Source organism: Accipiter gentilis, chromosome 4 (genome assembly GCF_929443795.1).
Source record: "Accipiter gentilis chromosome 4, bAccGen1.1, whole genome shotgun sequence".
Classification (NCBI taxonomy): Eukaryota; Metazoa; Chordata; class Aves; order Accipitriformes; family Accipitridae; genus Astur; species Astur gentilis.
The window spans coordinates 31,701,105-31,773,193 of record NC_064883.1 but is presented as its reverse complement, the minus strand read 5'-3'; the positions used below and the strand labels follow the sequence as shown (position 1 = coordinate 31,773,193).

The 72,089-nt window shown below is 38.3% G+C and overlaps 1 protein-coding gene across 3 annotated transcripts; it reads left to right on the top strand.

Moving 5' to 3' along the window:
• Positions 1-33,387: 33,387 nt before the first annotated feature.
• On the top strand, positions 33,388-71,823 carry KIF5B (kinesin family member 5B). 3 transcript variants are annotated; one of them, XM_049798687.1, is made up of 27 exons: positions 33,708-33,792; positions 36,063-36,166; positions 43,090-43,177; positions 44,816-44,889; positions 45,348-45,452; positions 45,866-45,914; positions 46,234-46,289; positions 46,393-46,480; positions 48,001-48,125; positions 49,683-49,787; positions 50,204-50,349; positions 52,231-52,379; positions 53,734-53,927; positions 54,749-54,817; positions 55,937-56,143; positions 58,610-58,753; positions 59,402-59,590; positions 60,449-60,566; positions 60,906-60,967; positions 61,071-61,180; positions 61,364-61,465; positions 63,538-63,598; positions 63,755-63,826; positions 64,003-64,107; positions 64,631-64,847; positions 66,704-66,836; positions 69,225-71,823. In XM_049798687.1, the coding sequence occupies exons 4-27, from the start codon at positions 44,884-44,886 to the stop codon at positions 69,229-69,231; spliced, it is 2,619 nt and encodes an 872-aa protein (XP_049654644.1). In that variant the 5' UTR covers positions 33,708-33,792; positions 36,063-36,166; positions 43,090-43,177; positions 44,816-44,883; the 3' UTR covers positions 69,232-71,823. The 3 variants fall into 3 exon arrangements, with proteins under 3 accessions (XP_049654643.1, XP_049654642.1, XP_049654644.1); XM_049798686.1 differs by lacking the exon at positions 36,063-36,166 and having other exon boundaries at positions 33,388-33,792; positions 59,405-59,590; XM_049798685.1 differs by lacking the exon at positions 36,063-36,166 and having other exon boundaries at positions 33,388-33,792.
• Positions 71,824-72,089: the final 266 nt, after the last annotated feature.

Below are 72,089 nucleotides of genomic sequence, written 5' to 3'. Positions count from 1 at the left end.
TACCTTCGAAGAGTGTGCACACAGACTGGCTTCCAGGGGTTCTTCTGAATGCATCTCTCTTGCAGCCTATGTCCTTCTCTCTGAGCCACGGAGGTTGCTACATCCAGTTATGTTGTTTATAAACAAACAAAACAGGCAACTGTCACCCTGTCTCCACTTACTAATATTGTGTCTGATCTATGCAGAACATACAGCTTGCATGAAATAAAGAACTGGACTGAAGTAAATGAGAGCTATGAATGGGAGCTAGGATCTTCTGAGCTTCAGTTGAAGGCATCACAAGATTTCCCCTTATAGTGCTGGATTAGTTCTTCACCTCTGCTACATTTCGTCTTTCAGTGAAATGAATGCTGTGGTATTACTCACATGAGAAAAATAACTGATATTAAAACCTGGAAACTGGTGTTGAAACTTAGAAACTGCTCCAGGTTTTAAGCACTAAAGATCTTGTTGATTTCACTGTGTGGGTACACTGTAATGAAGTCAGTTTTGATTTGCAAGAGTGAATTACACTATAAAAGTAGCATAGCAGTGAGATAGAAAATAGTTTAACTGGAGCCAGCTTCCCAAGAACACCAAACCCTTGGCTGGCCTTGGCAGCTGTCATCCCTCTGTGTCTCAGTGTACAATCGCTGCGTAAGCAGTGGAGAAACCTTGTCATTTTGAACTTCAAGATGAAAGCAATCGTTATTTACAGTTACACCCAGTGACCATTGTGCACAGGAAGAGTGTGATTATAAAAATACAGTTAGGACAAGTCTTACAAGTCTTCCCTACCTGAATCCTGGCAGGATACGTATTGCCCTCATTGGATTAGACAAACTGCAGTGATGCCCCTGCAGTGATGCAGAGCAGACCATACCTTTTCAAAGTTTGTGCAGACTAGAGCTGTCACTTCTGGGGGCAGAGTCAGGGTCTTGGGAGCTCTGATGAGCCTCTTTAGATTCTTGTAGGACCCAGAGTCTCAGAGGAGAATTCCCCTCTCAGTCAGGGCACTTTCCACTGAAACACAAGCAACATCTGTTTTTACACCAGTTTTGACAGACAGTGTCTTATAGGATGAAAAAAAAAAAATTGTTATTGGTTAGTAATCATCATTCTTTGAGCCACAGGTCTTGGTTTGCTCAATTAAACAGCACATCTTGTCCCATGTGACAAGATGGTATACCGGTATACGCAAGATAATCCACACCAGGCTGACAGATGTGGCACACGGTCCATAGGAGACCTGTGCTGTTCTGGAGTGGCAGTGGAGGCCAGGCTGGCTGCCCCAAGACATTTCTCCTGACACTGTATTTACCCATTTGAGTGTCTCCTGTGGCGCCTGTCTTGAACACCCACTAACCACCCTCGTCCCCTCTCTGAGGCTCCTGCGGGTGCTGGCTGAGGCAGTGGATGGCCATGAGAAGGACAGGGTCTGAGTGTGCCTACGGGTGCAAGGTAAGGTAGAAGAGGATGTGGCCTGAGTGTGTGATGTCTGCATCACAGATGGATGTGCATCTACAACCTGAGTATACAGATGGATGATACATCCCACAAGCGACAGCTATTGGTAAGTAACGTTTCTTTGCTCCACTGATCAGAGGAATCTGTCTCTGCACTAACAAACTCTTGCATCAAATTCAAAACCCTCAGTTTTTAAGTCTTGAGGCTACATTGCAGCAGACAGCAGTAAATTCAGAGCAAAAAGCACTTAATTCTTTTGTATAAAAACATACATACAGTCAGCAAAAGGACAGTTCCGGGTAAGATGAAAGTAGATCCAAGTTGAAAGGCAGGGCAGTATTTAATCATCAAAACTAGAGCAGAAGTCATAACCTCACAGTTCTTCAATCAATGAAGCACACATTAAAGGAAATGGCTGCAGTGAATCCCCCCATTTCTGGCCAACACTTTTGTAATGCATTTGGATTTTTCTAGTCCCTCCTCCGAAGGCAACATACAGTTTTGCAATACTTTCAAGTAGCATCAAGGACATAAAGTTCCAGTTCCGCATCCCTGATGTATCAATTAACTTGAGTGACTTGGAAAGCTTACCTTGAAGTTGTGCACATAATGTTGACATTAAAAAAGAAAATGCTGCCAACATTTGTTTAAGTGCCAAAATGAAAGTGCTCTGTTCAGGCTCACCCCAACCACCTCATTGTTCCCATCCTATCTCACAGGATAATCAGAAAGTGTCTGGGCGATTCTCCACCCTTTCCTCATTTTTCTCTGCAGGGAAGCATGAGATCAGCAGCTTTCTCCTTTTGTTCATTTTTGTCCTTTGCGTGTCTGCTATTTGTTTTCATTTATTAGAATGTATTTTCTTAAACAGAAAAAAATGTATGGGGTATAATGCAGGGATACCTGCAGCCTAAGGAAGCTGTCTCTTGAGACCCCCTATAGCCAGGACTATTCTACAGAACCATTTAGAACACTTAAATTTTAGGTTTCTGCTCTGAATTGCACTATAGAAATTCCCTCCTGACTGTAGAGGCAGCACAGGGAGATTAACCTGGCTGGGCTAAAGAAAGCCTTTGTGAATACCATTGTAGTGATTAGCAGGTTTATATTTGCTAATTTGGTATTCCAGTATTTAGTGATGTCCCTGGAAGTAGGAGGTGTTAGTGGTATAGAAATGTTTACATATAGCTCCCAGCTAGCTAGTAAATATTCAAAGACCCAAGTCTATTAGTGCCAGGAAATAAATTCTCTGTTTTTAACATATAAATAGCACCACACAAATAGCAACCAAAAGCAAGAATTCTGTGGTCTGCAAGATTTAAGAAGTATTTTAACAAAACAGGAAATGCAGTCTGGATAACTACATCATTAGTTACTCACTGTAACTAGTGGGACTGTTACCTGTTTTAGAGAGCTTGGTCACCATTCCAGGTCAACTTCTTTTAATCTGTAAAGTTTCTGGCAATGTCAGATGACAAGCCACACGCTATATCTTGTATTTATTTCCTCATGTAAAATCAGGAATTACATCTTTACCTATCAAAACCACAAGTACTGGCCATAAAAAAAACCCTTGTTGGTGCAGAATTCCTTTTGGTAAAACTTCCTGTGCTTTACTCATGCTAATTCTGATGTCTCTGTTATCAATCCCTTGCTTTCCCAGCTGTATAGCCCATATAGCAAATGGGCTAATGACATAAACTAAATGCCATAAGAGCTTCTGGCCACAAGTTAATTCACACTGTTCAAGGCAAGACAGGCCAACAAGAAAAGTGCCTGAAGTGAACCATGGGTAGCCACTGTTCTGGTAGTACAATGTGTACTCTTCACTACTGGCAGAAAAACAAAGTGAAAGAACTTGAGGTCAAATCAATCCCCAGCCATAAATACAAGGCATTGACTTTAACAGCACTTCTTTGGTACATCTAACGGCAGAATGACAGAGGGTGATATTTCCATTATGATTCATTTTTTCAGCCTCAGAGGTACCTGTCATTGCTACCCTGTATTGCCTCATTTCATGGATTCCCATTATTTTTTAATCTTTTTTCCAACCATTTTCTGGAGAGTCATTTTTATTATTCTCAAAACTGCTAAGGAATACAGCCCGCATATGCAGAGTCATCTGAAGAGATTAGTGAAAATGACAAATTTCCAACTGTTAAACTTTTCTGTGGCCATCTTTTCATCTGTACTTGGTTCTGCCATAACAGTTGGCTTCCATTCTCCCCATTTTATACTCCTTCCTTCCCTCCCTGGTAGATAGCCACCCTCCACATGAGGATTTAAGCAGAAAAGGAAACAAGGCAAGCTTTCGACCCTCTGGTTGCACCAAGGATTCCCATGATGAGCAGGGAATTTGTGTTCTCCACAGCAGTGCCTGGGACTCTTCTCTCTGTGGGTTTAGTGGATTTCAGTTGCATGCCATGAGGGATTACTCTAATCTTCAGGTACATGTAGCAGAGGGAATTCACCTTTTAATCCATATTTAGCAAAAGCCTTTCAACACACCTCTACAGTGCAGATGAATACCTTTAGCATCTGAGTACCAAATACTATAGTGGGTAAAGAATAGAAGTATGCTGGAGTTTGGAGCCCAGGCATTATGCATGGTACTGATTTATGTCTGTATGTTACTGCCCTGAATTGTGAATGGGTTACAGAGAGGAACTGTAAGCAAAATGGTCAAGCAATAAGGAATAAAATAGTGGCTTCTAGATAGATAAAAGCTAATTTAGTCTACTGTGATTGTATCATAACAATCTCATAGAAAATAAGTCTTTACTAGAGAAAAGGATAAGAGACATACTTTACCTCTGTGAAAATTCTCCCCATCATATAACTGAAGGAGGCAAGGTAACATGATAATGAACAGGAACAGTTGGTATAAAAATAAATAAATAAATAATAATAAAAAAAAAATCAAAGCATCGGCATCTGTTTCTATCTGACTTCTACTGAATTCGTGGTGTGCCCTGCATGAGTCTCTCATGCATCTTCAAGTTCCTTTAGACATTTACACTGTCTATTCTGAAACTAGTAGATTAGAAGCTCTGTAACCCTTCTGGTCAATGTTTCTACCTTTGATTATTTTCCCACTTAAGTGTTAATTGAATACAGTGTGACTGGAAGATCTAGGGAACATCCCTCAGATGCAGAGTACCCAATGGGATTTGATATGCATAAATTAGTAATTATGTCAAATTAGGGCCAGAATTTCAAATTCTAGATCCAGTTTCTATGTGATTATCTAGCAAAGCAAATTAGGCCTTCGTATGTCTAAGCATCCAATTTGCATGTGTAATCAAATATGTAAATATTCATGGCCTCAAATGCATTTCCCTTCTCATTCTGATAATATATGGGAGACTGAATTGTTTCTTGTTGAAAATCTCACCCTTCATTTTGGTCATTTAGACACATCTAGGGCAGTTGTAGCAGATGTGATACTGCAGCTTAATATTAACCTGTTGTATTTTAACCTTACCCAGCACTTCCAAATACGTGATCTCTGTTCAGTTCCCTGCATCTTCAACCATTTGGAGTGATGTTTCTCATGGTAATTACCCGTCATGGAGCATAGTTTCTAAAAACGTTACTACAGCTCAGCATGTTCACCTCAGCCAGGGCCCAAAGAGCAGCTGCTGTGGTCCTCACCCCAGACTGGAAAGCAAAGGAGTCTGCTGTAGTTATTTGTGGCTCAAATCAGAAGATGTGCAGGGTGCAAGGCAGCCGAGGGATGAGATGGGATGTTTTTGTGATCAAGGCAATTGAATACCTCTCTGGAGAATTGGGTCCTGTCATCACATTTGCCACATTCTTCCTTTTGCTGCAGTTCAAGTCATTTAAAACAAATGTTTCAGATGTGTGGACAGGTCAATATTTCAAAGGCTAACTTGAATCTAGGGAGCTTCTTCCAGCAGCCTCCATGGTCAGTAGGGAAGGACAGACTCCTCCAGAGGTGATCTGAAATCTCAAGTTAGGCACTGCTCCAGACAGTGTTTCTCAGTGTAGACTGTGCCACATCTAAACGTGGTCTGCAAACTAAATTAAATTAATTTTTAATTCACAGATATTCTCAAATGCATGAGCACACAAACAAATAATGGGGAGGGACATTCAGAGTTTGGCCCCAGTTTTATTAGCTGGAAGTGACAGCCAGTGTCAATACTACATAACATGGATATTCCCGAAAAGCTAATGAAGGGGGCCTCCAATTTTTTTTTAAAAAGTGAGAAACATTATCTATAGGAGCTCATCTCTTAGGATAAAATTAACTGTTGTGGGTCTTTGTAATCGTATACTCCTTATTATTTGAGTGTCTGACTTAGGACTTCAGCGTCTCATCTACAGAATTTTAAATATTCACAACTAAATTAAGAGGAGCAGCACTTCAAATGAAATCTAAAAATCATAAAAATAAATGTAAATAATATATATTACACAAAGAAAACTACATTTGATGTCAAGAACTCTGAGAAAATGCATTTTCTGATTGTGACCTCCAAATTAGCAGACACTTCATTATCTCTTCACCATCTGCCCCTGGGTAATACTCATAGAATAGAATCATTGAATAATTAGTTTGGGTTGGAAGGAACCTTTAAAGATCATCTAGTCCAACCCTCCTGCAATAAGCAGGGACATCTTCAACTAGATCAGGTTGCTCAGAGCCCCATCCAACCTAACCTTGAATGTTCCCAGGGATGGGATATCTACCACCTCTCCGGGCAACCTGTGCCAGTGTTTCACCACCCTCATCGTAAAAAAATTCTTCCTTATATCTAGTCTAAATCTGCCCTCTATTAGCTTAAAACCATTACCCCTTGTCCTATTGCAACAGGCCCTAGTAAATCCTTCATCTCCTAGGGTTTGTAGTAGTGCAAATAAAATATTCCCCGTGGCTTCTCAAGCAACAAAGCGCAGCGTACAACACTTGAATGTGACTTTTGCTGACTCCCTCTTGACCGGATGAAGCATCGTGCTCTCTGCTTATTTAGAGCTGCAGATTGGCCCATTCTAGGCACAGACCCAGCTATAACTTAAAACGGTATTTCCAAAAAAGAAATACAAAGAAAAGAAGAATGAGAAGAAACAAACAACAAAAAGCAGGCTGGGAGTAGGAGCAAAGTCTGAAAGCAAAATGAACTTCAAGCCCAAGAGGCTGAGGAGAGTCACACAGGCATTCAGCTCCCCCAGCCCAGCCTTGGCAGCAGGGAAGGGGGCGGTGGGGAAGCAAAAAAAGGATTAGCATCCATATCCCCCCCTTGCTGAACACAGGGGAGAAACATTGATTGCGGGCACCGTCATGGGAATATCAGCTCACACAGATGTGTAAGGTGGTGCTGAGGAGCTTCTACCTGCTTTGGAGCAGCCCACAATCAACATGGCACAAGGGACAATGCTTCCTGCCACAGCTCTCCTGGCTTCTGCTGGACCTCCGTGGCCAAACACGCAATGGCCTTTGCCTTTTCTGGTGCAGACAGGATTGCATTTCTATATCTGAAAAACAGCTGATGTGACAGGGCTTGGTATGACTCTCTAGCAAACGAACTGCATTGTACAATAAATCGAGACAGTTGGAAAAAATAGGCATGACTTAAACATTGCAGAGCTACACACATATAAATAATATAATAATAGTAATATAAACATGTTTAAATGGGGGCTATTCTTTGTTCCTGTATTCACAAGTTAGTATCTTCTCATAATTCTTAGTAATACTTGCTGCCCACTTTGGAAAAAAAAAGCTCTTCTAACCTACCTTACCCATTTAGCTGTCATAGTCTTCTAAGTCCCCTGTCACCGCTAATGTTCTTAATCCTGAAAGTGCTCCATCACTGCTTTTAATTTGGCCTCGACTCTTACTGTATTGTGCTCGAATCACAGTTGAATAATTGGTCTCAGAACCAAGCATGAAAAACAGAATCTTAGGGAAAACAAATTAATGCATCCACTGCTGCAGGTAAGTCCGCTAATGAAATTATGGACTAGAAGCTCACGTCCTTGTAGCTAACCTTAATCAGCAACATAAACATTCATTAAAGAACAGGGCATAAATTCAGCTTTTTATTCATCTGAGTCTGTATCTTTGAACAAATTACTTCCAAAACTAATTCCTTTGACTGCAAAAGTGAAAGATAACTGAAAAGGATTCAGAAAACAAGATACATTTTAATTGTCAAATTAGGAAGACAGTATTTATTATTTTAAGCTTAGTGGGGCAGAGATTGGTCTTACAGAAATGTATAAAATTATTAAGCTAATTTGGTGAAGCTGAATCAGCTCAGAAACTAGACATTTCTATACAAGTTTGGATATTTAAAAAAAGTTTACAATGCTAATGATAATATAATTTATCAGCTATTTTAACAAGTATGCTTTGCTTGGATGAAGACTGTCTCTGTTATATGCATCTGACAGTGCAACATGCAAAAGAAATACTGACCCGACTGCAGGGTTCACTTTCATTTAAGGGGAAGCTGAGTAGGTCTCTTCCTACATAAAGCACACTGAAAAATTCAGGTTCCCTTCTTTTCTCCTTTCAAGCCCTTACAACATAAAACACACTGTCTTAGGAAATAACACGTTCACTAGGTCTCAGTAGATAACTACCACTTGAGAAAGGAACAACTTTAGTACCACCAGAAATGGAAGCATTAACTTAGGGGCATGGAAAGACCCACAGTGGGGCTTCAGGCTGCAGCGGGTGCAGAGAAGTCAAAAGCTTCTTGGAGGCAAAAGAGAGGATTTCCCAATCACTCGATCAAACCCACTCAGTGTCACTGAAGCTACTTTCCCGTACTGCTTACAGCAATGTGGTTTTTACTGGAACTTCACAGGCTTCCTAGAGAGGAGGTTGATGCCCCAAGCCTGTCAGTGTTTAAGAGGCACTTGGACAATGCCCTTAATAACATGCTTTAACTTTTGGTGAGCCCTAAATTGGCCAGGCAGTTGGACTAGATGATTGTTGTAGGTCCCTTCCAACTGAAATAGTGTATTCTATTCTAAGTTATTCTATTCAGATGTGAGTGCTAGTGCCTATCTATCCGAGAGACAGACCTTTGAAAATGCTGATTTTAAGTAGTCTTGGTAAGATTTTAAAGCAAGTTTCACTGCATATATTATCTAAAATCTTAACAGCCTGGCCCTGATCAATGCAATCCAAGAGAGCAACCATTCTTAGCTAAAACTAATGCAGTACAGGGCATGAACACAAGGTTCATGGGTCAGATCAACACTTGGTGCCCAAGAAAGTGGTTAGTCTCCATACAAGTCTGAGATGATGCCATATACACAAATGGACCAGCATCATGGCTTTTTCATGGCAATAGAGCAAACTGGTGCACTAGGTTACAACTTTCTGCAGACACCAACAACCATACTGCCAAATCCCAGGTCTGCAACATAAGATATCATGGTCCAGCTTCTTGGGAGTGTGTTAGAAATCACGCTTTCTAAACTGGCCTTCTGTTTTATTAAGTTTCTGGGATAAACTACTTTTTATCATCAAAGAATTCAAGTTGAAAAAAGAAACAATTTGTTTAACGTGTTTGATTGTATAATTGAGGCTACGGATAAAATGGGATCAAATCACCTAAATAAATGCACTTCCATGTTCAATAATATTTTCTAAGCATAAAGATGGCATTATCTTATGAGTAATATTAGTTTTAGAGATATGTATTTCATAAGGCTTGAAAGTTTGTATCTGTTTAGAATTGCACATCTCAGTGTGATAATGCTCTTTCTTAAAGTATGCTTATACACAGATAAAGTAAGCCATCCACATCAAAAATCAGAACTAAGATGATATAGCATAGATAAATCTGAAGTTTGGCATCTCTTGTGAGTTCAAAGCTTGTTTTATTCTTTAGAGCATTTTGTGGTCCACTGATGTCATCAGTAGAGCAGGCATAACTTACTTTCAGTTTCAAAAAATGCTCGATTTAAAGCTGAAAACATTTGGATCATTAGTATGGGAATAGCTGTTGCTTTAGCATAGGGGATTGCAACATAGAGTTGGAATCAGTGGTGTGTTTTAGTATTTTGTTCACAATATGGTCAAAATGAAGAGTCTCAGAAGAAAAACTTCCCAAGTTTTGTTTGATGTATCTAGAGATAATCAGTATCATTTGTATCTTGGAAAGTAAAGCATAAGCTAAGGCTCAGGAAGGGCATTAAATTGTGCCCACCAAGAAATCTTATATTCCATTCTTCATTTCCATAAACAACCTCCTTAATTGTAGGAGCCGGCAGGAGGGGACTAATGCATCAGCAAATACTTCTACGTGTTTGTGTGGGTAAGCACTAGCATAGCCTTGATGGCCATGATAACCACTGCTCCTCAGGGTCACGGCTGGCAAGCGAAAGGGTGCAGAGTCCGTTCCGCAGAAGGCTTGTGTCGCTGTATGTGGACTGGGGAGAGGGGGCTAGGAGGAGAAGATTGCCCCGGGATGAGGAGGTAGATGTGGGTAAACACTGAACAAACCTTGAGAATTAAAATTAACAGCCTCTATTGCAGTTTCCTTGGCGCCGGTGGTCTTCCTGCTGGAGCAGAGCCTCTGGCAAGCTGCTGGGATAAGCACTTTGTCAGACTGCTCGTCCTGGTGCTCTGGAGCAACGCCCGACTGTGGCTGGTGACGGCAATTGCTGCCATCAGCCAAACCCACTTTCAGGCATTTGTATATCTAGTATATCAAACTGTTCACCCTTGTTTCTCTCTTGGTGTATAGTTCATATTTCTGTCCTTCCAAGCTGCTCACCAGTCACTGACTCTTTTCCTGAAGTTCCTCTAGATTTGTCCAGTGTTCCAGGTTGCCTATTGTCCTTCTGCTTTACATTGTTGTTTCTCCTGACATAGACAAAATTGGTATAGTTAAGGTGTCTTCTGAAGGCTCAAAAACATTGCAATAGGGTACAGAGACTTGCCTTGAGGACATTTGTCTGCTTGCAACACAGGCCAGAGCTTAACAAAGGACTTCTTTTAGCTGTTTGGTAGCATAAAAGTGCTCAATTGGTCTCAAGCCAGGTCCTGACAGACATCTATCATCATTATCATGAAACCATACACCACAACTGCAATTAATTTGGACCTCTGTAAGCAGACACATGAGATTTGGTAAGTGATACAATCTCAGCTCTGAAAAAACTAACAAAAATGTGCTTCAATGCTCTGCACTGAAGATTAGGTTTTTAACAGAGCCAACACAGGATGTAACAGCTCCCTTTCAACGGGAATTTACATTTTCATTTACCACCTCAGATTTAGAGGTACTAAAGTGATCCTGCACCTTTGCATCAAGCACGTATAGGAAAAAAATATTAAGTGTTTCACATAAGTAAAGGCACCAAAAAGACAGGTTAGATGATACACTGAATCTAGCTATGTAATTACCTCCTTGCTGGCAACCTCAAAAAAACCTTCCCACAAAGTAAGTCAAATGATGACAAAGATGATTTATCAGGGATATAACGCCTTCTTTCATTCCTTGTAAATGAGAATGATAAGAGGAGTCCATGGAATTCTCCACAGAGAAGAAGTTGTGGTCTCAGCAGAGATCTAGAGAAAGAGACAAGCAACAAGACTAAGCAGTAAGGAAAATAACATGCACAAAACTGCTACCTAATATTGAAGTACCAGGAGACAAAATAATCTAATTGGGGTTAGGATTTACTTCACATATGACACTCCATGCTGAATTTGTAATGAGAATAGGTGAAATCTTGCTAACACGTGGGCACCTTACACTGCTACCAATGATGATCCCAGTATAAACCATCCTGAAAGAACTTGGATGTTTGTGTCAAACATTGCACACAGAGTCATGTCTTAGCAACAAGAACAATTTGGTTGGGTGTGCTGAATGTCTTCAGATCCTGCCTTTTCTAGCAAATCTTCTACATTTAACCTGGAAGTTTCAGGGAGACATCCCACAATCTAGCTTTCTGTAATATATCCAGCTGTGCCAGATCAGCTGAACAATCAACCTTCAATGATGAGAATATCGCTATAAAAACTACATTAAAATTGCACTCACTAGTGTATAGAAACCTGACAAGGCTTCATGCCTTATTAGAAACAGACTGTTTCAATATAAAATTGAAATCAATAAAATTGAATATATGGCCTCTTTCTCAATTGCGACAGAGTTTTGTGGATACTGGGAAAATTTACCTTTCAGTTACACTTGGTCTAATAGACATTAGGATGAAAATATTTGACTTGGATTAGATGTAGAAGACAACCCAGCTGGTAATTTTCCATCTTGTCAGGAACATTAAGCCCATTCCCTGAAATAAATTGCTTGTTCAGTTTCATATGTCTGCTGGGGCTAAACACCCCGTTACAGTAAGATGGAAAAAGACAGATTCATCAGCAACCACAGAGACCAGGCCCAAAATAATTCGGCAGAGATTAGGCCTTGAGTTGGCACAGTGCCTGAGAGTGAATTACATCCATGCCACTGGACTTAGTGGCCTTCCTCATATGGCTCTTACTATATATTCCTACAATGTCTTAGTATCTAGCTCCATTTATTTACTTTTTTCCTCAAATATCTTCAAAATACCAATACCATAACTATCAGAAGATTTCTAGTGATGACACGTTTGACACCCAGAAGCCTCATCTCTCTAACTCAGTTTGGCTTCTATGCCTCTCTTCGCTAGTCACTTCGCATTCATTTTGCTGCTCTTTGTCCTTCCCACTCCATTTCCTGCTACAAATTTCTATCAATTCACTGTGAACGTGGCTCTCAGGCTTTAGAAGACTTCAGTGAAAATACGGGAAAGTGAATTCTATTCAGAAAAGTACAAAGATTATGAGAAAAAGTATTCAGAACAGAACTCCGACTTTTTGCCAGAAGGTTGACTTTACACTGGTCGGCAGCGGAGCTCCACTGTTTGACAGCAGCTATCACTCCATGGAAAGAAAAGGACTGCTCATCATCAGGATGTGTAGCAGGCCTTCGGGGCTTGTCATTCCCTGTGCAGACACAATGGTATCAGAACACTTGAACAGAGGAGCTCTTGCATGGGGTAGCAGCACTGAACACTGTAATGCAGTATTTGTTCAGAAAGCACAGCTGTCTTACTAGTAATAGCCAGCACTAAACTAGGCTGTTTTCAGCACTGTTGAAGTATCTTGTGTACCTTTTTTGTATTTTCAGCCTGAAGGCTTTTATTCAGGATATGGCAAATGGGATCGTTGTGACCTCAGCTCAGCTCTGCCTGCTGATAGAGACATTATTTTTGGCCATAATGTCACCATTGCTTTAAATAATTTAGACTGAAAACCTTCAGGATGAATTTCAGAGAGAGATGCCTGCAATGGAAATCATAATGTTTCCTGTAGCATCCTGCTCTGGGACAACGTCTAGAAGGAAGATGAAAACCTGAGCTCAGCTCTTCTTCTCTCCGGCATGTAAGCAAAGGCTGTGCAAGGCTTCTTGAGACACTCAGCTACTGTCTGCAATGCAGTACTGGTTTCTGAGCTAACTCCACATTAGCTGGCTAGGACCCACTAGCAATCAAGCTTTGGTGCACGGGTCTCAGCAGGCAGACTTGTCCTCGCACAGCGGCCGTTCTGCTGCTGTGATGTGACACACAAATCAGTTTCATGCTACTGAGGGCATGTGTTCAGGGGAGAGAAAAACAGAGAAAGGAGGCAGGCAGCACAGAGATGCAAAGTGTACGGGAACCAGGCCAGGGATCTTTAAATCTGCTTCCTGCTTTAGTTAACTTGCATTTGAAGAATAGATCTTACCATATACTTCTATTGGTTCAGTCCTTTGGCTGAACTCAAGCAATCAAAAAAGTCACGACAGGCTGAAAACAAATTAAAACCCCACAGATTGTGCCCTTTGGCTCTGAGCCAGTAAAGTGTACACTCGGCAGTTTTTTCAAAGACTTGAGGCCTGCTTCTTAGCAAGAAAATCCCTAAAAGTGAAAATTCCCACATAACTGTCAGACTCCAAGGATCATGGGTCAGAGGGAAAAAAAAATGGTATTGCAAATCTTGCTATAAACTGGGGACATCTAACAACATTCATATTGCAGGAACCCAGGACCCTGTTGAGCCTAGATTGTTTTGCTTATTCGTGCTATGGACGATGACCACTACAGCCAATGGCTAGCCCATCTCCATCCATTCAAAATATAACATGACTGCTGTTACAAGTCAGTAATGGTGGGTTTCTGTGTCAGTCTATAGATTGGTCTCTTGAAAGACAGCTGGTTTGGGCTTTTGGACAACAGTCAGCACCCACTGAAAGCACTCTGTAAAGAGTTTCTTAGTGAAATTGCTTAGGAAGTTGCCCATCCTGTTCTTAGTGCACATTGCCCTTATCACCGAATGCATGACCACATTGGCAGTATAATTAAGTTTCAACAGAAAAAGACTGAAAGGCTGTGGACACCAAATTCACACCACACCCTTGGAAATGATTTCTGCCTAGCAAAGCTGGAAATAAGAGTTGAGAAGTGCATCGGTGAAGAGGGCTGCACAGCTGCTACCCATATTAAACATCTCAGTGGAGGAAACCTCACTCTATAAAAGTTACTCATGCCCTAAGCAGCTTTTTCAATGAAGAACTCTCACTGAAATTGCTGAAGAGGAAAAAACAGCCTTGGTTAAGGCAAGAGATATATGTTTATTGGAAGCAATCCTAGATCCAGTGAAATTGCTTGCAAATTTTAATTGATTTCAATAGGATGCAATCTTGGCCACTTTTGATGGAGACGAGATGAACTCCATTGGACAGCAAGACATTTAACTTTTCATATGGTTTAGTGCAGGAATTTGAAGAACGGCATTCTTCCTGGCATGCATGTAGTGACGCGTAGTCACTGTTTTACTGTTCCCAGCCTCTTGATAGCCTAAAACTTAGGCAGAAATCTCAACTGCTATCTGATCTCAGATGTTGTCTTTGATGCCCAAGTTTTATTGCATGACTGAAGAATTCAAGCTCATTAACAATTACAAATGAATTAACACAGATACAATTAAACATAAAACAATTGGGGTATATATCTGTCTACAAATATCTTAATGTTAAGTTGCAAAAATCCCAAGTGACTGTCCACAGTAACGTCTGGAAAGCTGAGTTTTTGCTCTCACCAGTGACAGGTTACAGAGCTGGATCCCTATCCTGTGCCTGGTCACTCTTCCTAAGCAGATTTCCTCACCTACCCCATGCCTTTCTGAAGTCAGCAGGCCTCCATACGTGTATCAGCAACTGTTGTCTTAGTCTTAACTGCAAAACTGAGCCCAGACGAAGAAAGACGGAAAGAAAGAAGGAAAGAAAACACTTCATTTCTGATAAATCAAATAGTCTAATCAAATATAGTGAGGAAAGGCCCTGCAGAAATGTATTTCTAACACACAGGATGTTAAAACAAACAAGTCAGTGACAGAGGGAGAATGACTCGAGCAAGTTAAGTGTCCAAATAATGCATCAGGCTTTCAGTTGGCAAGAACGCTACAGAACCAGATGTAGGCTGTGAATCAGCAGCTCTGGAATGCCAGCACAGAAAGAATGGTAGTAATGATCCAAGGGGACACAGAGGCATGCAGAAACCGTTCCAAGACCATTTTAGCAAACCACATGTTTCTAATACATATATTTTTGGGATGGTAAAGTAATGTCTCAAACACTTATTAGCTTAGTTCCTCAAAGCATTAATTGAGGTCAAAAAGAGTTCCTGAGATACTGAACAGATGAAATCTTCTGCTAACCGGACACTAAGACAAAATTTAAAATAAACCCCCCCCATGCTTTAGAAAGATCTATTTGATGGAGTGTGGAGGCAAAATGCTGAATTACTGCTGCTTAGTTTCCAAAATCCAAATTCCATAGGCTGACTTCTGCTCTGGCTGGCACTACAATGGTCTGAGGAATAAGCAGACGGGAGCAATTCTGTGTTCCCAGCAATCTGGTGCCAAGCGCAGGATTCCTTTCAGCGGGTGGGGATAACAGACATGCTGTGGGCCAGAGCAGCATTTGTCCCCAGCTAACTTTGGCTGTTTGCTAAATAGTCTTAGGATAGATGTGGGTCCAGCGGGAGGGCTTGGCATGTATCCCTACCCTGACCCTGCTGATTGCACTTTCTCCTTAGTGATGGGGGATGCACGATTATTGCAGTACCCAGACTTCATTACCAATGATCTTTCGGACTCTGTGAAAAGACACTTGTACAAGTCAGTGAGAGTCCTTACACTCTTTTCTTTTTAGCAGCATCACTTGTTTCTTCACTCCTATGAGAGGTGAGAGATACCAAAACACTCTTTGGCCTCTTTGGTCCATCTGAATTCATAGCTCCTGTGCAGTCCTAGAGAAAAATTAGACTGGCTTCACTAGAGAAAGCAAATGAAGTTTCTGTTTCTGGAAAGAGAAAAAGCACATGACACTGCTTGAAGAATTATCTTTCTTTTCATGAATTAAGCCATACTTCAGGAAATTTTGCGGGTGTTACAATACTTCAAATGTCACTTACTGATTTTATGATTAATTTTCCTTTTCTTTCCCTTTTTATATTGAACAGAAAAAATATTTATAAAATTCTAACAATAACCTTTCTTCCAACTGCCAATCCAGAAAAAACTAAAAGAATTTCTCTTGGTTACCCCTATCAGCTGACTGACTGAGAGTATACCCTGCTCTGCTCAGCATACAAAGAGACCATTGTCAATATTCAGAAAACACCTCAACACTTCATACAGAAATCACATGAGAGGACTTTCATGGTGACCAGATGGGTCAGTTGGCAAGAGGAGGTCCGACAGCGATGAGAAGCCTACTCTGTGTGTGTTTATAATTACCACACAGGCTGCTCAGGATATTTTTACTTCTTTTTTCTTGTGGCTCTGCCGTCAGCAAAGCCAAACACCTTTACGATTTCCATAATCTACCTGAAGATGCATTTTCCTTGAAATCCATTTGAGCATTATGAGGGAGGAATAATCCCATCGCCAAGGAAGCAGTAACTGTTTTCTTCTTTTAATTAAAAATTAGTTCTAGCTTTGACTAGTTCCCCAAATTTCTTTGGTCTAGTTCAGAATAGCAATGCTGAGTTCTTTTCAGAGAACAGGTTTATAACTCTTTTTTGTCTATGCCAGTGAAATCTCTGGATGTAATTTGGATGAGGACAGAACAGGAAAAAAATGAAATATGATGAGAATTTCTAGTGTTCCATTCTGCTTCTCAGCTGAAAAATCCCATCCAAGATGGTAATGCACTTTACCACGGGTTGTGGTCAGGAGGAGAACATTGTTTTCAGAGGGCAGTTGCAAAGCACCGTTCCTTAGACTGGCGCCGTACTGTGCTCTGAGGCATATAGTTAAATTACATTCTTTTCAGTCCCACTATGCCCAAACTAAGACTTAAGGGAAATTGAATAATAGTCTGTGTGGGCCTTCTGCACTCACTGCCATTATAGCTGCAATTGTGTGACTGATGGGAGCAGCAGCAGCAGTTTTCTCCCGCTGCTAATGTATGAGTCCTAACTTGAAAAGACCACTGGTAGGATGAGAAAGTTACATCTCTCTTCTGTTCATCCATCACTCACTGCTGCCCAGATTGCTAACGTGTGACAAAAATGGTAGTTTGGGCACTGGGGACATCTCTGTGCTGGGAACTGGCCTATTGCTCCTTGCAAACACCAAGCAAATACCTGGCAGTAATATGCTGATGCTGCTGGGACAGTTGACCTGAACTGTTTGTTAGAAGTATAAGGTTATGCCTCCCATTGCAAAGCACCTGGGCACTTCAGAAATTTGAAAGGGTTTTTTTGTACTGTTTAAGCATGAAAAGAAACTGCTCAAACCTCTGCCTATTCTTGTTCCAATTACTGAATGGAGAGCATAATCTTGGCCTTATAATGTAAAAACAAATGTTGGTTCCTGTTCAACACCTCTCCTCTGATAAAGAACTTGAAATAATGTAAGTCAAAATAAATAAATCAGCATAAAGAACTGCCATGTGTATTTCACATGCAGCTGCCCTCTAAATATATACAGACACTGTGTGATCTTCTTTCAATTCATCACTTGTTTAGGTAAACAGATGTTTTTCTCTCCAAAGTAAAAGGCAGAAAAGATGAAGTAAAAAAAAAATCTAAAAAACCCCTCCAACTAACTCTAGGCCTAATGGCTTGTATTTGCAGATCAAATAAAGCAGGACTGTTTGCAACTGTTTCTGAAAAGCTTCTGGGTTTGGATATTATCTCACTGAGCAGAAAATCACCGAGACATGGAAAAATGAAGAAAGATTTCATTTGTAAAAGTATGAGACCTCAGTAAATGGATCTGCGTCTTGACCTAGCTATCAGGGGTATGGCTCTGTGTTTGATTCTTTGCCAGTTGTGCCATTGGGACTTTGTCTCTGTACTTGCAACCCAGGCAGAGAAATGGCATGCAAGGGAGAAGAGTGCTGGAAAGGCTCATTAATGCCTGTGTAAATAGCAGCTCTTGCCTTGTATGGACACTGGGAATGCTTTTTTTACAAAGATTCGGTGAATACCCAAGCAGCTTCAACACTGAAGGACACTATATTGCTTTAGAAACTATACAGACATACAAGATAAGATTAAAATGCATCTGCAAAATAGCTCAGACTCATCTGCAACTAGCATTACCCTATTAATTAACAAGTTGATATTGCAAGCCAATACTTGGAGTCTGTTGGTACAAAATACAGTGGATGCAGAGCAAACATAACGATTATGAGTTTGGCTGAGTCTACATATTCTTTCTGCAATTTCACCCGGTTACTTTCCCAACCTGAATTGCAAGATCATAGATGACAATGATAATTTCACACTGAGAAGCAAAAATACATGCCTTAAGAGAAGGAAACAGTATGTACTTTCCAAAATTAATGGAAAAGTTTTCTGCACAGACTTACAGTCGTTTATGCAGAATTGCTCATTGTCAGACAGCAGGCAATCAGCATATTGTGAAAACAATATAATACAGTCAGTTGTACAGACCTAATGTTCATGATTTAAAATTATATAGCTTGCTAGGGCAAACATTTCAAGTTTTGTCAATGATATATTTGTTCCTCTGACAAAATAATTGAGTATTCTGTTGGAAAGGATATTTTATTGTGGCAACCTCAGAAATATCAAAACATTTATGATAGACATCCATTGCATTCATTTGCACAATTGAAAGGCAAATGATCTATTATCTGATTGATTATCTCTGACAGCCCTGAAGCTCCATTAACAGTATTTGAAAAGATAAGCAAGTGTAATGCAGTCAAGGAGTTTGAATTTTGGCAGTGTATCATCATATACATGTAATATTAAGAGATGATACTTATTCTTCCATCATCGTTTGACTGCTCTAAAACTACAATATGGCAAAGCAGAAAAAAATCCAAAGGAAATTCATTCAATTAAAATAATTCTTTCATATTTTGATTTCAGCAAATAAGATTTCCATAGTCCCATTCATCAACTTTTTCCAATTATTTAGGAAATCATAAGCATTGCTGCAGGGTTAAAAATGAATAAAAAAAATCATAGGTATTGTTTGAATGAGGACTGTTGCATATAGATGAATCAATCTGTGAGCGCTTGCTTCAGGAGTCTGGTATTAAAATACTAAACCATTTCCTATCTTCAAATACTACATCTTGAATGATGTGGAATTCATTATTTTCACTTATAACTCAATTGCAACAGTGAAAACTTTCTCTTACTTCGAAAACTGAACTTGAAAAGATTGCAGAAATTTTCAAAATATTGATACTGCTCTTCTCTTTATTTTTAATTTTGTTTGCACATGCTGAGAGTTTTGTGATTTGATTCTAAATTATTAAAATACATTTAATGATAATAAGGACCATTTCATAAGCTGTCATAAGCTGGAGCCTATGAAAACAAACTGTGTATTTAGAGACAAAAAGAAAATAGCAAAAATATCCCTTAACATAACATATGGTAGCCTATTTTTCATGCGATTGTCTTCATTGACCTTTGCAAAAAAAAGATGATCACTCTGATAACCACATAAAATGATATCTAAATTAAAAGGAAAATTGTATGCTGTACTCTGCCAGTGGAATGTCTGATTTTGATCATTGCAAAGTGTCAATTAAATACTTATAATACACCAGGAGGTCAAATTTTTTAACCCTGTGTGGGTAGGTAACCTCACTACATGATTCTGCACTTAGGGTTTGTTTTCATTCAATATGACATGCGTTCAGTGATAATGGTGTTTCTGTTCCCACCTGGTGGGAAAAGTGCCTAGTAGTCTGTTACTGGCAGGCTGTTTAGTCAATCTGTAAAGGATTCCATTTTGAAGCAGATTGTTCCTTACTTTTCTTTCAAATATACCACAGACATTTGCCAAATTTGCCTCTTTGACATAAAAGTAAAATGCTTCTTTAAAACATTTTAAAAGCCAGTTTCAGTTTGGGGTTTTTTTTAAGAGGCAGTGCAATAATAGGGCAGACAGAACAACAGAGAAGTCATGGCACAGGGGGAGGAGGGGAGGGGATGTACGTACATGTACTGCCAGAAGTGCAGTTATCCCAGAATCACAGAATATCTGAGGCTGGAAGCGAGCTCGGGACATCATCTAGTCCTACCTTCTGCTACTGTCCTACACCTTTCACTACGTACACAAATACGATTTGGTAGCTTCTATATGCTCATAACTCACATCAGAGTCTAATCAGCCCTTTCAGAGGGCTAATGACAGACGTCTTATTGAGAGTACTCAGCACAAAGTTTGAATCAATAATATTTTAATGGATCCTGTTTGATCTTTGAAAAATACAGACAGAGAACCAATCTGATTCTACATCATTTGAACACTTTCCTTCAAATGAGTGCCAAATACAGCCTCCGGTTTGGAAAAACTGTTCTAAAAAGTGTACTAAATATGTGCAGCACATCTGAGACAATCGTATAATTAAAAAGGATGTTCTGAGACTGATGCATTGCTGCTGTAGGCAGTTTTCTGGAAATCTCCTTGAGGTAGATTCAAATTTACATTTAAGAGCTCTGTGAATAAATTTAAGCATCTGAATAAAATTCCCCTACTTAGGAGCCCAGCTCAGTATTCATCCTACCTGAGCTTTAGGCACCTAGGATTTGGCTGTCCAAAGCTAAGTTAATTTACCTGGGCTCTTTTAGAGTCAACAGGAGGTACATGGGCCTCTCCAAATGACAATTTATCTGACCTATCTTACAATGACATAAATCACTTTCTGGGTATTTAAATTCGTCCATAGACTATAAGAGGAGACTAGGAAGACTAGACTAGATGCTAGACTAGATTCTAGGTGCTTATGATAGGTTAGGTGAAATCCACTCTAGGGTTTAATTGTTCTGGTTGTTTAACACTCTAAGAGGCCTCCTGCCCCAGGCAAGGTCAAAAAAAAGAAAGTAACACCTCTCTGGCAGACGGAACTTCAGCTTTCCCCAGTCAAAATGCTGAAGAGACTCTCCTGGACAACAGCCAGACTACAGACCATGAATACCAAGGTTCTTATATACTGTGGTATATGATGTTTCCTTAGACAATCTGTTTTCTCTTGGTATTTCTCCAAAAACAAAGTTATTAGCAGAAGAACAGTGTTCCCACAGATAATCAATTATTATTTTGGCTGGGTTTTTTTTTGGGGGGGGGCAAAGTAAACTGGAAAAAATAATAATCAATTAACCACTTGACAGCAACTTTAAGTCTTGTTTATAGGATTTTGTTTATTTTAATGTTGAACCTTGGGGAGAGATCAAAGGCATGAACACCAGTAATCTCATGGGAAGCCTGTCTGAAGCAAACCAAACCTTTGGCCCTTTTTCAGTGTTCTCATCAATTTACATAAATATATTTGCTAGCAATGCAGTAAATTCTGTTGACCATGTACAGGAAGGAACAAAATTCAGCTTATTACCTCATACAAAATTACCATGTCCAACAGGAATAAAAAACAAAGCAAAATTACTTTTGTCACTTGTGTGTGCAGATAAAATCCTTACAGACAAAGAAATGGATTTGCTGAGTAAAAATCTGTCATGTTTGTATAATTTTTTTTCTGATAAGAGAAATGCTATTTAAAGTAAAAAACTTCTGTGCATCAGAACACACTTGTGTGTGGACTCTGCTATACTTTCATTAATACATACAAGATTTTCTGAAAGGATTTCCTCTACAATCTTATATATTTCGTAAAGCCTTCAGTGATCTTAATGAAAATACCACATTGGATTTTTTAGTTAATTCTAAAGTGATGCAACCAGCATGCTAGTAGTACTTGTCTTTCGTAAAGACCAAGTCATGCTGTTGAGCTGTGAAGTACAAGAAAGGGAATGCCTGCCTCCCAAGGAAAGAGCTGTGCCACTTCCCACATCTACATGTAAAATAGGAGAAAACAAAAATGTACTTCGTATTCAGAGCAAAACCAGCTCTTGTTACACATTCAACATCCACCAAATGCTCAGTTGGGAGTTCTCAAGAAATCCTGTATTTGGCCAAGAAAGGAGAGTCCTAAGCAGTTCAGAGTTACAAAGAGCCAGCCTTACAAGCACTGCTAATCATTCTCTGGATTCAGATCTTAGCATAGTCTAGAACATAGCAACAGATGACTGAAGAAGATTACTTAGGTCACTGAATGATGTCCCAGGCAATCCAAGAACCACTGGGACAGACACTTAGTCTTAAAAGAGCCTTACAACTACTCCATGAACAGTCCCATACCTGTGAGTGCACACCCTTCCTGATCGCCTGTAGACATGAGACAAAGGACAACAGCTGTACCTCTGGTGTACCGTAAGAAGAAAGCAGGAGTAATCATTTCCCAACAGCCTTACAGTAGTAAGAATTGGAAGTAAATTGACCAAAAGATCCTTAAGTTGTTCCAAGAGCTTCTAACACCAGAAGCAACAGTAGTGCACCTCGCCAAGCACTAAGCCCACCACCCCCTACCCAACCCCCATAGCTAAGTAACACGAGTCCTGTAATGGGAGGCTAAAACATTACAAACACACAGAATCTGCTCTCCAACATGCATTTGGGTACCAGCCCCACTAATAAATTGGATACAAAAGAACAGTTATCTCAAGCTTTTACTTCTAACTTCAGAGTCATTCTTATCTTGTTTTGTGATTCCCATCCAGAAACTTATCAACCTCCATCTTAAAACACTTTGAGTTTCTTATAACAATGTTCCATTGTTGTCTGTCTTTTCCCAGGGAAATCTAGCCGTGGGGAATACGACAGGAATCTAATACATTTTTTCTATTAAATCAACATGAACTTGTGCGTTAACCCTTACATTATTCTGCTAAATATTATATGTCTAAAATAATAGCAACCAGTGCTGCTTCCTGTAGACCAGGCTGGACCTTCCAGCAGTGGAAGTAGGACTGATGTACCTGTAATCAGTGTAATCTGTAATCCTTACACAGAAAGGGCAGCTGATCCAGATAATCAATTCATGCATAAAAGACTGATACAATTAACCTTGCAAATCCTAGATGAAATGTAAACCACATATATATACAGTTTTTTTCAAAGCATATTAGGTCTGGTACTCACCTATGCCACTGTGAACCATGAAATGCTGATAATGTTAGAGAGCAAAGATTTCCAGAAATTGCGAAGGGATTAAAGAAGCATTCTTTCCTCTCCCATTTTTAAATGAACTTGGGGAATTATATCTGCTCTGGATACTCGATCGTTAGTACTGAATTTTATTAACAGTGGTAAATATATACATGATTTGAATATCACACATAAAATACTGATAGTATATTTACAAAGTAAATAAATACAAAGTATTTACTTTTGAATGACGACAAATGCACATAACAATAGAAGTGGCAATTTTCTGCAATAAAATTACTTCAGTATCTTGTTAATGCTGTTGATGATACCTCTGAAAATAGGAGGAATTAAACTGTTGAAAATAGAGAACAGCACTATTGTTGACTTGGAAGTAAAAAGGAAGATGAGGCTTAGAAGTAACATGTAAACAAAGATGGAATTTTATAACAGAAACACAGAAGAGCCTGTTCCAAGGAAAACACTTGAAAAAGGACCCTGATATCCATACACATATTTGTTACAAGGCTGCTAACCCTGACCAGTGTTAAGAACAATGTCAACTGCACCTAGAGTGTACAAGGACTGTTGATGTCTCATATGAGAAGTTCGACATTAACTCAATTAATTTCCAATACATCTTCACTTTAGAAAATATTCTGAAGAACTTTGAAGTCTATCTATAAAACTATTTTACAAGTTATTCTAAAAGTATTTCACTGATTATGATGAGTGAAAGCATTTCCCATCAAAGTTTAAGTTTTTTCCAAACATTTAAATTTGCCTGTATCAAGACACTCCTCCATCCCTTTGGGAGCTAACTGCAACACAAGATACCAGTACTGGAAGGAAAAAAACATGATACTCCTTATGCAGATGAAATTCTCACTGTAAGAATTTCATTTCTGAGCAGGCTACAAAACCAGTGCTCATCTGTGCTACACTGCATATTTTGAGTATGCGTGTACCTCAAGTACGAGAAGAGTAGCTATCCTGGATACCTCTAGTGATCTCAGTGTGACAGCACGAGGTCCATGCAGACTAACTATCCTGCTGAGCCATGGCCAGGTAGAGGTCCGGTGGTTGAGATAAGAGGAACTAAAGGCCACACAAGGTTTCAAATCTGCAGTGGCTTTAATAACCTTTTACAGGCTGATCTGCCAGGTTGCAACGGCCAATGAACCATTTGATTCAGCTTCCTCCCTCTCAGCTCCCAGCCCTCTTCTGCTATCCTAACCCTCACATACTCTTCAAGGTAAACCTTTAATCCCACATCATTGAGCCATACTCAGAGGAATGGAGAGATCTACCATCATCCGTGTGTGCTGCCTGTTAAATGCTTGGCCAGCGCAAGGGGCATATAGGAAATTCTAATTTTGCTCACAGTATGCTACATAAGTTCCAGCTACTGCAAGGGGCACTTTGTTTCCCATTTTAAAGGACATAAACCTTCTTGAAAACTTTATTATGTTTCCTTTCCTTTTAGTTGGTGGCAAGTCTAATGCTTTTAGGAGATTCCAAAAATGGAGACTATACCAACTGAGGAATCCATTTCCTTATTTTTCCATCTAAGTACAAACCCTGTCTTCACCGCTGTAACCAAGGAAGGAAGCATTCTTTGCCAGGAACGATGATACTATTGTTTCTGAAAGAGGTGCATATGGACAAATAGGAATACAATTATTTAAGAGGCGTGGGAATCACAAAGGCAATTTCAGTTCCACTATTCCATTTTTTCTCTTTATTTCTGGCAATGCTTTATAATGTTCTCCAAACAATTAGGAAAACAACAAGGTTGTTGATGTCTAGTGAAGAAGAAGAACTTAGAAGTACCACGGTCAAAAGGATGAATAGCTTTGAAGGTGAATCCATGCCTTCTTAATATCAGAAATAAAAGGGGTTTCATAAATTGTTCTCACTGTTCTTTTGTCTTTGCCCACATTATTCACCATTTTGGTAGGCGTCATGACAGAAGTGATTCTTCCAGGCAATTTGATAGCTGGAGTGATGCAGTAGAAAGCATTGTGGCAACTCTGGGAGAAAGAAAAACTGTATCCTGTCACCACTACCAGAAAAAAGAGGACAGGAAAGCCATGAGCACAGGCAAGGACAGATGAACAAACAGCAGCAAAGTCATACAAATCATGGAAGGCAAAACCAACTATCTCTAATGCTGTGAAGGTACTTAAGGAAGAGAAAATTAAATATAATTAAAGCAAGAGGCAAGAAAGGTTCTATTAGCAGCTATACTTTTTTGAACTGCTTGAGATGCCTGCTGGACATTGGGAAAGCAACAAATATAACAGGGGAAACCATTACAGGGCTGGATAGACAGGCTAGGGCTATATAAAAGCTGAAAACTGACCACATACATGAATGAAATACGGATGTGATGGAAGTTTACTTAGGACGACAAAAGCTCTTTAGATGCTGCCAGAAAGTGATTAGTACCTGTCTCATCCCTTACCTGATTTTCTTTTCTTTACTCAGCCACTCCTTAGTGTGCTAAATCAGCACTTTAGCACCAAAGCTTCTGAATAACTACCAAGAACTGCTGCTTTCCCACATAGTAACTCCATGTTGTAAGATGTGGCAAACATCCAGATTAAAAAAAAAAGAAAAAAAGACTTTTACTAAACATCTTGAAAAACTGATGAAACCTCTCTATTGTATCCTGTATATCCTCTGGACAGCATGGTAAACGAGTTTGATGAAAATATGACTCTGAGGAGATGGAGAAAACGGTATGAATTGCACTATGACAAATATATGTGCATGCATGCGTGCACACACACACCTCTCCCTTCACTTAGGGCGGCTCTCCAGCTAATGAAGACTCTTAACTTTTCTGCATGCAAGGCACACATCCATCCATTTATGGGAAGATTAGCAGTCAGGATGGTGACTCTGTATGAGGTCAGCAGGAACGTAATATAAAAGGTTGATTTTGAAGCACAGTTGTCCCACCCTCTCACCCCCCCCATGAATGGTTTACCATTGCCAAAGAAATTTCTTCAGCATACAACTTGAAAAAGCACTTTCAGCTTAGCAATTTCAAACTGGACTCTGAAAGTCAGCTCTGTTCTGCATAACTCATGTGCAGTCACCAACAATAAATGTCAGAATTGAGATAATTCTGTTGATAAAAGAACTAGAAAAAGGGTTGGATTCCTCTGGCATTATTTCTGCAGAGCTTATAAATTAGAGAGAGATTAATAAAATATATTTTTGCCAATAGATTTCAGACATGATTTTGAGTATAAGCATGTTTCAAATTTGCTAAGTAAAAAGATATATATGGTCATCTTTCTAAAAAGAATGACACTTAAAAAATAAATATGGATTTTATAATAATTTTTTTTTGTATGCATGTGTGTAGCGATGGTGAAAACCACCGTTTCCCTCAGTAGTCATAGACCCTGATGTTTTTTCCTGCATGAACTGAACAAAAAAATCTAGACAGGTATAATTTTTTGGAACAGTATCAGTGGGAGACAAACCGCATACATCTTAAACTGATTCTGTCTTTAATTTTCATTGGCTGATAGAAGTGTGAAAAACCAGGCCAGTTAGCCACAAGAATTAATAAACAAGAAGGAATGCAATATGCTAGCTCTGCTCAGGCAAGATTTTTAGGTCCTTCCCTAAGAAATCAACTAGACCTTCCCAAATACTAATATCTTTTGAGCTTTAGATTTTTGAAGAAACATATGAAAAGATGGAGTTTGAACTGCTACATTTAAGGGCTTTTTGATTCCTTTGATACCTGTAAATTCAAATTCAGAAAACCAGAAGAATTTAGATTTTTTTTTTTTGCAAGTGCCTGGTTAACTACTCTTCATCACAGCGGTGGCTAAAGTGTCAGAGAAGACTCCATAAGCTCCATCAAAAGTTTTTTTGAATCACTGAAAACAAGATCTTGCTGAATCACCTGCACAATCTCAAGGCAGAAGCGCTCTGCAAAAAAAAAAGACCCAGGGATTTGTTCCTGCACACTCAAGATGGGACATTGCATACTATTTTTGACACCCTTACAGCCAGCTATATGAGACCGCTACAGACACTGTGATGTGCTTTAAAGTACACAAGATATATGACACTGATGTATTTTGATAGAGAATACATATCATTGCTATATGATCATAATGCATAGCCTGACATTTCCTTATCATTCAACCTACTTTCCGTTCTCCCCTTTCTCCGAGTCTGGGGTCTGAAGGAAGACAAATTAGCTATGACCCAACCTGGATTATATTAGAGTGGTGTTTTCTGGCACATAAAAAAAGCACTTAGATTAATAAAGCAAGGTGATCGATACGTCACATCAATGAGGAGCTGTGACTGACACTTTAAAGGATGCACAATCTTTGGATCTATTGCTGATTGTAAAGTTCACGATGTAACTTGTGTCCCCTAAATTTTTTTGCCATTTGCAAGTGAAGAAATAAGCAGGGCTATATTTTCAAATATACATCTTTTATCCACAATTTTGCTATTTCCAAGCAAGGTTACTGGGATACGCTCCTTCAGAAGAGCAATCCTGCAGTGAAGAAGAGGAGAAAGCAAAATTGAAACGAAACGCGGGGGGGGACGGCAACTCTGAAGTGGGGAGAAAAATGTTGCGTTCTGAATATATTGGTGTTACATAGCTAAGGCTGACTTCCATTTTGCATTTCAGGTAAGGATCTAGTCTCTGCTTCCTATGAAATGCTAATTTCACCAGCAGCTCAGTACGTGGCAGAATGATGATCTTAGTGGGATTTATTGTCATTTCTGGATGCAACCTGAGATGCAAACCAATGATGTTCATAGCCATCAGTGGCTTGACATCAGGCTATTGTGAGACCACCACTCCTGTCAATACCTTATCTTTACGGTTGGATGAGCCAAGAACATTTTTGTGTCCTTTTTAAACATTTGGGTGCTAACTCTTGCAAAGCTTGTCCAGTGTATAATTTCTTTGTCTTTTAAAAAGACTGGAAATTTCTCTATTATTACACCATACTGGCATCAATTTTGCTCTGCAGCACCTGAGCCAACTCTTTTCTGGAGTACCTCCGTTACCACACAGACACTCTCATGATTGCACTTCAGGTCCATTGCCCCTGTCCCTTTCACTAACAAAGCATATGGTAGCTATAGGGTGGTGTACCTCTGCATGTGCAAAGCTTCACCTGCTTTGCTGAAGCGTTCCACATCTGTTTGCTGACAGTAGAAAGTGAGGGATCTTAGTTCCCATTCTTGATGCTGAAGGAGCTCCTGCAGCAATCACAGACTTTTCTGCCTGGTTCTTTTATGCCCCCAAACTTGGTTCTTCTGCTTTGCCTCTTCTAGCCCAGCTACTTTTCTTGATTCCTTCTGTGAATAAAGCATCTTCGTGAAGTCAGGAAAGTCATGCTCCTTGCCTTCAGCTCCCGTTCCCAGGTCAAACAAACAGATAGAATGCAAAAGGAAAACTTGCTAAAACTCTGCTGCCTAGACATGAAGCAAGTTCATTTGTTCAGTGATTCATATATAGACATTAGTCACACACAGTAGCTGTGACGGAATGGTGCTTTTACCTCTAGTAAAAGCTTCAGCAGGACTCTAAAGACTTTGTTCATACAAGGTTTCTTCTCCAAGGTCAGCCCTGAGTAGTTTTAGATAATCTAAAGCAGAGCCCTGACATGGGTTTCCCCACCAAAGTTTGATCCTCAGGTTTGCTACTATAACAACTCCCACATGAAATGGTTATAAGAGTTTTCCTTTAGCAACAATGGCAAACAATGCATGTCTAATCTCACTCTTCAAAACAGCTACACCATTTTTGCCACAACTATAAAAAAACTGCTTCAGGCAGGCACCCGGCAAGCTAAGATACAATTCAGTGGTGACTTTGGTAAGGGTGATAAACAGTGAAAAGCAGCTGAGAATAGGGATTTATGATGGGATGTTTCAGACAGTAGATGCTGGATGTTTTTAATGGTTGAAAATATAAAGGAGGTCCAAAAGTGTGTTCCTTCTTCAAAGAGAATTCAGAGTCAAAGCTTTAGGTAGCAAGCTGACAAAATGTCTGCATGAATTTGCACAAATTAGCCGAAATAAATATCTAAAATGTGATACTATTCCCAGAGCTTGCTTTTGCTTTTAATTAGTCTAACACTATTAGAAATACTTAAATATGATTGTGGTAATTGGAAACAAACTAGAGGTTTTTCTGGATTTTATGCATTTCCAGTTAAAAAGTAAAAATAAACCTGATTTTTAGAATTATTCATATTTTTGTCAAGAAGAAGTTAATCTGTACAAGCAGATACATCCTCAAAGTATGTTTCATCCTTCTAGTTCACATGAAAGCCTGAACTTGATTGGGACAGGAGATACATTCCACATCATATTATTTGCTAAAGTGAAAAGAAGCTTTAGAACTTCATCACTGAATGAGAGCTTCAGATAATCTAGTTGGAGTCCAGTAGTATCTTAGGTCACTAAACTCCATCCGCCAACCTGCTAATCTCAATAATTTAGTTACTGAGTTCCTCAAGCTGAGTTGACCAGACAGTTTCTTGGTAAAGAAACTTTAAAATGTATTTGAATAAGCTGTCTAAACCATAAAATTTTGTTACTTTTAATTATGCTTTTCCAGTGTTAGGTAATGATGCTAGACTTCGTAAATCATCTTAATAGCCTTTATTTACAGAGTGTGTTACAAGCAACAAAACAATTTTGTTTCAGGTATGCCATATCTGGCAGATTAATCACTCTTTTGTCCTACAAACTGACATGCAAATTTGGAATAAATTTGACCTGGAATGCACCTTAAATTCTCAGAAGTCATGTGCTATATTTTCCCAGCACATTGCAAATTAAAATGAGAAGAGCACTTGTGTTTGCATTAGGAACACTGAATGTCAACAAGTACTGTCAACTGATGAATCTCAGAATTTAATTCTTTAAAGGGCAGGAGGAAGCAGCTTTAATTTGCTCCTCCACAAACACCTGGTTTAAAGATTTATTCAAACATGTAATATTCTTTTAAGACCAAATCAAGATCACTTTTACTCTGCTGGATAATTTTGATGGTTAATTACATCACTATCCAGATATAGCTTCACTGTAATGCTCAGGTTTGCCAATTCCCTTTGCTTAACATGCTTTTATTGCTGGGAAAGACTGGAGATCTAAAGGAGCTGTAAATCATAAAAGAATTTCTAGAGGTTTATTGCTCAGATCATAAATGGCAAGAAACATGGTTAGTGAACTAACAAACACAAATTTGTTAGATAAATTACTTTTATTAAAACACATTGGTCTTTATTGAGAAACCTTACCAAATTTATTTGTCAGATAAAGAAAATGTATTTGATTTGTATGGTCATACTAAGCTTAAACACCAAACAGAAAGATTCACTTTCTATGACAACTGATATATCATTTTTTCTCATTACAATAGATTACTTTTAAACAGAGGCTTTCATTCTAAATGACAAAAAATGTATGCTACAGACATCACATAACAATATAGAGGACAGAAAATACATTTCCAATTGGTAAAGAAGGAGTATTCTGTAACTGTGACAAAATGGGACTTACCAGGATGTCCAGGATGTTTGGTCTCTGCCCTGCCTTCAATAAAGTGACAGTGCATCTTTCAACACAAGTCCTCAAGACTGCCGTTTTGACATATGTTAGTGCCAATAGAGATAACATACTGCCCTCTTTGAGCACTCTGTATGGTTGTGTCAGAGTTTAAGTAGGTCATGTGAAAGAACGGTTGCCGAGTATTTTGAACAGCAGATCAGGAAGAGAAACTTCTTGACAGAATCCCTGAAACAGATATGAGAGCACTCACGTTCAGTTCAGCAGAGCTCATTTAGTAAGGGCTCCCACAGCCAGTATGGGGTACCATGTCAGTTCTCCTACAAGTTTGCACAGAACCAACAGCTTCGAAGTGGGCGGTTTCTTCTACATAGTTCACACATGCTCTCATATTTGTTTCAACATAGTTAAAATAATTACCTATGCATGTCTTTGTGGAGTGCCTGCTGTTTGAAACATTGAAAAGGTAAGCAAGCCCAAGCATCTATTTTCTTGAGAATCGCATCATTATGAGGTTTCTTCCTTTACTGAGATGTTCTTACATTAGGTACTATATGTCAGCAAATGTAGCTAATGATACATCCCCTTTGCTTATGGATAATGAGAACTAGAAGTTTCTTAAACAGATTGGGGTAAAGGATGTCTCAGCAGCTGAGACGTGTACTTCTGGGAGTAATAATCATGAAGTTGTTCATTTTGCAGCTAACGTTTCTTTTTCCTCATGCATGAAAGCAAATCAATTAAAAAGTAGTAAATTTAGACACCTTTCATAAAAGCAATAACCTCCTATCATAGGAAAACTGCGAGGATCCAAATCGAGCAGCTGTATAAGAAAATTCCTAGCCATAAGCACATGAATAATCCCAGAAATAGTTGAGTTAGATGCATTAAGATATCTTGCTGACTGTGATATAAATTAATGATTTCTAAAGTAGCAATCAACAAAAATAGGCTTTCTGACACTTAAAGGCTAATAACAATTATGTTTAAAACATTTTATTGAAAACACAAACAGGACTGTAGACAGATGTCTATATATATCATATGCTAGATGTTGTGGAGCAGCACTGCACCTTCTAAAGACTGAGTATGTATCTTGGCTTTACCACGCAACTATTTCCACATGTACTGATAGGTGGGGAGGTGTAATTATTGCTGCCCTGGATAAGAGAGCACAGTCCTGCAGAGTTTTTAATCACAGCGGAAGAATAAACTTGTTACAACATGAACTCAATTTAGAAAACTTAGCTTACCTCATAAGATAAACCAGGCACAAAAATATTTTTGGTATTGCTGTGTGAAAGGAAGCTGTAGATGAAACTAGATTATTAGGTAATTCTTCTGTCAGGCGGAGTAGTTTTGAAGCAGCGTTCTCTTTGCACACCTATCCTAAGTGAAAACACACCACTGAAATCCCTAAACTGAGAAGGGTCTTGAAAATGGAGGATGTCTGATTTCAGATGGTCCCTGTTAAAACTTGCAATCTTTTTCCCTTTTTAAATGAAAAATGGAATACTTTTAAGGGAAGGACATTGCTATTCTGAGTCAGTCTGGCCTACTAAAATTTACTAATTTAAGAGAAAGGCTCCCTCTTTTTTTTTTTTTATTAACTTCAAGGCTATTTGAAAATTTTCCAGTAGAAATGGTGATTTCTGTCAGGAAGCAGAGTTAACTTAGCCAAGCTGTGAGTTTGTACTTTGTCCCAATTTGAAAGTTCATACCTGGATGTAAGAGGTACAGCTGTAAACTTGTGAGACTCCCGAGAATCTCTGATCAGAATGGTTTACCTGACGTTCTTTGTCTAGATGCAGTCCGTAAGTTTTGATTAGACTAGAATTAGACTTTGATTTGACTAGAATTAGAGCCCCCTGCAATAAATAAAACTTGCAATAAGCCAAGCTCAAAAAAAATACTGCGCAGACTCTTTTTTTTAAGCTGGGATGGAAAGGTGGGGAGGGACTCGCGTCACTGAAAGCGACACCAAAAGCTGTGCGCTGCGCTGCACCCCGCTCCCCCAAATACTACTACCTGCTGCCCAGCTCCAGAAGACGTGCAGGCAACGAGGTTGAGGGACGCTTTAGGAAACACCGACAGCTCCCCGACACCTGCGAACGCCTCACGGAAGTGCTTTTTTCCCCCCCTTTTAGCTCTCCGAGCAAGGAAAAAAAAAACCCAAACAAAAGACCCGGACCCCACAAGAAATACCGGAGGTTTTTCTACCTCAACCGCCCGCTTTAAGCCTTCACTTCACACCCGGCCCCTCAGTTTTCAGGCGCCTTACAAAGCTCGGCTCCAACCAGCACTGCCCTGCTCGGCCGTGCCGCGACCCCCCTCACCGCCACCGCGGGCCCACCGCCGGCCGTTGCCGCAGCCCGCCGCGACGGACCGCTGCCGCCGGCGGGAGGCCCCCGCCCCGTCAGGGCTAAAGCGGCGCTCGACCGCTGCCCGCCGAGGCGGCTGGGCGACCTCTCCGCCTCTCACCATGGCCGTGTGGCCGCAAACCCGCTCCGCTCCATGCGGAGGGGGAGCAGGGAGCTGGGAGGGGGGGGGGGGCTGCGCCCCCCCCCCCCCAGCTCCCCTGAGGGGAGCCCCGCCCCCTCAGGCCAACGGCAGCCCCTAGGGCATCAGACCCGCGGGTGGCGGCTGTCCCTCCACCCCGGCGACGGCATCGCGCCTGCGCCGTAAGGCGCCCGTGGAGCCGAGCCGGGCCGGGCCTGGCGGCCCGTGCGTCGGCGCGCCTGCGCAGCAGGTGCCGGCCGAGGGGGCGGGGCCGGGCGCTGCAGAGGGTGACGTCACCCCCCCCTCCCCGCCGCCGGCGCCGCCTCTGCCCGGCGAGGGAGGGCCGGGGCTTGCCGGCTGCAGGCGCCGCCATGGCTGCCATATTGGGGAGGAAGTGAGAGCGGGAGGCGGCGGCGGCGGCCAGGAAGGAGCCCTTCCCTTTTCCCTTCTGTTTGGGCGGACGCAGGCTTCCCGGCAGCGGCGGCAACGGCGGCTCGCGAGACCCCCCTCGGAGCCGGCGGTGTAGAGGCAGCGGCGGGTGGCGGCGGAGCTGAGCGCCCCGGAGGCGGCGTTGGCCTAAGATGGCGGACCCGGCGGAGTGTAACATCAAAGTGATGTGTCGCTTCAGGCCCCTCAACGAGTCCGAAGTGACCCGCGGCGACAAGTACATCGCCAAGTTTCAGGGCGAAGACACCGTCGTCATCGCGGTGAGGGGCCGCCCCGGACGGGAAAGGCGGGGAAGCGCCGGGGGGGAGGGGGTGTCAGGGGTCGGCGGGGTCAGAGACCGCGGGGATGGGCGCGGTGTGAGGCAGGCGGGAGGGCAGGGCCGAGGCGCTCGGCAGCGCCCGCGGGCGGGGACGCCTCGGGAAGGGGGGCGGCCTTTTTTGGGGGGTGTGGGGGCGAGGGGAGGAGGGCAGGCAGAGCTGGGGAGGGGGGCCGGCGAGCCTGGAGGTGGGCATGGTGGGGCAAAGAGCAGGGAACCGGTGGGGGCAGAGGTCCCCGAGCGGCGGGCGTTGGGTCGTAGGGAGACGGCGGCGGCAGGTCGGGAAACCTTTGACAAAGGCGCTGGCGAAAGGCTTGCGACTTGGGGCGTAGCGTGAGGTTCCGTTGGCGAGCCCGAGCCACAGGGCAGGCTTCGGTATGTCCACGGAAAATGCGTGAATTACGAGGTGGAGAGTAACAGGCGAGTCCTGCAGCGTGTCCCCCGGCTAGGCTGTCCCCGGTTTCGGTGACCGCGATGAGTTTGACCGCTGAATTCGTGCTCAAAATGCATGCGTTGGAGCTACCTACCATCGAAGTAATTGTCTACAGAGAGTTGGGAAGAAAATGCAGAACAACAGTGCAGGCTTCAGTTCCGTGGTGCTTATGACCTGTAAATCAGTCTCGAGCTAATAAGTTTTGTTCTTAAAATCGGAATAAACAGACCGTTTGGCTTATTACGTGTTTGTAAAGTTATTTTAACTGAAGTCACCTTACGAAGTACGAGGCCTGTTATAAAACAATCTGGATGTTACAGGGGGAAAGGTAGTCCTTCCCTTTTTGTTCGGTGTATCATATTTAGCCACACAGTGGAACTGGAATGTAAAATTAAAGTACAGTAGTTTATTGCCTGGTTTGGTTAGTATTGTACAAACACACTTTATTCCCAATGTTTGTTTTATTTTTGCTAACTTTTAATCTGTGTTTTCATATAAATACTTTCCTCTATAGAGACAGTGCTGGTTCTGCTTTACGGAAGGTAACTTAGATGTCAGTTATTATCAGTCTTCAAATTTTCTTTTTTATATTCTGGTTTTTTTAGGCTACCAGTGATAGCTTTTTTGCACAGTGTCTGAATTTGAAGGAGGTGATATAATAAAATACTTATTTTAGTATGACTAAGTATTAGTGCTCTAGTCTGTTAATATTCAACTGAATTTGTCAATAAAATATGGAATTCCATGAGTCTGCAGCTACAAGAACAATAGCAAGCTTGTGAAATGAGGTAATTCAGGCTTATTTCAACTGGCCACTTAGTATCTCGAAGTACATCTCTTCTTCCTGAGGTTGTACAGGTAGACTCCTCAGAATAAGGAACCAAACCTGGAAAATGGAAAACTTAACTAGAACAAATGATCTTGCATCCATCAGTGAATACCCATTCATTGTGACACTGCATGTTCTGTTTAAAATCCATGATTCAGTTTAGAAACCTTGAAGTTTTCTGACTTTTAAAAAATATTTTTTCCGTATCTTCTTTCAGTAGTTCTAGTCTAAAAGAAAACTTGTTTAAATACTCTTTAAGTATGCTTTTCAAATATCTAAAATGTAAATTGGGCTGAGGTGGTACTATATCTGAGTAGAACAGTCTGATGGCATGCTCCTGAGGGATCATGTGGGGCTTTCTGCTTGGGATTAGTGTTTAGTGTTACAGCTGTACTTTGGTGTTTTCTGCATTGGTAAAAATTACAACAACAAAAAATCCTTCAGTGGTCCTAGGGCCAGGACTTGCTGTGTCTGACTTTGGGAAAAATGCCTCCCAGAATTATTAGATTGGGTAGCAGTGGCAGTATTTGTGTTCTGTTTCACAAAATAAAGGATTGATATTCTGTGATTTTGTTTTTATAATGGTGGATATATGACAAGATCGATGTTCTCAAAGTTACGACTTTATTCTCTAAAACTGCTAAGACAATTACTTTAACTTGTTTGGGTTTTTAAATTATTTTTTTTAACAAGCTGACTGAGTTTATTTTATAAAGTTACGGACCTTCCAACCTAAGGCTGTAGGCAGCCACCTCTTGTGTGTGTGTTGTAGAATTGCCCAAGGGAGGCTAGTAACAGAAACAGTCCTTCTCATGAAACAATTTCTAAAAATGTTCCTCAGTAAGTTGTATGTTTGGTTACTTTCAGCTATTTGGTTTCTGTCTTTATTGCTACATGTCATATGGGCTGTCTGTTGAACAGTAATTGAGCTACTTTTTTTTTTTTTACATAGCTGCTTTCCTCAGCTGCCCGAAGGACTTGCCCCTTCTGTGTGCACTGGGTCTGTGCTGAAACTGTGAAGGCTTCTTTAATAATACTTGGGAGTTGCCTTTAAAGGTAGATAGAAGGTGAAAACTAGGAGACATTGGAAGCAGAGCTTATACCAGACTGCAGATTTGGGTTTCTGGAGGAGGGTGGGGAGGGAAATCAGTGACTATAACCAAACCCTCCTCCTTCCTTGACTCCCCTGTCATCTCTGGTGTATCTATCCTCCCTTCTTGTTCTAGCTCCTATGTAATTACTGGCATGGTTGTCTTTCTGGACAGGTGAGTTATTTTGATTTGTGTCAGATAAAATACTTGTTTTAATTGTAGCTAGTGTGTAACAGCAATTTGAGGGGACATATGGGGTTGGTATGTTTTAAAGAGCAGGCTTTGAAAAATTGCTGTCCTTCCACAGGATGAAACTTTTCTAACTAGCAAAGAGCTTTTAAAGTATTAATCAAAAGTGGCTTCTTTCCACTTTAATATTTTTATTAAATACTTTTTTCTAATGGTTCTTCCTGTTAATTCAATATAAGGGGTTTTTTTTAAACAGATAATAGGATGACTTGTTATGAGTCTATGGCTTTTATTTTAAACATCATAAAGGTACCTTTATACAAAAACTGACAGCAATTTGCACATGGATTTCAGGCTTTTGAGTAGGATAAAACAGGGAGGAATAGCAAGCTTATAATATCTATATGATTATGTCCTTTATTTTTTCAAAGGTAAAACTGCTTGCAACTAAGTAGCTTTATAGTTCTGCATAACGTATCTATACTTTTTAAAAAAACATCTCTATACCTAGTCTTGCTCATCTTAAAACTGTCCAAAAGATAAGATAGATTACTGAATACAGTGACACTCAAGGATTTTGGACTGAAGCCTAAACTGAAAACAGTACTATCAAATGACTGAAGTGGCGAGGTGTTATGGGCATTCACACAAATGGGCAGTATCCCTCTATTATCCAAACTTTTCTAGTAATGATCATAGTATATTCCTTATTTCTATGGCTTTTAAGAAAGAATCATGGCTATCTGCCTGTATTTTTTTATTTGCTGAGAGTACTATTTTTTTGTATGTAAAATATAACCCCTGTAATCCTGGAAAGAGCTTGAGATGTGTAGCTTGCTTTTTCATTACCTTTTAAACTAGTATTGGATAGTAAATGAGAGCAAGGCTAGGTTTAATTTATGTTAGAATCAGGTTAGTGAAGATCACTTGCTATTACTACAGCTCTTGGCAGCAGATTATTCAAAAGGAGAATATGCATTGCAGAAAAAAAAGGCTGTGCCGGACTTTATAAATGCAAGAAGCAAAGTGCATTCTTAAAACAACTTTTTTTGTCTTATTTGCTAGGGCAAAGGAAAGCACTGCTTAATTAGAAACACATGAATAAAAATGCTTTATGTCTACAGTGCAACTTTAAACATGAATCAGAAATTGCAATCTGTAGCTGAAACAATCATACTTTTAGTGTTATTCTAATTATTTTTTTACTTCATTCCATGAAACGGTGGATAATAGAGACATTTTGCAGATGATACTGGTATGATTATTTAACAGAAAGCAAATATTCTAGCTTACAGTAATATGTAAAGGAAGAGCTATATTCCCTGGCTGCTGTACCACTTGCTTAGAAACACCTCTACTCATATTTGGTTTTTGTTCTGAAATTCAATGATCATTTTTATGCCAGCAGTGCTTGCTTTTCTCTTTAGATGAAACTTTTTACTAAAGCAAAGCTTGGCTGAAACTCTTGTTCCAAAATTCCTCTCTGTTTTGATGCTGGAAACTGAGTTTCTAGTCACAATTTTTTAAAATAAAATGACATCTTTTAGTCCTTCTGTAACAATAAATAACTGCTGTAAAAGTTGATATTTGAGTTGCAGTATTTGCACAGAAATAAGAAAAACGGGTCAGAGCTGAGATCCACTAACTGTTCTGTATTGTCTGCAGTTTTGTATGCATAGAGCTAGGACAAGAAGAAAATCCTTTTTCCTTATCCTAAAAATAAAATACTAATTTGGAACAGAGCCTTTTCACTCGTTTGCAGTCCTGGACTCCATTAGGTGTGTCAAAGCAGCAGTACCTTAGCTTAGTAATAGGAAGAACTGACTCAGGTATTTGACATCATACTTTCCAGAAATTATTCTTTGTGGGATTTTTCTTTTAACATATTTTGTGCTGATGGGAAGAACTTTGTTTAATAAAGATGCAGAACTTAAAGGGAAGGTAAGTCCATTACTTATTACTTCAACCTCTCACCAAGGATAAGCTCCATGGGTGGGTATAGCATTGTTTTAACTGTCCATTCTAGCAAAAAACGGAAAAGAGCATCTGGGTATGTTGTGGTAGAAAAACATGCTACTGATTTTTCAAGTAAATTTTCACTGCTGACTTGGCTTCAGATGCTAATGCGTAAAAAATAAGGTGAACTCAGGTAATTTACAAATAACCAATTCTGTATTTTATGGAAAGTTATAATGGTAGAAATAAGTTGGGTTTTTTTTTTTAAAAAAATAAATTTCTATGGGGATAACCTTAAGTATTTGTCAGACTTTTGAGGTAAGATTTCAGTCTGGTTGTGACTGCAGATTTTTGTGTAGTCGTCGAAAGTACTGACAAAACCTAACTTTTCTGAAGAAACTTAAGGCATTCTCTAAATCTTGTATGATTTAGATAGGTTGAGTGTCCTGTTATGTAAGGATAATGGGTAACTAGTCTTCAAGTTAACTGCAGAAATGTGTACTTGAACATAAACCCTTTATTAAGATTCAGTTTACTGCTAAATCATGTTGGCAGATGTACTTTTCTGAGGGCTGTGAGAGCACTTGCAAAGTTTTTGCTGTGGGACCGCATCCCTTCAGTACAAGCAATTATGGGAGCTGAAGTTGTCTTGTAGTTGATTACTGACAGAACAAATGCTAGGCAAGGATTCTATTCTATTTGGAGCAAGGAAGTCAGAAGCTCTGCTTGTTTGCTTGATATTTCATGTGTTGCTTATAGGTCATATGTATTAAATTTTCATTAGGATTTGAGCAATGCTTGCTGAAAATTTCTGGAGTATGTCAAAGCAGCATCATATCATGGTAGTGACACTGCTACTACCACTGTTACAGACACCATGTGGTAATGTTGCTTGGACCTTTTGTGTTTTCAGTTCATCATAATATCTGATTGTTTACTACTTGGGGAAGAAAAGGCATCTGGTATAGAAAAAATATCTGACACTTTAATCTTTCTTGATTAATCTCTTAAAGGTAATGAGGCAGCTTTCTAGGGCAGTGTAATCTGTGTAATACTGTTTTAGCTTTGTTTACAGCAGAAAGTAGACTGTAAAGGGAAGTGGTAAGACATAGTGTTGCAGATGTCAAAGATGTGAAACCATACTGAGTGAGAGTAACTTGTATTCTTAAAACATAATTATCCTGGAACCTGCTTGGCTAAACCTACTTGGTTAGATATTGATTCAGTGATGATGGAGCGGGGACATGCCTCTAATCGTAATCATCTTTCATAAGTGTGATAAGTGTACTGCAACCTGGGAAGGGAGGGAAATATGTAATTGGATTTTTGAGTGCTTTGAAGTTGTGTTGTGGCCTCATCTAGGAATGTATAATACTAAGGACATGTACAAAACCCCTTCACTTTCCACCTGAGAGGGATAGGGAAGTGACAAGCAGTATAAACAGGACTCCTCATGAGGATTCTTTTGGCCAGAATTGTTAAATTTTGGGGGTATGTTGGTAGCAGTTGTTAACTTGAGGGAAATTGGAATTTGTCATGTGCCTACCAGCTTTCACTGTATAAATAAACAAGATCAATTAAAGGCGTTACTGACCAAGTGAAGTCGTTGCAGGTTGGTTTTCTTTTCTTACTCGTCCATGGCATTCATCATACATGCTGTTCTTTATTTTAACATTTTGTCCAACAAAAGAGACTGTAATTATATGGGATACTGTAATTTGGCTTTGTTCTCTTATGAAGGCATTTAAGAGGCAATTGGAGAGTAGATAGTCTAAAAAGTATTCTGTGTCTTTGTATTACTCTTAGTAAACATAAGTTTCCTTTAACATAGATAAAGAAGAATAGTTCCATTCAGTCAACCTTTGCTTGGCAGAAGAATTAAAAAAACAACCAAACAAAAAACCACAAACAAAAAACCCACAAATACACAGAAAACCTTCTAAATACTGTTTAAAAATTTAGAGAAGGAAGGCTTTTTCAGAACCTGCTGCAAATACCTGTGGATTGCAGGATGATTGCAGACTACTGCAGGTTGTGCCTACAGTTCTTTCTAAATAAGTTATCTTCCTGTACCAGAAACTAGACCTGATATTTTATTTTTATTTATATATTTTTTTAAAGTTGGATTTCACTGAAGTAAATAAGAAAATCTGCTATTTGGCATCAGAAATATTCTGTAGTAATATATAAATACATGATAATGTATGTGTATACATTCAAATATATACTATACAAAATAATGTTTGCATTTTAATGTACTTTTCTGTTCTCATAGTTGTCATGGTCTACTGGGAACACCAAAGATCAGATATGTTGGGATCTGTGAGAAACAGTATTGTTAACAGTTGCTGCATAGGCTGTCAAGATAATATCCAGGAACTTTCCCTAATTCTTCTGAAATCAATTTAATTTGAATACTTGTCATCTATATATTTTTCTGGAGTAATAATTTGGAGAAGAGTTTAAACCTTACAAGTACAACTACACAAATTCCTAACACTGCACAGATTGTTTGCAGTGACATTGCACACTATCACTTTTCTTACTATATTTTTCCAAGGTGTAATGGTAAATGTGATCCTCTAGAATGGTATTATTTCAGTGCATATAAATATGCACTTGAGCATGAAACAGATCTGATGAATATTTTGTGATGTAGATGACTTGCAGTGTGTAGTGTGGCTGTTTGATATTTGTGAAGTTGGAGGCTTTTTGAAACTACAGCTGCTAGTGAGAAAGAAAACGTATAGCTAGTGTTATCTTTTTCTACAGTGACTTACCTTTTTATGTAATGTGTTCTCAGTCTTCATTTTCTTACCTCAGGGTTACTTGGAACTTGTTAGTTGTTTGTCTTCTGGTATATATAATGGCCTCAATCCTACCTGTAGAACGTAGGATTTTGAGGTGTATTTGAAGCTAAAATGAGTAATCAAGAAGGCTTGTGTTTTCCCTGCTGTGAAAACAGGAAAACATTCTGACAAACTTCAGCACCTTAGGGATAGTTTCTGCCTACTGAGTCTTGTGGTTTCTTGAGCATATTTACACAGTGAATGCTGTAATTACTTTTTCCAAGAGGGAGCTCATCCACCTGAATTCAAGCCCTCTCAGCAGATAGGTATGTGTTGAATCTAAAAAGCTTCATTTCGTGTTATGCTAGATGTTATTAAAAGACAAATGGAAGGTCAGGCTGGGGAAGGGAATGTGGTGGGTGGGTGAAAGATGGAAGCTATACTTGTTTCTTTGCCAGAGAGGCAGTTCCAGAATATCCTTGAGGGAGGATGATAATGAATGACTGTAGTGACTAGCAGGTTGAGGGAGTTGATTCTCCTCTCCTCTCCTCTCCTCAGACCCCACCTGGAGTACTGTGTTCAGTTCTGAGGCCCCCAACATAAGAAGGACATGGACCTGTTGGAGTGGGTCCAGAGGAGGGTCACCAAGATGATCAGGGGACTGGATCACCTCTCCTACGAAGACAGGCTGAGAGAGTTGGGTTTGTTCAGCCTGGAGAAGAGAAGGCTCCAGGATGACCTTATAGCAGCCTTCCAGCACCTAAAGGGGGCCTACAGGAAAGATGGGGAGGGATTCTTTAACAGGGACTGTAGTGATAGGACAAGGGGTAATGGCTTTAAGCTGCAAGAGGGTGGATTTAGATTAGATGTAAGGAAGCAGCTCTCCACTGTGAGAGTGGTGAGGCACTGGAACAGGTTTCCCAGAGAAGCGGTGTGTGCCCCATCCCTGGCAGTGTTCAAGGCCAGGTTGGATGGGGCTTTGAGCAACCTGGTCTAGTGGAAGGTGTCCCTGCCCGTGGCAGGGGGGGTTGGAACTAGGTGGTCTTTAAGGTCCCTTCAAACCCAAACCATTCTATGAATTAAATTTAGGCAAAATGGAGCACTTGCAAGTGAGCATAGCAGTGGTAACTGACCTAGGTCCCTTGTAAACCTTGCCTGTCTGCTTCGCTGCCTGATAAATCAAGCTCTGAAAATGCTAAAAAAATTGGAACTTCGTAAGATGAGCATAATAGTTCATATCCTAATGGATTGTCAGCTGTGTAGAACGGTGTTATGAAAATCTCTTCTTTAAAACAAAACAAAATCCAACATTCCTTTTAAAAAGCTATGTCAGAGCTTCCTCTTACAGTGTCTTCCAAAATAAGTCTTCTGTGAAAGGTTCCCTTACTCCAAAGTGGCCTTTTCTTCTGCTTATGGAACTTTATTTTAAGGATATCATGTAAGGGGAAATAGTTGTTATGCTGACTGTAGGTGATCTGAATGTTTCTTTTTGGTTTGAGGTTTTTAACAAATATTACCAAGATGGATGTTCTGTGTGATGTGGTATAAACTGGTTTTAATAATTGGGTTTACCAGAGTAAACCTGCTACCAGAGTAGAAGAGAATAAGGGATTCTTAGATGCACAGACTAGGCATTGGCTTACCTTGTAAATCAAGTAAATTAAGGTCATGTGGCAGAGTAGTTTTGGAGAACCATTTAGGTTGCACTTTGAAAACAACTGTATTTAATTCAAGGCCTTACTTGTACGCAAGCATGTGAAGATTTAGGCAACACTATATAAGCCGATTTCCTTGCTACAGTCTTCAAGTGCTTAAAATAAAACAAAAGATTGGGTTGAGACAGCATAGGCTACTTCTAAACTATATGAACAAGCACCTTCCACTTCTCCTTCCAGCTCTCCTTCCAGCATCTGGTTTTTAATAGCTCTTCTGTGTCGTCTTTTTTTTTTTCCAGTCCAAGCCATATATATTTGACCGTGTATTCCAGTCAAACACATCACAGGAACAAGTATACAATGATTGTGCTAAAAAGATTGTCAAAGGTAAGGTAGAACAGCAACTTTAACCATAAGGAAATGTCTCATATTTATGTGGATTTCATTGTGAAAACTGATACTTCTATTGCTCCCTTTTGCTTTCCGAGTGTTTAATAAGAGCCATCATGGATCACAGCAGTATAAAATCATCCTGTAGTTGAGCCAATAAATTATGTCAATGCTTAACCTGCTGTTTCAGTCAATCGCAACGTTTGATAACATTTACCTGTCATATTTTGGGTTTTTTGCAGTTCTCTGCAAAAGATTGTTTACAATAGTTTGTCAGAAATTTAATCAAAGTAACTCTTATAGGTTTGTTGGGTTTTTTTCCCCCCCTTAAGTTTATTGGTAAAAACATCCTGCATTAGTTTGTTTGGAGGAATACAAGATGAAAGGAAACTTGTGAAATCCCATGTATGCTATAGATCTTTTCTAAGCTTTTTCATTTAATACGCAGTTTAAGGAGGATTTTTTGAATATGATTTTTAGCTTCACAATTAAAAGTTTAAACGTGAGTTATTGCTGTGCATGTCAGGGTGTACAGTTTTTCCAAACTTGAATTGTCAGAATTGGCCTACTAACTTCAGAAAATGAAGTCTTATCACAAAGAAGGTTATACCACAGTAAGTTGTTGTAGTAAGCAATTATCTAGTTCTCTGAAAATAAAATTGATTAATTTCTTGAGGAGATCAGTAGTAAGTTCTAATTGACACAACTTTCAAAATAACTTTAACAAAGCTTTGTCAGAAACTCCTGAAATATCAACTATTAGTGACAAGAGAAGGTTGGGTAAATGTAGGGGTTTTTTGATCATTAGAAAAGTGAATTGCTGTGGGGAAAGCCATGCTGCTACAACTATTTAACCCTTTAATGAATTCAGTAGTAATCAGGATTAGATCAGAAGTTTGCTCCTTAAAAAACAAAGTTAACCAAGAATTGTAATGCTGCCCCTTTCCTCCATCTAAAAATCTGACCTGTTTCTCTGTGTAGCTTTTCTAGGCTGTGCTACATCAGGTGGCAAACGAGCTCTAGTGGTGATACAAATGGATTATGGGTATGATGGGCTGGCAAAGACTTCCCTGTTTGGAGTATCTCATGCTTGTTTTTGGAAAATAAAAGTTTGCTTGCAGGATGTGATTCTAACCCACCAGCCCTTCACCCCTCGCTTTGGGTTGGTTCATTCATAATTTGAAATAAACTTATGGCCAAAGAGTAGGATGCTTAAAACTTACAGCGTAGCCCTTTCTCTTCACAATTGGACAATTAAACTTTCCTGAAGGCAGAAAATATTATAGTGTTCTCCTGTATGGTCTCTTCTTCTGAGTTATCAAAGACTTATCTATTCAGCCTGGCAGTTGTATCGATTTCCTTTTTGTTCCTGACTCTGAAGTCCTGATTTTTCTGGTTGAAGGAACAGATGCTTCCAATACAGTAAACTTCTAAAATGTAGTCAATGATGACTTAATGCATTAAAAGGGGTAGGGAGGAACACCGTCCCTCCCCCCAACTGTAGCACAGAGTTCCCAAACATTGAATGATTTAACTTGCTGAACATTTTAGGAACTGCCTGCTTGCATTCTGTTTCATTTGACTTTCCTTTAGAAAAAGGAAATGAACCCTAATGAAAATACTCTTTCTCTTTAGATGTGCTTGAAGGATACAATGGTACAATATTTGCTTATGGGCAAACATCGTCTGGAAAGACACACACTATGGAAGTAAGAAATCTTAAAATAATTTTCTTCTTAATGTCACTGTCATCTCTTTTTATCACAGTAGTCTTATCTTTGTAGAAATAAGATGCCTACTTCTTTTCATCCTGCAATTTTAATTTTCTTTCCATTGCAACATTTTGGTACCCAGAATGTTTTTTTTAGGACCAAGAATGGCGATTACTGTATTTTTTAGCCCTTGGTAGCAGGATGAGAAATGCAAGAATAATGTTATTAGTACATTTTCACTTGTAGTAGTTTGGGAGATTTCTGAGGCTATTCTTTTCACTCCTGGCAAATGCTGGGGCTAAATGGATGGTCAAGACTCTCCTTTATAGGTAAAACAAGTGCATCATACCTGTCAGCATTATTTTGAAACTAATCTGTCTGTTAACTGTTTTGCCTTTGGATACTGTTATGTTGGATTCAGTATGTTTCATTTTATTGTATTTTTTTCTAATAAGGGGAAGCTTCATGACCCAGATGGAATGGGTATTATTCCAAGAATAGTGCAAGATATTTTTAATTATATTTACTCTATGGATGAGAATCTTGAGTTTCATATAAAGGTAAAATTTTCTTCTTTGTTACTTATTTAATCTATGTTAAAACTGTAAGTAGTCTATGGTTAAATGGATGTTCTGTATCTGTTTCAAATGCCTGTAACTTGGAAAATCTAAACGTGAGTTATTTCTGAAGTAACTGACTCTTCTTAAAGAAGAATTACGTTAACACTTTAATCTTGTTTCCATTAAACATTGATGGTAGCTATCCTGATAACCTATGGCAGTGCTGAAAGTGTTTGAAGCTTTTGATCAAAATAGTTTCTTCTTAAAGGTGTATTTTAGTTCAGCTTTAGGGACTAGAGCTAGACGTGGTATTATGTGGGAGGTCATAATAATCATGTGGGGATCCTTCTGGTCAAAAAGCAAAGTATTTGTGCTTTCTGATGCTGTATCTTTATTCCCCTTCCAACTTCTAGGTGTCATATTTTGAAATATACTTGGATAAAATAAGGGACCTTTTGGATGGTAAGCCTTTTATTTATATTGAACATAGAAAATTGTTCTGGAGAGAGGTATATTAAAAAAAAACCCAAACCTTATCATGATACTAAGATACATATGCAGTATGCTGATAACCTATACATGATAAGGGTACATCAAAATGAGAAAGTATGGAGCTAATTTATATAATATTACTAAAGCTGCAGTAGTGGTGGTTTCATGTGTATTAAGTTTTTATAATGTGTTGCTGAGAAATAACATCTATGACTCGGACATGTATTGTACACAGCTCATTCATCTTGAAAAGAAATATATGTTAGCTTTAGAACTTTTTCTCTTCCAGTTTCAAAGACCAATCTTTCTGTTCATGAGGACAAAAATAGAGTTCCCTATGTAAAGGTGAGCATCAACCTGATATGTTTTCATCTTTCAGTCCTCTAGTGTATGTCATCTACTTTTGGCTTGTTGGTGTGGTGGGTTTTTGCTTTTTTTTTTTCTAAAGGGTTGCACAGAGCGTTTTGTATGTAGTCCAGAAGAAGTTATGGATACTATAGATGAAGGAAAATCAAACCGACATGTAGCAGTTACAAGTAAGTGTTATCTTTTGTCTCTTTCTAGCGCTTTATTGATTTGCTTCTGGTATGCCTTAAAAAGTAGGGAAGACAAAAATAGTAAGCTAAATCATTCAGGTTTTTGAAAGGGTCTAGCATAAGCAGTTTCGGTGTGTCTTTCAGAAACAAGTATTTCAATTAATTTCTTGTTAGATGTTGTTACTTAGGCTTGGACTGAAAGGAGAAAGTAAGTGACCAGTGAGGAGCTCTGAATCATTGGAGAAAAAGGTGCAGTTCTGCATTAGGAATAGCGCAAAATCCCAGTTTGCGGAATTTATTTCAATTAACCTGTGAATCTACAAGTAAGGCGCTATGGCTCATCTACAGTTTGGCAATTCTGCTGCATATTCTAAGAAAAGCTGGTCAGAATATATATTCAGACATGCTGCAGATTTAAGCAGTGTCCCAACGTCCCAAGTTTTTTGGCCTGTGGCATGCAGCTGCATTGCAAGGAGCCATGTCATAGGTCTCCAAATTCCCACAAGAAGCAGGATTAGGAAGTGACAGAGGGGTTAAAAAAAAAAAAAAAAAAAAGACAAGGGAAGATGAGGTGCATGCAAAATAATACTTAAGTTCTTAGCAACTGAAGTGACTGTCAGAAATCTTTGAGAGCCAGTTTGAGGGTGAGTTTCACAATCTTCCTGTGTCTAGTTCTTTATTCAGGAAAAGGAAGAATATGTAATTATTAAGAAAATAAGAGATTTTTCTTCTCATTTCTTTGGTTAAGGAGCAAAAAATAAAAATATGATGTTTCTTTTAAGGGATGACTAAGTCCTGCACTTTCACTTTATTGCTCCTAGGTAGTAAGGTTCTGAAGCAGGGACCAGACTAAGTAATGGAGAAATAACAGAAATTTGGATAGAAGGATATTATTCTATGTTGCGCTGCTTCTGTGGCATCAGTAAGCTGGTGTCTTTAGGCCTGTGAGGGATTTATGGTTAAAGGGAAGAAGAAATAGGCAGACATTCTCATTCACATTGCAGTCAGCTTAAATTTTGTTAATGAATTAAAATCGTTCTTTAAATTCAGTAAGTCTTGTTTAGTCTACATGTTTCACAGCAGAGGGGACAGTAGGTATTTAAACCAGAAAAGGGTGAGAGGTTTGGGCCATCCAGTTCAAATTTTCACAAAAGGATAATATGTGATATGTTGTAGCTCTACCAAAAAAAAAACCAAACCCCAACCCCCCCCAAACCCGCTATGTTCTTGTTTCAGAATGTAAATGTCCTTTCTGTTCTATTAGAGTAAATCAAATATGTGAAATCCATAGTTGACAGGCTGGCAAATCTTATCAGTGAGCTTATGTGGTATTAATAGAAGCCCAAGGAAGACTGGATCTTTGTTACTCAATTAGACGATACTATTAGTTTTATTGTCATTGAGAGACTATACAGTTTCATTAGCTTTAGATCTGTTGCTTCACTGTGGGAAGATACTGTTTTGTTAAGTTAGTTTGGTTGTACAAATATTTTTGTCAATTTGTATATTTTGGATTATAGATATGAATGAACACAGCTCCCGAAGTCATAGTATTTTTCTTATTAATGTAAAACAAGAGAATACTCAAACAGAACAGAAACTAAGTGGAAAACTTTACCTTGTGGACTTGGCAGGTAGTGAAAAGGTAATTCTAAATTTCTTTTTCTGCTCTGAAAAACTCCGGTTATTCTTTACAATCAAATATTTTACATTAATACTGATTCTTCAGTTGTCATTTCTGAAGTGTTTTAATTATGACTTTGAAATGTGGTCTCTGAATCGTAGTCTGGCTTGATTATTTAAGCTGATCTGTGTTTCTGCAGTGAGGGTTTGTAAATATGGAATAAGGTGGGGAAATAGGCTAGAGTTCAGTCTTGGTATCTGAGAGAGCAAAAAAGTGTACAGGTGTGTTGGCTAGCCAGGTACTGGAATAAAAAGAGTTTTATGGATGTGGAATATCTGGATTTTCTTATGTAGTGGTACCAAGTTTCTTAATTTGAAATTCTGATTAACATTGTTTAAAATGACAGCTTGCTTTCCTGTGTCAATGGTTTAAAGCAGAGAAGGAAATATGTACCATTTTGCTTATTCTGTATCACTTCTTATAGACTGTAATTAGCCTTTCAAGAGCTGGATTTTTGACATTCTTTTCATCTTTGCTTCTGGGTTTATCCCCATCTTTGGCATTTTTCAGTCCTTTCTGCTTGCCGTTGTCTTTCCTCATGTCATTGTTCTATGGCCTTTTTGTTGTCTCTGGTGCTGTGTTTATTCTGAAATGTTTTTCTTAGTAATGGGTTTTTTTTTTTTAATGCTTCCAGTTTCATTCTCGTTAAAGCGAGAATGAAGTTAAAGGGCTGGGTTGCAGGTCTCCTTTCTCTGTAGTTTTGTTCCTTTCACTGTTTATTTCAAACTTTACTTTTGTGCTTTTCCCAGTCTTGTTGAAATACATGAGGTTTTCTGATGCCTTGTCTTGAATTGGTTTAAACATGGGTAAATAGAATTGCTTAGTTATAGTCATGATCAGAGCTTGGTGAGAAGAATAGTAAAGAGAGGGTTATAGGACTGTAAGTCAAATTCAGCCCTTGAGGCAGAAGAGCTAAGGTAAATAGAATGGTGTCAGGGTAGATTTTTTTCACATTTCTGCTGATATATACTTAAGTTCATCAAACACTCATGGAGGTCAGATTCAGCCTCTAAAATCTGTTCTTACAAATTCTTGCTAATATAAACTGCTGTATTCTCAGGGGGGGTGGGGGGTTGCTGTTATGTGGTTTGTTGGGATTTTGGGGCGGGGGGGGGTTCGTTTGTTAAGGATGACCTCTGGACAAACTATTCATAATACTTCTTTTACTTGAAGGAATTAAAAATTTTTGACAAACTTCAAACAACTTTTGAATTTGTTTATTTGATGGAAGTTTTTAACTTTACATGTATCTTCTATGAAAAGGTGTGCTTTACAGGGAAAATACTCGCTTCAGTTTAAAAAAAATCAGAAACATCTTCAAAAACTGAGTTCTGAATGAAAAACTGATGGTGAATCAGGGAAAGAGTCTGAGGAGGAGTTTGCTGCTTCTAATCCAGCTTGAGTACCTCAAAGTCAGGGAGACTGACTTAAAAGCAGAAAAATTACTCAAGTCTTTATATTAAATGTGGAAGGTGTTTTTTGAAGATGCATTTAGTAATTACTGAAATATTTGTATAGGTTAGTAAAACTGGAGCAGAAGGTGCTGTGCTGGATGAGGCCAAGAACATCAACAAGTCTTTGTCTGCTCTTGGAAATGTCATCTCTGCTTTGGCGGAAAGCAGTGTAAGAGTTCTTTTTTGTATTTTTATAGTTCAAGGTTAAAGGCTTGTGTCTCTGAATGTGATGATATACAGAAATTCTTTACTAATCTCAGTGATATGCATGGAGTCTTTTAAACTAATCCAATTGCATAAATGCATTGCAAATGGCTGTTATATGATAATTAATGAAGTTACATTTGATGTTGAAGAACCTAACTTTCAGTATGGTACTTTTCTTGTATTCTGGAAGTTACCAAACATAGAAGTACAATTTTATGTCATCCCATGTATGTTCAGTCTTATGATTTATGAATTGAAGTAGAATTTAATGTCTTTCTAATGAAGTTATGCCTAGCAAAAGCATAACTCTTATTCCAGCAAATTAAATAATGTGTCTGAAAAAAACATGACTGATTAATTTAACCGTTTTCTTGGTAGACTTATGTTCCATATCGTGATAGCAAAATGACCAGAATCCTTCAAGATTCACTAGGGGGTAATTGCAGAACCACTATTGTTATTTGCTGTTCTCCATCTTCATACAATGAATCTGAAACTAAATCTACTCTTCTGTTTGGCCAAAGGTGAGTAAATGACTTAATATTTTGCTCTTACTATGCTCAGAAAGCAATGCAGAATGAGAAATAAGTAAGGTACTCTAAGATTCCTGAACCAAATTAATTAGACTGTTTACTTTCTGTAATTCTTCAGTGCACATGTGGCTAAGTGTTGTGATCTATCTTATATTATATAAAAATCTTTAAACTGGCCAGGACCCTGAAGACTGTGTATTTCGAGGACAGCATATAATTTGGTTCAAAATGTGGTTTAATGTATATTCTTGGAGGGTAATTAGTAACACTCCCCCCCCCAAGTAGAAGGAGGGAGGGAGGAAGGAATTCTCCCTTGTTGAATCCTTTATTTGCTGGGAGAACCTGTCCTCTGCCACTCTTTCTTTGATAGCGTGCTGAATTACATCTTCTGGTCTGTTTTCTGTATCTAGCATTCCAGCAACATTAGAGTTAATACTTCTAAATTCCTGTGGAATTTGTAATTGAATTTATAAGTACCTATTTCAAATTTGGCATTTTGTTAGGTAACTCTTCTTTGCCACTCCGTTATTAAGGCTTCATTGTAACACTCCAGTTCCTGACCACTACATTTAATTACTTCATTTACTGCAGCACATTACAAAATCTGTCAGCATTTTACTTGGTTCATCTGTTCTTCTGTGTTAGCATACATCTTCCACTTTAGTTCAACAAGATAAATATCTACTGGTCTTTTCAGAGAAGTGTTCTTATTATGGAAAGTAGATCAGATGACTTCAGAACTTCTTAAAAATCTGGCAGAATATGGGTAGTTAGTGGGTGTGGAGTAATGACTGCATTCCACAGTAGTAGAGGACTTTTTGTCCTCTTTTAGAATCTAGGAGGTCTTTTCCTTTCCTCTTAGTATTCTTGAATGAGTTACCAGGAGGTGTCTCCCCGCTGTAGCTCTGGTGTCTCCCCGCTGTAGCTCTGGTGTCTCCCCACCTCATGCTCTTCACTTCTTCAGGAGTTAATATATGCTTCTATCTTAGTCACCATAGTTAGTCTGGTATATTAATTCACCCTTTTTGGGATGATAAATTCATGATGAAACCCTAAGCTGTAGACACTGAAGGCTAGATAAATACCATGTAACTTAGTAGGAAATCATGTGTGTTTTGTTAGTAATCAGTCCCAATAAGACTTTGCAGAAAGATGTTTATAGGAGTCCTATTGGGGTGGAGGGGGAACTGCTAACTACCATTAAGCTTTTTTCCTGTTTTGATCATTGAGGGGGAGTATTTGGTAGTAGGACACTATACAGAGAAATTACTGAAGTGAGGTATGGCACTGAAGTAAAAACTGTACATTAACTTTATGATGATACATTATTAGTACCCGTAGTTTCATCTCCTCATCCAAAGACATTAGTTTTGATTTGCCTGACTGAATGTAGAAAATCACATCTGAACTTCATAGCCTGTATGTCTTTTTGGTTAATGGAGATCTAGTAACTTGATTTTTAGGTTGAAATGAGCTGTTTCTTAAATAAGCTACATGGTTTATACCCTAAAAGTATTATGCTCTCTATTGGAGAAATGTTTGCTAGGTGTGGTGAATGCTACCCTCTGTTCAAAGCTGTGCATTACTGTCTTGACTCGAATTCTTTCAGGTGAAAATATGCAGCTGAATTTTTTGAACTTAGCCAGCCTGAGATTTTTCAGCCTTCCCAAAGTTTATTGTATTGCTCTGTCCGTTAACAGTTGTATCAATCCGATTGAAAGCATAGTAAGTTGACAGGGAGTAGAAATAAGCTTTTGGAATAGGTGGGAATGTTTACATTTCCCAGTGATATGTAGAAATTTTATTTAATAGCCTTTAATTCCCTTCTTCAAAAACGAAGTTTCAGAGCTTTTTTTGCTTTTTTCTTTGTAGAGCAAAGACCATTAAGAACACAGTCTGCGTTAATGTGGAGCTCACTGCAGAACAGTGGAAGAAAAAGTATGAGAAGGAAAAAGAGAAAAACAAGACTCTGCGTAATACCATACAGTGGCTAGAAAATGAACTCAACAGATGGCGGAATGGTGAGAAGCAATTATATTTTTGTTCTGCAAACTTTAGGCGAGACAACAGACACCGAATGAGTCTTCAGGATACCAAAAATAACTAAGAGCACTATGCAAGACAGTAATAAGAATATTAAAGCTAGCATATTAAGCTGACATTGCAACTTCGTATTTTTCACTGTATGCAACTGGAACAACTTTTAATAATCACATAATCTCAGAAATGTCTGGAAGTATATTGGTGATAGGTTCTTCAACACTTGGTTTACTAGCAGAGCTAGAGTTAACATATGTTCTAAAAATGTTATTTTGGGGGAGAAAAACTGGTATTAATTGTAAATGCAGGAACTGAGTAAAATATTGCCTCTGGTTTTCTAATTCAAATCAATATCGCAAGAACTTGTCCTTGTTTGAAGCTCAAACATGTTAACAGGCAAAAAACCCACCCAAACCCCAAATTGCTGACAGTACAGAATATGAACTCATCCTTTCTTCCTGAATAATTAACTTCATATTGATTTGAAGTGTCTGGCAAAATGCAAGTTATATATGAAGCCTTAAATTCAGGAAAGGAGGAACATAGGTCATACTTACAGATGTGTTCTGGAATTTGGCAGCTGTAGAAGATGATTTTGCAGTCTTGTAGACAACTGTACCACATCCTGATGTTAGTCTGAGAAAAATGGGCTCACTTAAATAAGTTTAGTGGGGTTTTTTTGTTGGTTTTTTTTTGTAATCTTTCATAGAGATGGTATGAGGCCACACCTGAAATGTTAAGTATCATTCTTGCAGAATATTGACACAAGATACTGGAGTGTCAGAAAGAGCCCATACCTTCCAAGAACTGCATTAAATGTTTTGTAATAAGATGCTAAGGAATTCAGTTTAGTTTACCAGAGAAGTGCCTTGATTAGTGTGCGGTATTTTTTCTATGTGAAGTTAATAAAGGGTTCTCATCAGAAAAGGCTTAATGAACACAAAAGGATAAAAGTGTAACTGAAAAACTATTTTAAATTGGAAGCAAAGCAATTTAAAAGTAAATATGGCTGCTTAGCAGAACAGACTGCCAAGGGAAAAGAAAGGGTTTTCTGTCTTCAGGGCAAGTTAGGTGCCTTTCTAGAATATAGTTTGATATGAGATGTGGAGCTCATAGCAGAGTAACTGGGTGAAATATAATGTTCTGTGATAAGCAGGAGATATTTAGATGATCTAGTGGTAATTTTTTTAAACCATGTAATCATGGGAACTTGACTGCTTATTAACTGTGGAGCAGTACTGTTAGTAGGGAGCGTGTAATACTTCTCAAGGCTAACTTTGTGGAAGATGCTTCATGGCTGACTGTACTAAAAGTAAGTATATCCTTTTCTTTAAGGGGAGACTGTACCAGTTGATGAACAATTTGACAAGGAGAAGGCCAACTTAGAAGCTTTTGCAGTGGACAAGGATATTACTGTTATTAATGATAAACCAGCTACCACAATTGGAGTAACAGGCAATTTCACTGATGCCGAGAGAAGAAAATGTGAGGAAGAAATTGCCAAACTATACAAACAACTGGATGACAAGGTATGTCATTGTTACTTAATGTAAGACCTCTTGGAAATTTATCTTGAACTATATTATGCAATATTTAATTTGCCAGTCTTCATTTGTTAGTACAGCTTGCTTAAGTATTTGCTGGGAGTGCCTACTCTAATTCTGAAGCTCTGATTAAGAGAAATAAAAATTTCCTTATCTGGTGCTGAGTTAGTATCCTTTCTCAGTTGCTCTCCCTTCTTTGCTGAAAATACTAAAAAAAGCCCTGAAAACTGAAATATCAGTACATAGGAAAAAAAAAGATAAAAATGAAAGTTAGGAAGGAAAAGTTAATAAGTGTCTTGAATGGTATTTCAACTTTCTGGGTATAGAACATTCCTAGCTGATTGTTTGGAATAATACTATAGCAGAGAAAGGAAAATAATGAGAAAGCGGGGAAAATGAGTAATTTGAAGACAGCAGGTTTTTTCCTTCCATGTTATGCATATTTTATTTGAACATAATTTTAAATTGAAGCAGTAGTACTAAATTTGGAGAGGGAAAAAAAAATCTTTTAACTAAATCTTAATTGTTTCTTGGAAGTTAGAACAACTTGGAGAAAATTTGTAAAAGCACAGGTATAAGAGTTTTTTATCTTTGAAGCATGGTGTTTTACACATACATTCCAGGTTAAGAGCTTAATGGATCAGCCAGTGAAGTCAAAAGGATTATTTTTTTACTTTTGTTGCTTTCAGCTGTGTACTTGTCTCAGAATATGGAAAAGTTAGATGCCTAATATCTGCTGTCTCTTAGATTATTTTTCCTGAGTGCTATTTGTAAGTTTATTGAACACAGTCTTACTTCAACTGCAGGATGAAGAAATTAATCAGCAGAGTCAACTAGTAGAAAAACTGAAAACACAAATGTTGGATCAGGAAGAGGTGAGTTTTCTCTTGCATCTTTATTTTTGTTTGTCTTTCCTTTAAAGAAATTGGAGACATTCTGAATAGGTCACGCATTATGACCAGGGAGTAGAATGACTGCTTACTACTGTACAATAGTTCTCTTTTATTCCTTATTTAAATGTTCTGCCTATTCATTCCCCCCACTTACACTGTGCTGATGGCTAAACTTAAACCAGTTTACTTGAACCTTAAGTATCCATGAAGATTGAAGCAGTTGAAATATAATATGCAAAGACATCAGCAGTTTTTTTCCTCATGCAAAGTTTCCAGTTCGTCAAAACTGAAGATACCTTGATTTACTGTAAGAAATCTGTTTTAAGGCTTACTTTTGGTCAGCTGCTGTACAGAGAGAAGGGGGAGGAGGGAAATGTAATGGCCCATAATGGAAAAGGAAGTTATCTATGTGTTACTTCAAACCATACTTGCTAGAATATTCAAATTATTTGTATGCATTTTGCCAGTGATGTAACTTAATTAAATGGAGAAAATACCTATTAATAATGAAATTGTTAACTTCATTTAGCCAAGATATTAGAAAAAATAATTCTTTATAGCACAAAGATTAAAATAATAATAATCTTTGTGTACATGGCAAGAAGGAAATGGGTCGAGGACTCGGGAAGTTGGAGCCACTGTTTAATCTTATTTAAATAAATAAATCTGCCTGTTTAGCAACTGTTCACTTTGTCTAGTTACTCTTCAGCAGCTAAAATGTTAAAATGCTGGAATTTTAGTCCTTAGCCTGTTGACAATTTCAGACTCATGAGTAGTGATTGGTGGCTTTTTTGTGAACTTGAAATATTCCATGTGCATTTCCAGTTGCTGTCCTTTATATGTCTTGATTTGTAATCATTTCCATTCTGAAGATACTTTAAAAGCTAAAGAACTATGGATATAGATGATAAATTAAATTTGTTCATTATATTCTCACTGTTCCTGTCCTTGGCATCCTTATTGGATGATGGTAGACAGCAAAAATGTAGATACAAACTATTGTAGTAGCTGAAAGCATTAATAAGATTCAACTTACACATGGAATTTTCTTGATGATTATTTGTTGTTGTAGCTTTAAATAAATCTCTATTAATGTTGCAGCTTCTAGCATCGACCAGACGGGACCAAGACAACCTGCAAGCAGAGTTGAATCGCCTTCAGGCTGAAAATGATGCCTCTAAAGAGGAGGTGAAAGAGGTGTTACAAGCCCTTGAAGAATTAGCTGTCAATTATGATCAGAAGTCTCAGGAAGTAGAAGATAAGGCAAAGGAATATGAACTTCTTAGTGATGAACTCAATCAAAAATCGGTATGAAATTGGGATAAGAAATTACTGACAGTCTTCAATGTAACTTTTCTTGCCTTGCCTGTATTTCTTGCTTGAAGTAATTTGAAGGTTTTTCACAAGGGAAAATGGGAGCCTAAGTCTAAAACTTCTTCAGTTTTAGCAAAGGATGATTTTCTAAAACCGGTAAGCTTCAGAAAAATGCACAGTGAATATTGACCTTGATACCTCTCATCTTTTTAGTCCCTATGGCACTTTAATACCTGAAGGCTATTCAGAAGAATCCTAGATATCAGACATTAACACATTCATTACATGCTGGTGATCTGATGCAGTTTTGTTTCTCTTTCTGGTGCAGTTGGGATAATCCTCACTTAAGAATCTGCTCCTTCTAATCTTGAAATTGCTGTGAGCATGGTACAGCTTTTCTTGAAAGGAATGTTTATTTACATGCTGTATTTATGGCATGTAAAATAACTTATCCTGATGCCTTCAAAAATAGGCAGTTTATTTTACTTTCTGAAAGGAGTAGTTCTGAATACTGAGGACATACTCCAAAAGATCACCCTGATTAAAATACAGGTGCATTGGTCCCACAGGATGAATACCGTACACCTCCTTACATACCTGCGTAGTTTCTGAATTGACTGACAGTTTTGGTAGCCAATTATTTGGCAGACATCAGTCAGTTTTAAACAGTTAATGCTCTACCTGCTATCCTAAAATTCTAAGTACTGGAAAGGATCAGCATGTTTGCTGGCATTGCAGACGGAATATGTGATGGTGCAAGTCTCATTCTTTGTTCTTGAAGATAGAAATTGAGTGGGTCTGGTTCTTCTAGTGAATATGAATTTCTAGTGAAATTCTAGTGAATTTTCAGTTAGTAAGATTTGACTAGATAGAACACTGGCATTAAAATTGATATTCACAAGATCATGAAACTTCTCCTTAAACTTTTAAGTATTCTGAGCTAAGTAATCACTGGAAGGCTGGCTGAAAATCAGATGATCTCTGGTCTTCCTATTATGAGCAGCATTTAAAATTTGGTGGGATAGGCTAGCTGTATGTGTGTATGATTCTTAAGTGTGTGGTTTACTTTTTTCCAGGGTTTTTTTGTTTGTTTGTGGTGTTGGTTTTAATTAGTTTGTAGATAGTTGAGTGATTCTGGATAGTATAACTAAAGTCCATTGAGTGCCATGCATAACTCAATCCACAAGAAAGCAACAACTGTTCTGACATATAGTAAAATTAAGATATTTCAGTGTTCTCAGTCTGTGTTGTGGTTTAACCCAGCAAGCAGCTAAACACCACACAGCTGTTGGCTCACTCCCTCCCCACAGTGGGATGGGGGAGAGAATTGGCAAAAAAAGAGTAAAATTAGTGGGTTGAGATAAAGAGAGTTTAATAGGACAGAAAAGGAAGGGAAAAGAATTAAAATACGCAAGTGATGCACAATGCAATTGCTCACCATTGACTGACTAATGCCTGGCCAGTTCCTCAGCAGTGGCCCCTGGCCAGCTTTCCCCCTAGTTTATATACTGAGCATAACGTCATATGGTCTGGGATATTCCTTTGGTCAGTTGGGTCAGCTGTCCCGGCTGTGTCCCCTCCCAACTCCTTGTGCACCCCCAGCCTCCTTGCCAGTGGGGTGGGGTGAGAAGCTGAAAAGTCCTTGACTCTGTGTAAACACTGCTTAGCAACAACTAAAACATAAGTGCGTTACCAATATTATTCTCATCCTAAATCCAAAACACAGCACTATATCAGCTGCTGGGAAGAAAATTAACTCTCTCCCAGCTGAAACCAGGACAGTCTGTCACAGCTAACCCATGCAGTGACCATCCTTTACAGCAGGAAAGTTTCAGCCAGCTGATGCCAAAACTTCTGGCATTTTTTTTAAAACTGGAGAACAAAGAGCAGACAATTTCTGAGCATGCAAGCTGCTGAGCTGCAGCCATTACAACCACAGCAGCTCAAACTAGCTGAAAAACTGCTCTGAAGTAAGTGTGGTGTTTATGAACTCTCAGAACTTGGGTGCTGTTTTCTGATTTGCAAGTAGGAAAGAGTTAAGAGCTCTGCAGGGAAAGCTGAAATTATTTTCTTTCACCAAAATATGTTGAAAGTGTTAGACTTGCTGTCCGTGTACCTTTTTCCTATAAATGCAATTCTCTGCAATATTTAACCATATATAACTTTGCTGTTTAACAATGTTGATGTGAATTTGTTGCAGAGTTGTAAGATTATATTTTGTGAGCTGAAGGCCTCAGTCCCCAGTACTTTACATTTCTTTCGGAAGAAACACTGTCACTCTAGGACTTCTAAATTTTTACTACATGGTGTATTCACATAGGTTGATACCAGTCTGATTTTAGACATAAAAATGGGACATTTCAGTAGGCAACCACATGTTGCTGTAATTAAATAGCATGAAACGAGTTCTAAAAATAAGAGTGTGTTTTGTTTATTATAGTGTAACTTCTTTTACTGTAGGTCACTCTAGCCAGTATAGATGCAGAGCTTCAGAAACTTAAAGAAATGACCAACCATCAGAAGAAACGAGCAACAGAAATGATGGCCTCCTTACTAAAAGATCTTGCAGAGATAGGAATTGCAGTTGGAAATAATGATGTCAAGGTAAGGATTAGTCAGGGCAATTTTTAATGCCATGAATTACACACATACATTGTGGATAGGTGGGGTCAGGTTTCTTAGTATGATAAAAATAACCACCATAGGAAGCCTCATGTATATTAATAATATGGGTATAAGCTTAGCCATTGCTTATACTGTGACTTAATCATGTCCCAAACAGAGTTTGATTATGCAAAGACAAGGAGAAGCAGGTATGATTTATTTTTTTTTTTTGGAAGTAGTGTTTTCTTTTGTACTGTTAAACTGCTATATGAAATGGTCATAATCAACAGCATCGTCCTGGCAATCTAATGCTGACCTACAGTAGCAATCAGGATGATACTTATATTAGAATGAGGAACTGAAATAAAAGATAAATCTGGAAGATCACTGTAGGACAAGAATGTAAGCAGTGTTAGAAATCTGTATTAGTATAAACTGTATTTCCCTCTTCAAGTGACTCATAACCTTTGTGCAAACATCTAAAAAAGCAATCAGAAAGCTAAAAAAAAAAGTTACATTTTGATGTTTAGATGGTCTGATTATCAGTTGAGGCGGGGGAATGTGTGCTGGGCACTAAGATGCTCCAGCTCATCTTTAATTCTGTTTCGTTATCTGAGCTTTCTAAATGTGTCATTCCACACTTCTCAGCAGCCTGAGGGAACTGGCATGATAGATGAAGAATTCACAGTTGCGAGACTGTACATTAGTAAAATGAAATCAGAAGTAAAAACAATGGTAAAACGTTGCAAACAGTTAGAAGGCACACAAGCTGAAAGCAATAAGAAAATGGAAGAAAATGAAAAGGAGTTGGCTGCCTGCCAGCTCCGTATCTCACAGGTAAATGTTTCTTTACAGTGTACTTCCTACATGTTCTTTTCAATTTATTAACCTACTGGGGGTTAAAAAAAGTTGCAATTTCTTTTTGATACCTAACAAAGTATATTGTGAGCAAACAGCCACAAGACCGTATCCTCAATACTCTCTTCAGTTTGGATGCTTCTGAGTGATTGTGAGAGGATGTCAAAATTTCTGCAATATGTCTGTAGCCTGATAATGCTTTTGTAGCACTTGTAGTAAATACTAGCGTCCATATGTTCTCCATCACAGGATCCTTTACAAATAGAAGTCTTACAGAATGAGTGGCCAGTGAGCACTCTGACTACTAATGGAGCAAGCTGGAAGTGGGAGAGAACATTATCACAGTAAAATGACAGATATCTATAAATAGCAGATTAAATTTACTTATAATGTGAGAAAGGCCATTTTAATGCGATTGTTAGAGAAGATCAGTAATGTGTCTTCTAAGACTTCTGAAAATTGTGATCTACATATGCAATTTAATTTTTCTATATTTTGTTTTACATACAGGTGGTCATCTTATTTTAAATCAGGAGATGCATATTTCTGTGCAGTCTTCTAAATACAGCAGGCCTCTCTTACCTCTGATAGTATTTAACATTCAAAACATCTCTTCTCCCAGCCAAAAATGTATTTCATTCCAATCCAGAATAAAGACATTGTCTTAGAGGCTACGTTACAGATCTACTTGAGTAGTCATATTCTTCTTAGAGTTTAGCTGGCACCATTTTTGTTTTGAGATCAGGTTACTTATTTAAAAATAAGTATAAACTGTTTATGCAGATGTAATTCTGTGATACCTAGTTCCAAAGTAAATTAATCTTTCCATTCTACAAGCATGAAGCCAAGATCAAGTCATTGACTGAATACCTTCAGAATGTGGAACAGAAAAAGAGACAACTGGAAGAGTCTGTGGATTCCCTTAATGAAGAATTAGTTCAACTCCGAGCACAGGGTAGGAATTGCTTCCCTACTGCCACCCACCACCATCACCATTTTAAGTATATAGTGATAAATATGGAATTGTTCTGTTTAGATTGAAGGGCAGAGCTATAGAATGGCTTTTTGCTACTGAACATGTAGAATTAATCAACAGCAAAGCATGCTTGCTATTTGAAAGAACTGCTATGGACAGGATTAAAGATGTTACTGATTTAATTGATCTTTGTGGTGTGAGGGGATTTTTTTTCCAAACTTTAAGGTGTTGGGAAGGGAAGGGGGAATTAACTCCATCTTCCCTGTGATCACCTAGTTACCTGGCTGAAATGTGTTTTCCCTCCTCTATCCCTATTAGAAAAAGTCCATGAGATGGAGAAAGAGCACTTAAATAAGGTTCAAACTGCAAATGAAGTCAAGGTAAGTTAATTTCATTGTTTTGGTTTGTTTTTTTAAAAAAAAAAACCAAAGTGAAATATGGTAACTTCTTAAAGCATATAAGACATACTGTTTTTTCTAATAGCAAGCTGTGGAACAGCAAATTCAGAGCCATCGTGAGACGCATCAGAAACAAATCAGTAGCCTAAGAGATGAAGTTGATGCAAAGGAGAAACTTATTACTGAACTTCAAGAGTAAGTAATTGTCATTATTTTAGTAGTGCCAAATGTCTCTGGACTGTGTGAGTATGGAAGCACAGTATGGTGGTAAGGAAGTGGCAAAGGCTTCCTCCAGCAATGTCTTTCTAACTTGTGTTGCTTTACTGAATGTCCTGTCTGACAGGTTCAGTTGATATAATGTTTACTTTCTGTGTTCAGCCAAAACCAGAAGATGATGCTTGAACAGGAACGTCTTAGAGTTGAGCATGAGAAGTTGAAAGCGACTGATCAGGAAAAAAGTAGAAAACTGCATGAACTTACGTAAGTGATAATGGTGCATAAAACAAATGTGTGTGGGAACACTTACATTCTAAAAACTAGTGACCTAATATGATGAAGTGGCTCTCACTGTATGATATGCCTATTAAAGAGAGAAGCTCTGGAGCCTTCTTGAATTCAACTTTTTTAAAACCTTTGCACTGCCTTAATATTTAAAATTGGAAGTAAAATGATGAAAGGTAGGAAGGACACAACTTTTTCTTTGTTAATATGCTATGGGTTGAAGTAATGAACTTTTCAATTTGCAGCTAAGTATTGCATGCTCTAAGACTGGAAGAAACTTGTAAACAGTTCCTTTTTTTTTTTTTGTTCTTGTGCGATTTAACTAGTTAGGTGGTTCTAACTGGCTTGTTCTTGAGATTAAACAGCTACATACTTGGAGTGATTAAATACAGTGTATTAGTGAATTAGAGACTGAAAAGTTATTGCAAAAATTAGAATTGAATTCTACTTGCAGGTAAGTATACAATGGTCAAGATGAAAAACAGTTCTCAACTTCTAGAAATCTGACCATAATCTCCTGGAAGTGTTTCTAGAGTATCAGTAGTGACCCCTTTCTGGTGTATATGAATTTATCTTTACAGAAGTTAAAAATACATTATACTTAAAACTTTTTCAAAAGTGCATACTTTTTGGCCATGTTTAAAAGCACACAGTGACTTTCAGGTTTTTATCATAGAATTTTAAATAATCAGAGGGAACTAACTGGTCTGTACTGGTAACCAATAAGTAATGCTTACTTTTTTCTTTTATCTTTTTTTTTTCTTTTAGCCTTACTGTGAAATACAATGTTGGTTTAACTGACTAAAATTTTAACAGTACTCTGGTCTTGTGAATGCATCTTACTCTGATTTATTTATATGCCACAATGATTACAAAAGTTACATTAGTTACAGTAGGTTTTCTTGTCTTGTAAGATTTGATATGCATACTACAATATTGCTTCTTATTTCAGTTTGCCAGCTAAACTATATATAATATTGCTCCCTTAAAGGTGCTTGCTATATTAGAAACTTTCCTCTTCAAAGACTTGCAAAGAAACATTAAAAATTAGTTTGGTATTCTGTGTCCTCCCCCAGCCTTTGAATCTATTTCTTTTCTATTTTATGTCATAAATGTGCATGGTGAATGACAGGCCAGAAACAATGCAGATTATTCACATTTTATTCTTTCTTTTTTTTGACTTAGAGTTGTGTAAGATGCCTGGAACTACTTTTCCAGTGAGGTCTGTGAAATGGATAGGATGCTGAGATATTCTTTAGAATATTTTATTACCTCAAATGTTTAATCATTTAACTGTGAGCTAGTAGTGGAACTGGCCAAGTGAGGAGAAATTTCAAGAGGAAAAGAAGCTTTTTTGCTACTTAATAGGAACACTTCATTTTCATGTAGTCCCTGGCCTTCCTATTCCAATCTTGAGTCGTGAAAAGAAAAGTCCTCATTCCTTTCCTGTATCCTGTCATCTTAGTAATTGTGCTGCCTTGTAATTGAGAGAGAATGTTAACAGTGCTGTAAAAGTGCTCACATTAAATAGGAAGACAGAAGCTCTGTAAAGTGATAATCATTAGATTATATACCTGTAAACTGAGATTGTTGTTTATGATGCTAGCTTTGGCAAATGTGTTGGGGGTGAGGTGGTAGAACAAAACAAAGAGAAAAAAAAATCCTTAATCTGTCATGTGATATTTATCTCAGCTGGTCAGAGCTAAGAACATTTGTAGGATAAGATCTCCCAAAGTATTCATCCTGAACCTGACTCAGAGCCCTTCTTTACATATTCTAGAAACTTAACATTATGCATCTGAATGTACTTGTTTGTATTCCTTCAATATTAAAAGTACTACTTTTTTTCTTTCTGCAAATCCCCCACTTCCACACCCCCTTCCCAAATGGATTTCTGAGTGGTGTCATCTGTCGGTTGCATCCTTAATTGAGGACTTCAACTGAAAGACATTTTTCATTTGTACCATATAGTGTTTATCAATCTAGTCTTCTAAAACATTAAAATTTCCAATTTTGCTCAGATGTTTCAGGACAAATTTATTGTCTTTTAGGGTTATGCAGGACAGACGGGAACAAGCAAGGCAAGATTTAAAGGGTTTGGAAGAGACTGTGGTAAGATAGAATATATTCCAAAGCAAATGCCAATACTTGCGTGTTTGGGGAGTTTTTTTCTTTCAGAGTTGTGTGTTGGCTTTTGGGTTTTTTGAGGGGGTTATTTTGGTTTGTTGGTGGGGGTTTGTTTGTTTAATTTCTTGTCCTTAACTGTAGGCAAAAGAACTTCAGACTCTTCACAATCTTCGGAAGCTGTTTGTTCAAGATCTGGCTACTAGAGTGAAAAAGGTAACGTGGTGCTGTAGTGAAACTTGGTGTTTCTGAGAATGCTACATAAATTTTAGTTTAGAACTAAATGAGGAATTGGTCTTTATGTGGTGTAATTTTTCTGGCTTGATCTTAATATGCAAGTTCAGATTTGTACTCAGCCTCATCTCTCCCTCCCCATGCCTTTGTTACTGCAGAGTGCCGAGATTGACTCAGATGATACAGGAGGCAGTGCTGCACAAAAACAGAAGATTTCCTTCCTTGAGAATAATCTTGAACAGCTTACAAAAGTTCACAAGCAGGTACAATGAGGCTTAATTTCAAGTTTTAATTAAAAACAAACTACTTAAGGTGCATTATTATAGGAGTGACTGCATGCATATTGGTCATAAAGTAACTGCTTCATAATTAAATACTTCTACACCTTGAGTGTGTCTCTTGATATAAAACAATAGACTAAAGTTTTCCTGTAATGTAAATTAATAGCTATTTTAAGTACATATGAGTATGTAGCAAAATAGCTGCATTTAAACTGAAGAAGATCCAAGTTAGTGTTCAGAGTTAGTGTATCAGTCTAGGGGATTCTTGCCTGTCTCTGACTGAAGAAGAATGTAGACTTTAAGTGCCTATGTTGGGTGGTACGTTCTTCCACAGTAACTGATTTTCAAATTACCATCTTACTGATGAACTATTAGATTTACTAAAAGCTTAAGCAAAGATAATATAGTAGCCCTACTGCTTTGCCTGTTTAGGGGCAGGAGGGTTTTTGGTTGGCTCTCCCTATAAAAAGAGATACCAAGAAAATAATAAATTCTGGTTTTGTAGCTGGTACGTGATAATGCAGATCTTCGCTGTGAGCTTCCTAAACTCGAGAAGCGACTTAGAGCTACAGCTGAAAGAGTTAAAGCTTTGGAGTCTGCACTGAAGGAAGCCAAAGAGAATGCTTCTCGTGATCGCAAACGGTATCAGCAAGAAGTAGATCGTATAAAGGAAGCTGTAAGATCCAAGAATATGGCCAGAAGAGGACATTCTGCACAAATTGGTCAGTAAAGAATCCCTTGCCCCCTAAAGCTTCATCTGTCTCCTGATTTTATTTTTTTTTTTGATCTTTGTGCAAGTATGCATCTTTCAACCTTGTTTGGTACTGCATGTGTGAACATGATGCATTTTCTACCATGAGTTATATTTTGGTTAATACACTGTAAGTGTGGGTGGGTGGTGATGTATGATTGTTTGGGTTTTTTTTATTTATTTGAAATGGGCCTCTTCCTGGTAGCTGGATTTTTGTACATGCTGGGAAAGGCTTACCGACCTAGAATTCTAGCCTGAATGTGTGTTCCATTTCCTAGAACAAAACAATACAGTGAATGTGAGTCTTAAGTCTGTAACATCATTCCAATTCCATTCCAATTTCTAAGGCTAAGTAGGTATTCCAAAGCAAGGAGAGAGATTAAGCCATCACCTTAAGCAACAACAAATCGTCTTGCTGTCTTTTGGTCTTGTCAGGGAGAGGGGTAGACAGAGATGCACAACTAACATCCGAAGATCCCACATTACCTTTTTGGTTCTTTGTTCCAAAACATATAGCACTCTGTAGCCCTAGCTGGGGCAAAAGAATGGAAAAAACAAATCTGTAGTAACCAGTAGTCTTTCTTATTATGTAGTGGGAAGGCAGTCGTATTCCCTTGGTCCTACCCCTGCCATTATGCTGTCAAGTGCTGAGGGCCAAGAGGGCGTGTGACCTGTGGAGGACTTAACTGTGCCTATTACATTATTGTTGTAGAACTAACTATGTTCCAGCCGTTTTTTTTGTCCTGTGTCAGGACTTCAGTAATCAATACGCTTATCTTAAATGATAATTCAACTGAAATGAACATTGCAGTTAAACTTTGCTCATATTCTGTAGGTCTGCAAAGAGCTGTTGCAGAATAAAATTATAATTTTTTTTTCTTGGTCACTTCAAGTGGCAGCTTGAAGGCAGGTGCTTTCCTGTCTTACATTTATCTCAAGTGGTCTCCAAGATGACAAAAAAATTCTCTAGTGAGCTTGCCACAGCTATAAAGCCTCTTGTACTTAAATGTGTAGATGAACTAGTCATGTCTTGCTGGAGATCAGCTTCCTTTAAGGCAGAAATTGAGAAGTGTTTCTCTGATGCATTTGCTACCTGTAGGTACTTTTTATCCACTCTTACCTGCCGAAACTTTAAATGCTTCTGTTTAATGTTACAGAACTTTGTAAAGTCATAGTTGTGCATGTCCTGTTAAGAGCTAGTACAAAACTGATTGAAAATATAGTTTGTTTATCGAAGCATGTGCAGCTTGTGAATGACCTGTCAAAACTACTGTTTTTTAATTCAGTAATAGAGCAAGTTTTATTTCTACATGGTGGTAAGAAGTTGATGAAGCAGTGTTATCTGTGGAGTAATCAGTATGCAGAATCACTTGCAGAGCAGAGTAACTGGTGGCTTATCAATCAAGTAGATGTGGGAAATACAGCAGGGTGTAATTATTCCTCACAGGACAGAACCCTCATGAAACTTTGCCTAGCGATGTGTCTTATTTGAGTTCTTATTGCTGAGAAATAGGACGCTCACAGGGAAATGCATTAGGTGGGGCAGATAATACATGTGAAGTTAATCATTATCAAAATCTTTGCTAGCTTTAATTCTAATAGAGACAATAAAAGCAAAACCTTGTCTGTTTTTCAGGGCTTGTTATAGTTGGCACTAATCTGTTAGGTTCTCAGAATACCATCTCTTAAACTTGTTTTCTTATTCAAAGTGCATTGAGTTTTGATTATTACATTTGGGATACTTTAAAATAAAGCATTAGTAAATTTGAATAATAAAAGGAAAAACTGTGATGTATATATTTGTAAGTCATGTTTCTTTTCATGCAGCTAAGCCTATCCGTCCTGGCCAACATCCAGCAGCTTCTCCCACTCATCCAAGTGCAATTCGTGGTGGAGGTGCGTTCACTCAAAACAGCCAGCCAGTTGCGCTGCGTGGAGGTGGAGGACGGCAAGACAAAGTGTAAGTTTGTCTTGCAGGATTTTTTTTAAATGTGTGATTAAACCACTTTGTATTACAGTTCATTCTGTGGCATAAAATCACTTGAATAATCAGTTAACTTCTTTTTTTACAGAATTGTATAGTTAGAGGAGCAGTATGCATATACATCTGACTAATGCTGCTGCTGCTTTTGTTATAAAACTGGCATTTGTTGTAAAATGGTAGTTCTGGAGTTGTTCTGCTGGAGTAGAACAAAACATGAAAACAGTCAGTTGGAGATAGTTACCAGACACAGCCAATAGCTACTGTTTGGGAAAGGAGTGGACAGTTTAAATTCTTTTGGCTTGCTGGTATCTCTTTAAATATGGTTTTCTTCAGAAAACATTCAGCAATGAAATAAAAAATGACCCTATTCTCATATGTTGTTTATTTGCTGTTGTTACTACATTTTCACACTGCTTCATGTGTCAGTAATTTGGAAGTATTTAACAGAAAAATTCATGTCTTCATCTGGTAAATTTAAAATGTTAGCCTAGCTAAAATACAGTAATTGAAATTAATACATGCACTTATTTGAAAATGTCTCTAATCTCCTAAGTAATTACCTGTAGTCCGGTACTTAATATGCTTCGGTTGCTCACAGAATCATGTCTCTTTTTAATCAATGTCTTCATTATAGTTGGTCTGTTGGTCACTTAACAGTAATGCTTTGCTGCGTTCTCTGTCATCATCTTGACTTTTGACACTTGTATAAATGTCTTCTAGGCATTCCCTTAGTTAAAGTTATCTGTATCTTCAGTTTGAAAATACTCCTAAAATGATTGTGTGGTGTTTGAATCTTGGGTGCTTCTCTTCCAAAGGGGAGAAGCAGTTTATGTTAATCTTGTTTCCATTTGTTTCTTTTTATTAGCTGACTGACTTTTCAAAGCTTTCTCTCCAATTTAGAGAAAATCAGGCTGTGGTACTAGTTAATGTACCTGGTTCTGTTCAGTAGTGTCTCTTAGTAAATAAGAGGTTGAAGTGATAGTACTTTAACCTTGAATAACATTTACCTTGAATGAATAAGGAGCTGGCAATTCATAGATTCTTGATTACGTTGATGTGGTGAAATTAAACTTCTGATAGCTACTTTGACTACAATGGCAATCTAGCTCAGGTGTCCACTGTAGACACATTTCAAGGTATGATTGACCCAGTTTATTTTAGGTGCCTACTTTAGCATGAGTTTGCATGTGCTCTGATGTTGCCTAGAATTCTAACTGAAGAGACCCTATTTAGTCTCATACTTCTTTAAAAGTACTTAGAATAGTTGATATAATCAGCAGTAAATAACTAAATTTTGAGCTTGCGTCTTGCTTTGGAGAAGAGCTTTCATTGTTGGTCCTGGGGAATTTAAATAGGAGGCTTCGCACTTTGACTTTTGGACTGTGTGTAGATAAATCATGAAGGAGTGGAAAATTGCTAAGTATTGGCTAGAACACCTTTTGAACAAATGAGAACTTCTACGAAATATGCTTGCAGAATCCCTTAAGCAGTTGTAAAGCTTTCATATAATTCTTCTAATGTGAGCATGTTACCTATTACTGTAGAACTGAGCAGAGTTTAGCACTTAAAGGCAGGAGACTGGTCATAATTTATTCCAACTTTCCTATCTTGTTTCTGGAAGAACCTCTCCCTTATGGAAGTAAAGGAACAAAACTTTTTTGAACTTTATTTTACTATTAAATATGAATTTGTTCTAGGCTTGTGAATACTCAGGTAGCCAGTATCATTCTTCTCTGTACTAGTGTCTGTCATACTATTTTTGAGGATTAATACATATACTAAGCATCTCAACTTCTTGTTAGAGAACTTCTGGTACAGTAGGAACATGATGTACTGTTGTACGTTTGGAGACCACTTTAACAAATTACTCTGGAAACATTAAAGAAATACAGAGATGGTAAATTGTCATTTCCCTATGCAAATCCTAATTTATGCCAAATGATCTCTTCATTCCCATTTCATCTTCCCAGAATAGCAAAGTCAAAACTTTGCAGCAGCTGGTAGGTAGTATCCAGACAGTTCTCACTGGCCTGGAAAAGTAGCAACGGTCATGGGAAATGGAACTGGGTTATAATTGGCTTGTATTTGTAATGTTTACTCTGTTAAGGCAATCAGGATTGGATACCCAGTCAGTTTATTGTGCTGTAAATTTGTTGGTAACAGGGAGCATTGCTTAAATGCTTTGTGTTGTGTAATTTGTTATTCTAAAGTAGATGTTCTATTAGCACTTATCTGAGTGGTCTAAGAATTGGGCTCTTAAAGGCTATGTAAATAGTGAATATGGTCTACTGTAAATATAAATAACTTGGCTTTTTTGGCTTATGAGGTACAACTATGTAACTCTGTTATTTTTCTCATTTACAGTTGCTGAAAAGTAAATGCAACATGAGGAGGATTGGATATCATGTAGAGGGAGTCATTCCATGACAATAATCTTTCCCTTTGGGGACTGTAGGATTATTTTTTGAAAATGTATAAATTATACCTGGCCTGTACAGCTCTTCCCCCTTCTACAAATTCTGCTAACTGATTCCCAAAAAAAAAAAAAAAACTAGAGTGCAATTTTGGCGTCTTGAAAAACGACATGTTACTTAAAGTGTAGCTCTGCTCATTACACAGTTTGTCTTTCATGTCTTAAATTTAGTCTGCACTGTGCCAAGCTGAATGTACGTTGAGAAAATCTTAGTTCAAACTTTCTAGCTTAATTTGTGTACATCTTATTGTCTTAGGGAATGTGCAACAGTGTTTGTTTAAGTATACTTTCATTTTTATTACTTCACATAACACTACATGTCCCACTGAATTAGAACGGCACTCTAGATTACAGTTTTCTTTTGGAATGCTACATAGGGCATTGGAACTAAATTTATTTGTACAGTGTAAGAATACTGAAGTGTGCTTACGACAACTGCCATAAGGCACTGCGATAGCTACACCACAGAACTAAAGAGTTCAATATGAACAAGGCTGTTTAACTGTTATCTGATTAAATGCCCGTTTATCGGGTAATTTAGAATTAAATATTGTACAGTAATAAGAGTAAACATAAGTTTACAAAAAAGACTTTGGCAATGGATTATCCCATCTGTCCTGTTCCTGATTCTACACACAGTACAGTCTGGTGGAGTGAAAACATTCTGCTTCATTCTGATGAGCCTGTCTATCCATTTGTCTGTATCTGTGACAGTTCACTTTTGCTATTTTATAATAGTGAAATGAGCACAATCTAAAACTTAACTTGATATTCCACTACATATACAGTACTGGAATTTTTTGGCTAAAATTTTAACTTTCAATTAAAATTTTTTTTCAGCAACTGGCCAATGAATTCAGATACACTAATAAAGGATGCAACTTTTTAAAACTGATGTATTGGGAAATCCTAGAGACAAGTGTTTAAAAAAATAATAAAATAAAGTGCTACCCTGAATTGTATTTGTAATCCGTTTGTAAGTAGGTATATGAAATGTCCAAAGTAGTAGTTGTTGAATATTTTTCTTCTCTTTGCAATAAAGTCCTGTAAAGTGGCTAACAAAATGAAACATGGGGTTTTCTGTTTTGTTTTGTTTTTTGAGCTCTAATACTTCCACTGAGCTGACTGTGTTTTAAAATTTTATAGTATAATTTGCCTAACTTATTCATAGGGTTTAGCCACTATAATTTTTAGAACAGCTGCCTTCTGGATAGAAATTGGTTACCAGGTCTTTGAGAAAGAAGGAACTTAATATTACTGAAAGAATTCAGTGAGCTTTCCAGACCCAGCTGGTACCACTTTGTGTGCTGGCTTGAATTTTTTGCTGGGTATTCATCAGTTATTGTGGAAACAGTAGAGACTCTATGACTGTTCAGACAGCAAATCACTTTCAACTTTTATATTATAAATAGATAAAATATTTATATTATGATGGAGTGTAGTCAGATTTTAGACCTTGAACCACTTTTTTCTATAACTACAGTAGTCTGAATTTTTAATAGTTTGATTTTTAAAGGTTGAGTGTGTTGGTCGGAAATCTCACTATTTTGGAGTTTTCAGCTTTTGAGACCGTTTTGTTCATTAAGGCTGCCAAACACTCCAAACTTGCAGTTGTTTTAGAGCATGATTAAAGACAGCATACTGAGGAAAAATAAATGAATGGCAAACTAGTTTGAATAAAATTTCTCATAATGGAAACAGCACTGTCTGTTATCTTTCTCAGTGTTAACTACAGGTTTTCAGACCTTCATTTGTTAGTATGCAATCATAAAAACAAAAAGAAACCACTTTCTTTAAAATACATTCAAATGAAGCAGGATTTTTTTTCTCATGCCTGTGAATGGGGGTTTCATTCCTGTAGGTAATTATCATGGGGTTTGGTGCTGAAAATTGCTGTGTTTAAAAAAAAAAAAAAAGTAACTAGCCTGTAGCTCAGTGTACATCACCTTTTTATATTTAAACTTTTTTTTTATTTTAAACCTTTTATGAAGTTTACCAAGAACTGCCTCTTAAAATGTAAAAAAAAAAAGAAAAAAAAAAAACCAAAACCAAACAACTTTTTTTGTTTTCTGGTTTGGCTGTCAGAGGTCAGCTGGACAGGACAATTACTGTTTTTTGTAAATTAAAATATTCAGTCTATACAGGGAATGTTCAACACTGCTGTTTCAACTTGCAGTCTTTGAATGGTTCTTATTTTTATGTTCCTCTAGATCATATTTTCTAAAAAGATGGTTTAGGATAGGAACTTGGTGAAATAATATTTATTTCTGGTGAACAACTAAATTATTTACATAACTTAAATGCTGACTCACTACTGTGTGTATCTCTAAATTTGACATGAGGACAAGTCTACCTGTGGAATATGATTTAACTTCAGTACACTTAAGATGCATTAAAACAATTGGTTTGGGGAAGACGCCATATAGTTTTAACTTACCTGCATGCTGTAAATGTATTTGTGTTTAAATAAAGAGAAGAAAAATCTTTGAACTTTGTGGATTTATTCAGTCTCTTCACCTGTTTGTTACATTGTGTCCAGATAATACTTTTCACTTGATAGGTTTCATGACCAGTTATCTTTATGTAAATAGTGATCACTTGATGTCTTGTAACTTCTTGTTCTAGTGTTTGTTAATACAAGTAAGCTTTCCCACAAATATGAATATTTAAGTCTTAGTCTTCAAAAGACTGTCAATGATAGGGGGGCGGGGGGGGGGGACCCAAAACAACAAAAAAGCCCCAAACCAAACAAAAGA

What these genes read in the sequence shown, in the direction of transcription:
- KIF5B (XM_049798685.1), top strand. Translation starts at nt 33,667, where the DNA reads ATGGCGGACCCGGCGGAGTGTAACATCAAAGTGATGTGTCGCTTCAGG. An exon ending in TGCTAAAAAGATTGTCAAAG is followed by an intron (nt 43,178 to 44,815) that starts GTAAGGTAGAAC and finishes CTTTCTCTTTAG; the next exon opens with ATGTGCTTGAAGGATACAAT. An exon ending in GCCAGCTCCGTATCTCACAG is followed by an intron (nt 59,591 to 60,448) that starts GTAAATGTTTCT and finishes CCATTCTACAAG; the next exon opens with CATGAAGCCAAGATCAAGTC.